This window comes from Mustelus asterias, unplaced genomic scaffold (genome assembly GCF_964213995.1).
Source record: "Mustelus asterias unplaced genomic scaffold, sMusAst1.hap1.1 HAP1_SCAFFOLD_248, whole genome shotgun sequence".
Classification (NCBI taxonomy): Eukaryota; Metazoa; Chordata; class Chondrichthyes; order Carcharhiniformes; family Triakidae; genus Mustelus; species Mustelus asterias.
Window position 1 is genome coordinate 534,488 of NW_027590217.1, and position 72,089 is coordinate 606,576.

Here is a 72,089-nt window from a genome sequence, read left to right on the forward strand (position 1 = left end):
GGGGGGACCCTAAACACACTGGGGGGCCCTAAACACACTGGGGGGACCCTAAACACACTGGGGGGGTCCCTAAACACACTGGGGGGACCCTAAACACACTGGGGGACGCTAAACACACTGGGGGACCCTAAACACACTGGGGGGACCCTAAACACACTGGGGGGCCCTAAACACACTGGGGGACCCTAAACACACTGGGGGACGCTAAACACAATGGGGGGTCCCTAAACACACTGGGGGGGCCCTAAACACACTGGGGGACCCTAAACACACTGGGGGGGACCCTAAACACACTGGGGGAGACCCTAAACACACTGGGGGGACCCTAAACACACTGGGGCGACCCTAATCACACTGGGGGACCCTAAACACACTGGGGGACCCTAAACACACTGGGGGACCCTAAACACACTGGGGGACCCTAAACACACTGGGGAACCCTAAACACACTGGGGGACCCTAAACACACTGGGGGACCCTAAACACACTGTGGGGACCCTAAACACACTGGGGGGACCCTAAACACACTGGGGGGACCCTAAACACACTGGGGGACCCTAAACACACTGGGGGACCCTAAACACACTGGGGGGACCCTAAACACACTGGGGGGGACCCTAAACACACTGGGGGGGACCCTAAACACACTGGGGGGACCCTAAACACACTTGGGGACCCTAAACACACTGTGGGGATCCTAAACACACTGGGGGGGAACCCTAAACACGCTGGGGGGAACCTAAACACACTGGGGGACCCTAAACACACTGCGGGACCCTAAACACACTGGGGGGGACCCTAAACACACTGGGGGACCCTAAACACCCTGGGGGACCCTAAACACGCTGGGGGGTACCGAAACACACTGCGGGTGACCCTAAACACACTGGGGCGACCCTAAACACACTGGGGGGGACCCTAAACACACTGGGGGGACCCTAAACCTGCTGGGGGACCCTAAACACACTGGGGGGTACCCTAAACACACTGGGGGGGACCCTAAACACACTGGGGGGCCTAAACACACTGTAAACACACTGGGGGACCCTAAACACACTGGGGGGCCCTAAACACACTGGGGTGCCCCTAAACACACTGGGGGGACCCTAAACCTGCTGGGGGACCCTAAACACACTGGGGGGGACCCTAAACACACTGGGGGGACCCTAAACACACTGGGGGGACCATAAACTCACTGGGGGGGTCCCTAAACACACTGGGAGGACCCTAAACCTGCTGGGGGACCCTAAACACACTGAGGGCGACCCTAAACACACTGAGGGACCCAAAACACACTGGGGGGACCCTAAACACGCTGGGGGGAACCTAAACACACTGCGGGGGACCCTAAACACACTTGGGGAACCTAAACACACTGGGGGGGACCCTAAACACACTGGGGGGACCCTAAACACACTGGGGGGGACCCTAAACACACTGGGGGACCCTAAACACACTGGGGGACCCTAAGCACACTGGGGGGACCCTAAACACACTGGGGGGACCCTAAACCTGCTGGGGGACCCTAAACACACTGGGGGGGACCCTAAACACACTGGGGGGGACCCTAAACACACTGGGGAAACCCTAAACACACTGGGGGACCCTAAACACACTGGGGGGTACCCTAAACACACTGGGGGGGACCCTAAACACACTGGGGGGGCCTAAACACACTGTAAACACACTGGGGGACCCTAAACACACTGGGGGGACCCTAAACACACTGGGGGGACCCTAAACACACTGGGGGGCCCTAAACACACTGGGGTGACCCTAAACACACTGGGGGGACCCTAAACCTGCTGGGGGACCCTAAACACACTGGGGGGGACCCTAAACACACTGGGGGGACCCTAAACACACTGGGGGGACCATAAACTCACTGGGGGGGTCCCTAAACACACTGGGAGGACCCTAAACCTGCTGGGGGACCCTAAACACACTGAGGGCGACCCTAAACACACTGAGGGACCCAAAACACACTGGGGGGACCCTAAACACGCTGGGGGGAACCTAAACACACTGCGGGGGACCCTAAACACACTTGGGGAACCTAAACACACTGGGGGGGACCCTAAACACACTGGGGGGACCCTAAACACACTGGGGGGGACCCTAAACACACTGGGGGACCCTAAACACACTGGGGGACCCTAAGCACACTGGGGGGACCCTAAACACACTGGGGGGACCCTAAACCTGCTGGGGGACCCTAAACACACTGGGGGGGACCCTAAACACACTGGGGGGGACCCTAAACACACTGGGGAAACCCTAAACACACTGGGGGACCCTAAACACACTGGGGGGGACCCTAAACACACTGGGGAAACCCTAAACACACTGGGGGAGACCCTAAACACACTGGGGGGGACCCTAAACACACTGGGGGGGACCCTAAACACACTGGGGAAACCCTAAACACACTGGGGGAGACCCTAAACTCACTGGGGGGACCCTAAACACACTGGGGGGGTCCCTAAACACACTGGGGGGCCCTAAACCTGCTGGGGGACCCTAAACACACTGGGGGGGACCCTAAACACACTGGGGGACCCTAAACACACTGGGGGGACCCTAAACACACTGGGGGGACCCTAAACCTGCTGGGGGACCCTAAACACACTGGGGGAACCCTAAATACGCTGGGGGGACCCTAAACACACTGGGGGGCCCTAGACACACTGGGGGGACCTCAACACACTGGGGGGACCTCAACACACTGGGGGGACCCTAAACCTGCTGGGGGACCCTGAACACACTGGGGGGGACCCTAAACACACTGGGGGGGCCTAAACACACTGGGGAAACCCTAAACACACTGGGGGACCCTAAACACACTGGGGGGGACCCTAAACACACTGGTGGGACCCTAAACACACTGGGGGGACCCTAAACACACTGGGGGGACCCTAAACACACTGGGGGGGTCCCTAAACACACTGGGGGGACCCTAAACCTGCTGGGGGACCCTAAACACACTGGGGGGACCCTAAACACACTGGGGGGACCGTAAGCACACTGGGGGGACCCTAAACACACTGAGGGGACCCTAAACACACTGGGTGGGTCCCTAAACACACTGGGGGGACCCTAAACCTGCTGGGGGACCCTAAACACACTGGGAGGGACCCTAAACACACTGAGGGACCCTAAACACGCTGGGGGGACCCTAAACACGCTGTGGGGAACCTAAACACACTGCGGGGGACCCTAAACACACTGGGGGGGACCCTAAACACACTGGGGGACCCTAAACACACTGGGGGACCCTAGGCACACTGGGGGGGACCCTAAACACACTGGGGGACCCTAATCACACTGGGGGACCCTAAGCACATTGGGGGGACCCTAAACACACTGGGGGGACCCTAAACCTGCTGGGGGACCCTAAACACACTGGGGGGGACCCTAAACACACTGGGGGACCCTAAACACACTGGGGGGGACCCTAAACACACTGGGGGGGGACCCTAAACACACTGGGGGGGACCCTAAACACACTGGGGAAACCCTAAACACACTGGGGGACCCTAAACACACTGGGGGGGACCCTAAACACACTGGGGGACCCTAAACACACTGGGGGACCCTAAGCACATTGGGGGGACCCTAAACACACTGGGGGGACCCTAAACCTGCTGGGGGACCCTCAACACACTGGGGGACCCTAAGCACATTGGGGGGACCCTAAACACACTGGGGGGACCCTAAACACACTGCGGGGGACCCTAAACACACTGGCGGGACCCTAAACACACTGGGGGGACCCTAAACCTGCTGGGGGACCCTAAACACACTGGGCGTACCCTAAACACACTGGGGACCCTAAACACACTGGGGGGGCCTAAACACACTGGGGAAACCCTAAACACACTGGGGGACCCTAAACACACTGGGGGGGGGACCCTAAACACACTGGGGGGGACCCTAAACACACTGGGGGGCCCTAAACACACTGGGGGGACCCTAAACACACTGGGGGGGTCCCTAAACACACTGGGGGGACCCTAAACCTGCTGGGGGACCCTAAACACACTGGGGGGGGACCCTGAACACACTGGGGAGACCGTAAACACACTGGGGGGACCATAATCTCACTGGGGGGGTCCCTAAACACACTGGGGGGACCCTAAACCTGCTGGGGGACCCTAAACACACTGGGGGGGACCCTAAACACACTGAGGGACCCTAAACACACTGGGGGGACCCTAAACACGCTGGGGGGAACCTAAACACACTGCGGGGGACCCTAAACACACTGGGGGGACCCTAAACACACTGGGGGGGACCCTAAACACACTGGGGGACCCTAAGCACACTGGGGGGGACCCTAAACACACTGGGGGACCCTAAACACACTGGGGGGACCCTAAACCTGCTGGGGGACCCTAAACACACTGGGGGGGACCCTAAACACACTGGGGGACCCTAAACACACTGGGGGGGACCCTAAACACACTGGGGGGGGACCCTAAACACACTGGGGGGGGACCCTAAACACACTGGGGAAACCCTAAACACACTGGGGGACCCTAAACACACTGGGGGGGACCCTAAACACACTGGGGGGACCCTAAACACACTGGGGGGACCATAAGCACACTGGGGGGGTCCCTAAACACACTGGGGGGACCCTAAACACACTGGGGGGTCCCTAAACACACTGGGGGGACCCTAAACCTGCTGGGGGACCCTAACACACTGGGGGGGACCCTAAACACACTGGGGGACCCTAAACACACTGGGGGGACCCTAAACCTGCTGGGGGACCCTAAACACGCTGGGGGAACCCTAAATACGCTGGGGGGACCCTAAACACACTGGGGGGCCCTAGACACACTGGAGGGACCTCAACACACTGGGGGGACCTCAACACACTGGGGGGACCCTAAACCTCATGGCGGACCCTGAACACACTGGGGGGGACCCTAAACACACTGGGGGGGCCTAAACACACTGGGGAAACCCTAAACACACTGGGGGGACCCTAAGCACACTGGGGGGACCCTAAAAACGCTGGGGGGCCCTAAACACACTGGGGAGACCCTAAACACACTGGGGGACGCTAACTACACTGAGGGACCCTAAACACACTGGGGGGACCCTAAACACACTGGGGGAACCCTAAACACAGTGGGGGGACCCTAAACACACTGGGGGGACACTAAACACACTGGGGGGACCCTATACACACTGGGGGGACCCTAAACACACTGGGGGAACCCTAAACACACTGGGGGGACCCTAAAAACACGGGGGGAAGCCTAAACACACTGGGGAGACCCTAAACACACTGGGGGGACCCTAAACACACTGGGGGGACGCTAAACACACTGGGGGGACCCTAAACACACGGGGGGGACCCTAAACACACTGGGGGGGACCCTAAACACACTGGGGGGACCCTAAACACACTGGGGGGACCCTAAACACACTGGGGAGACCCTAAACACACTGCGGGGACCCTAAACACACTGGGGGGACCCTAAACACACTGGGGGGCCCTAAACACACTGGGGGGACCCTAAACACACTGGGGGGGTCCCTAAACACACTGGGGGGACCCTAAACACACTGGGGGACGCTAAACACACTGGGGGACCCTAAACACACTGGGGGGACCCTAAACACACTGGGGGGCCCTAAACACACTGGGGGACCCTAAACACACTGGGGGACGCTAAACACAATGGGGGGTCCCTAAACACACTGGGGGGGCCCTAAACACACTGGGGGACCCTAAACACACTGGGGGGGACCCTAAACACACTGGGGGAGACCCTAAACACACTGGGGGGACCCTAAACACACTGGGGCGACCCTAATCACACTGGGGGACCCTAAACACACTGGGGGACCCTAAACACACTGGGGGACCCTAAACACACTGGGGGACCCTAAACACACTGGGGAACCCTAAACACACTGGGGGACCCTAAACACACTGGGGGACCCTAAACACACTGTGGGGACCCTAAACACACTGGGGGGACCCTAAACACACTGGGGGGACCCTAAACACACTGGGGGACCCTAAACACACTGGGGGACCCTAAACACACTGGGGGGACCCTAAACACACTGGGGGGGACCCTAAACACACTGGGGGGGACCCTAAACACACTGGGGGGACCCTAAACACACTTGGGGACCCTAAACACACTGTGGGGATCCTAAACACACTGGGGGGGAACCCTAAACACGCTGGGGGGAACCTAAACACACTGGGGGACCCTAAACACACTGCGGGACCCTAAACACACTGGGGGGGACCCTAAACACACTGGGGGACCCTAAACACCCTGGGGGACCCTAAACACGCTGGGGGGTACCGAAACACACTGCGGGTGACCCTAAACACACTGGGGCGACCCTAAACACACTGGGGGGGACCCTAAACACACTGGGGGGACCCTAAACCTGCTGGGGGACCCTAAACACACTGGGGGGTACCCTAAACACACTGGGGGGGACCCTAAACACACTGGGGGGCCTAAACACACTGTAAACACACTGGGGGACCCTAAACACACTGGGGGGCCCTAAACACACTGGGGTGCCCCTAAACACACTGGGGGGACCCTAAACCTGCTGGGGGACCCTAAACACACTGGGGGGGACCCTAAACACACTGGGGGGACCCTAAACACACTGGGGGGACCATAAACTCACTGGGGGGGTCCCTAAACACACTGGGAGGACCCTAAACCTGCTGGGGGACCCTAAACACACTGAGGGCGACCCTAAACACACTGAGGGACCCAAAACACACTGGGGGGACCCTAAACACGCTGGGGGGAACCTAAACACACTGCGGGGGACCCTAAACACACTTGGGGAACCTAAACACACTGGGGGGGACCCTAAACACACTGGGGGGACCCTAAACACACTGGGGGGGACCCTAAACACACTGGGGGACCCTAAACACACTGGGGGACCCTAAGCACACTGGGGGGACCCTAAACACACTGGGGGGACCCTAAACCTGCTGGGGGACCCTAAACACACTGGGGGGGACCCTAAACACACTGGGGGGGACCCTAAACACACTGGGGAAACCCTAAACACACTGGGGGACCCTAAACACACTGGGGGGTACCCTGAACACACTGGGGGGGACCCTAAACACACTGGGGGGGCCTAAACACACTGTAAACACACTGGGGGACCCTAAACATACTGGGGGGACCCTAAACACACTGGGGGGACCCTAAACACACTGGGGGGCCCTAAACACACTGGGGTGACCCTAAACACACTGGGGGGACCCTAAACCTGCTGGGGGACCCTAAACACACTGGGGGGGACCCTAAACACACTGGGGGGACCCTAAACACACTGGGGGGACCATAAACTCACTGGGGGGGTCCCTAAACACACTGGGAGGACCCTAAACCTGCTGGGGGACCCTAAACACACTGAGGGCGACCCTAAACACACTGAGGGACCCAAAACACACTGGGGGGACCCTAAACACGCTGGGGGGAACCTAAACACACTGCGGGGGACCCTAAACACACTTGGGGAACCTAAACACACTGGGGGGGACCCTAAACACACTGGGGGGACCCTAAACACACTGGGGGGGACCCTAAACACACTGGGGGACCCTAAACACACTGGGGGACCCTAAGCACACTGGGGGGACCCTAAACACACTGGGGGGACCCTAAACCTGCTGGGGGACCCTAAACACACTGGGGGGGACCCTAAACACACTGGGGGGGACCCTAAACACACTGGGGAAACCCTAAACACACTGGGGGACCCTAAACACACTGGGGGGGACCCTAAACACACTGGGGAAACCCTAAACACACTGGGGGAGACCCTAAACACACTGGGGGGGACCCTAAACACACTGGGGGGGACCCTAAACACACTGGGGAAACCCTAAACACACTGGGGGAGACCCTAAACTCACTGGGGGGACCCTAAACACACTGGGGGGGTCCCTAAACACACTGGGGGGCCCTAAACCTGCTGGGGGACCCTAAACACACTGGGGGGGACCCTAAACACACTGGGGGACCCTAAACACACTGGGGGGACCCTAAACACACTGGGGGGACCCTAAACCTGCTGGGGGACCCTAAACACACTGGGGGAACCCTAAATACGCTGGGGGGACCCTAAACACACTGGGGGGCCCTAGACACACTGGGGGGACCTCAACACACTGGGGGGACCTCAACACACTGGGGGGACCCTAAACCTGCTGGGGGACCCTGAACACACTGGGGGGGACCCTAAACACACTGGGGGGGCCTAAACACACTGGGGAAACCCTAAACACACTGGGGGACCCTAAACACACTGGGGGGGACCCTAAACACACTGGTGGGACCCTAAACACACTGGGGGGACCCTAAACACACTGGGGGGACCCTAAACACACTGGGGGGGTCCCTAAACACACTGGGGGGACCCTAAACCTGCTGGGGGACCCTAAACACACTGGGGGGACCCTAAACACACTGGGGGGACCGTAAGCACACTGGGGGGACCCTAAACACACTGAGGGGACCCTAAACACACTGGGTGGGTCCCTAAACACACTGGGGGGACCCTAAACCTGCTGGGGGACCCTAAACACACTGGGAGGGACCCTAAACACACTGAGGGACCCTAAACACGCTGGGGGGACCCTAAACACGCTGTGGGGAACCTAAACACACTGCGGGGGACCCTAAACACACTGGGGGGGACCCTAAACACACTGGGGGACCCTAAACACACTGGGGGACCCTAGGCACACTGGGGGGGACCCTAAACACACTGGGGGACCCTAATCACACTGGGGGACCCTAAGCACATTGGGGGGACCCTAAACACACTGGGGGGACCCTAAACCTGCTGGGGGACCCTAAACACACTGGGGGGGACCCTAAACACACTGGGGGACCCTAAACACACTGGGGGGGACCCTAAACACACTGGGGGGGGACCCTAAACACACTGGGGGGGACCCTAAACACACTGGGGAAACCCTAAACACACTGGGGGACCCTAAACACACTGGGGGGGACCCTAAACACACTGGGGGACCCTAAACACACTGGGGGACCCTAAGCACATTGGGGGGACCCTAAACACACTGGGGGGACCCTAAACCTGCTGGGGGACCCTCAACACACTGGGGGACCCTAAGCACATTGGGGGGACCCTAAACACACTGGGGGGGACCCTAAACACACTGGGGGGACCCTAAACACACTGGGGAAACCCTAAACACACTGGGGGACCCTAAACACACTGGGGGGGTCCCTAAACACACTGGGGGGACCCTAAACACACTGGGGGGACCCTAAGCACACTGGGGGGGTCCCTAAACACACTGGGGGGACCCTAAATACGCTGGGGGGACCCTAAACACACTGGGGGGCCCTAGACACACTGGGGGGACCTCAACACACTGGGGGGACCTCAACACACTGGGGGGACCCTAAACCTGCTGGGGGACCCTGAACACACTGGGGGGGACCCTAAACACACTGGGGGGGCCTAATCACACTGGGGAAACCCTAAACACACTGGGGGACCCTAAACACACTGAGGGGGGACCCTAAACACACTGGTGGGACCCTAAACACACTGGGGGGACCCTAAACCTGCTGGGGGACCCTACACACACTGGGGGGGACCCTAAACACACTGGGGGGACCGTAAACACACTGGGGGGACCCTAAACACACTGGGGGGACCCTAAACACACTGGGGGGGTCCCTAAACACACTGGGGGGACCCTAAACCTGCTGGGGGACCCTAAACACACTGGGGGGGACCCTAAACACACTGAGGGACCCTAAACACGCTGGGGGGACCCTAAACACGCTGGGGGGAACCTAAACACACTGCGGGGGACCCTAAACACACTGGGGGGACCCTAAACACACTGGGGGGGACCCTAAACACATTGGGGGACCCTCAACACACTGGGGGACCCTAAGCACATTGGGGGGACCCTAAACACACTGGGGGGACCCTAAACCTGCTGGGGGACCCTAAACACACTGGGGGGGACCCTAAACACACTGGGGGACCCTAAACACACTGGGGAGGACCCTAAACACACTGGGGGGGACCCTAAACACACTGGGGGGGGGACCCTAAACACACTGGGGAAACCCTAAACACACTGGGGACCCTAAACACACTGGGGGGGTCCCTAAACACACTGGGGGACCCTAAACACACTGGGGGGACCCTAAGCACACTGGGGGGACCCTAAGCACACTGGGGGCGTCCCTAAACACACTGGGGGGACCTTAAACACACTGGGGGGGTCCCTAAACACACTGGGGGGACCCTAAACCTGCTGGGGGACCCTATACACACTGTTGGGGACCCTAAACACACTGGGGGACCCTATACACACTGGGGGGACCCTAAACACACTGGGGGGACCCTAAACCTGCTGGGGGACCCTAAACACACTGGGGGAACCCTAAATACGATGGGGGGACCCTAAACACACTGGGGGCCCTAAACACACTGGGGGGACCCTAAACCTGCTGGGGGACCCTAAACACACTGGGGGGACCCTAAACCTGCTGGGGGACCCTAAACACACTGGGGGGGCCCGAAACACACTGGGGGGACCCTAAACACACTGGGGGGACCCTAATTACGGTGGGGGGACCCTACATACACTGGGTGGACCCTAAACACACTGGGGGGACCCTAAACACACTGTGGGGAACGAAAAAACGCACTGGGGAATTCTAAACAAACTGGGGGGACCCTAAACACACTGGGGGGACCGTCAACACACTGGGGGGACCCTAAACACGCTGGGGGAACCCTAAACACACTGGGGGACGCCTAAACACACTGGGGTGGCCCTAAACACACTGGGGGACGCTAAACACACTGGGGGACGCTAAACACACTGGGGGACCCTAATCATGCTGGGGGACCTTTAGCACACTGGGGGCCCCTAAACACACCGGGAGATCTTTAACATGCCGGGGGACCCTAAACGCGCTGGGGGACCCTAAACGGACTGATGGGCCCAGCTACAAAGCACTCAGGCACCAATTTGGAAGAGTGCCCCGATCTCACAGCGCACTGGGAGCCACACCCCTCCCTGCCCACGGACATCTCCCCCCCCACCCTCCCTCCCGCCATAGTCATCGACCTCCCTCCAATTGACGGCATGTTTCCCCCTTCCCGACATGAATCGATGGCATCGGGACCCTCCCCCATCATAACCCCCGGCATTCCCCCCCCCCCCCCCCCCATTCATGAGCTCTGACACGCGTCTCTTTGTGCTCCACTCTGCATGACCACTCCCTGCGGATCTCCCCCTGCATGAACCCCCCTGCAGAGCTCCCCCCCCCCATCAGAGCCCCCACTCAGGGCCCAGCTCCATGGCACTATCATTGGTGCACTAGCAGTTCCCACCTGGCACTGCCAGGGTGCCAGGTGGGCACTGCCATGGAGCTTGATGGGCACTGCCATGGAGCCCAGTGTTCATTGCCAGTGTGCCATGTGGGCACTGCTCAGTGGGCACTACCTCGCCCTGTCCCTGACCAGCTGGAGGCTTCAGTGGCCTCCGAGCTCCCCTGGCATGGACATCACGCGAGGGGTGCGATTTTCCCAAACTAAGTGCCCAACAGTATACTGGGAGATCGGTCGATAAGCTCCTCCCCCCCAGCCCCCGACATCGCTGGTGAGACGCCCCAGCCCCCTCCCGAGTGCCAGCCCCGACTGCCCCCCACCTGCAACATCACCTGCCCAGAGGTTCTCCCCGATCCCCAACCCTCCCAATGGCCAGCCTCCGATCCCCGACCCCACCACCAGGCCCCACGCCCCATGCAGAGTTCCCCCCACAATTCCCTCCCCTCCTACCCCCCCTCCACCCCGCCCCCATTCTGGCTCTTCCCTCCCTCAGGCCCCACCCCGTTAACACTGCAGAGTGCGCGGTGGGCACTGCCAAGTGTGCCAGGCTGGCACTGCCCAAGGGACACCCTTGCCCCCATCCCCGACCTCCTGGGAGACCTCAATGGCCTGTGGTCCCACCAGCGAGGCCCATTGCTGGGGACCATATGTGATGCCCGCTGGTGTGGGCCTCCAGCGACGGGGTCAGAAATATTAGCGAGTCCGGACAATTGCGTCCCGGACTCGCGAAATAGATGGAAATGCTCATTTCCATATTGTAAGCAGCCTCGCGTTCTTCCCCGGGGTGGGGAGGGGGGCACGGCTGATTACGTCCAAAATAATGGAACAGCCGGTCGCCATTCCTGTTTTTTTCCCCATCCCGCTGACATTTCTCGGCTCACTGTGCCACTCGAACAGCGCAGTGGGCCGTGGAAAATCGCACCTCTGGTCTCCGCTAGTGGACATGATGTGGAGATGCCGTGTGTGACGGCAAAGTCTCTCAGCGTAGTCTGTGTTATAGGTTGACCTGAGTGGGTTCGTGATCCGTAGTCCTTTCGGTATCTTGTCTGCTTTCTTGCATGTTTGCAGAAACTTGATGTCTGTGTCGATATGCGCGATCTTCTTGGAGATCCTCTCCACGCTAGTGGAGACAGGTAGTGATTCTCACCTGTCCTGCGCCACACCCGAAGGTCACGGGAGCTGGGAGAATCCAGCGTTGAACAGGCTATGCAGATTTCCCTATTTTTATTTTCTACTCCTTTAGCAATAAATGCCAACATGCCATTTGCCCTCCTTATGACCTCCTGCACCTACATACTAGTTTCCTGTGATTCATGTACAAAGACACCCAGATCCCTCTGCACCGAAACGCTCTGAAGTTTCTCTCCATTTGGATAATTCGTTGCCTTTCTAATATTCCAACCAAAATGGATAACCTCACACCGATCATAACCGACACATGCACATAACCTACACATGCACATAACCTATCCACGTTAAACTCCATCTGCCAGATTTTGGCCCATTGACCTCACCCATCCATATCCATTTGTAAATTCCTTACTTCCTCATTGCAACTAATTATCCCACCTATTTTAGTGTCATCCATAAATGTGCCTACAGTAGCTTCTATCCCTGCGTCCAAGTCATTCATATAGAATGTGAATAGTTGGTGCCCGAGGACCGAACCTTGTGGCACCCTACCAGTTACATCTTGCCAACTAGAGAAAGAGCCATCTATCCCCACTCTGCTTTCTGTTGGTTAGTTGCTTTGTAACATTCTTGTGGGTTATGAAGCTGTGACATTCCCACAACTTTTGTGGCTCAGATTCTCTCTCAATCTCTTGTCCTTGGTGTATTTTCCTTCTGACTCGACTTGGGGGTAAACCTTGTGCTTCAGGAGATTCATTGATACTGTGCATGGGGCTGGGAATTTCCTCAATGTCTGCTCCATGGGTAGATTCATCCAATAACTACACTCAGTCTTTCTCAGTTCCATCCATCGCTTCACATCACCATTTATTTCATTTGTTTTTTTATTGATTTAGCTTCAAACCAAAACTTTTACATCAGTGCAAACACATTTTAAAAAGCTGCAGGCAATAATCTGAACAACATTGGTTTTTACAATATTTTCTACAAGACACAGAGAACCAACCCTTCCCTCCTATCCCATACTCACTCCCTCCCGCCTCCCCCTTCCCCACTCCCTCTCCCCCCTCCCCTTCTCTCCTTCCCAACTCTTTCCCCCTCCCACCCCAATCCCCCTTCCCAATCGTTCCCCAGTCCGTTTGAAGTTTTATCTCCCGGAATGAGCTGTGGCAGTGCAGTAGCTGAGTATTTTCCAGTGGACAATGGAAAGTTCCGTTCCCAAACATCACAGGGACATTTCTGAGCAATTCACATCTTGGATGAGTCTGAATGTGAGCTGCGAGTATCTGCTGGTCACTGCTGAACCTGCAATACAGACAGCAGAGTAAGAACCTTGGATGTGCCGTACAGACAGTGTACCCAAAAAGACAGCGAGACTGTCTGTCCATCGGGAAGTGAACGGTAAAGGATTGTGGGGGTCTGTCCTTATTCTGGGAGATGGACCCTAAGGGATAGGTGGGGGTTCCTTATTCTGAGAGATGGGCACAAAAGGACAAAGGGTCTATCCTTATCCTGGGACATGGACACAAAAGGACAAGGGGGTCTGTCCTTATTCTGAGAGATGGATCCAAAAGAACAAAGAACAGTACAACACAGGAACAGGCCTTTCGGCCCACCAAACCTGCGCCGACACACGACACCTTTCTCAACTAAACACCTTTTGCCTCCACACGGTCCGTATCCCTCTATTCCCTGCCTATTCATGTATCTGTCAATCTGCCTCTTAAACATTGCTATTGTATCTGCTTCTACCGCCTCCTCTGGCAGCGCATTCCAGGCACTTACCACCCTCTGTGTACAAAACGTACCTCTCACATCTCCTTTAAACTTTGCCCCTTTTACTTTAAACCTATGTCCTCTCGTAATTGACATTTCTACCCAGGGGGTCTGTCCTTATTCTGGGAGATGGACCGTAAAGGACAGGGGGATCAGTCCTTATTCTGGGAGATGGGTCCTAAAGGACAGGGGGATCAGTCCTTATTCTGGGAGATGGACCGTAAAGGACAGGGGGTCTGTCCTTATTCTGGGAGATGGACACTGAAGGACAAGGGGGTCTGTCCTTATTCTGGGAGATGGACACTGAAGGACAGAGGGTCTGTCCTTATTCTGGGAGATGGACACTGAAGGACAGAGGGGTCTGTCCTTATTCTGGGAGATGGACACTGAAGGACAAGGGGGTCTGTCCTTATTCTAGGAGATGAAACCTGCAGAATAGGTTTATGGTTGTGCTCAGAATGAGTGTGGATAATTCTATTCTTCTGGTTCAGAGCTGTTGTCTTGTGTTTATCAAGATTACACACAACCAACAGATCAGATAAGCTGTCCTGTTCCTCACAGACGGGGACATAAAGGACAGGGAATCTGCCCTTCACTTTTTCTCTTCATTTACAGGATATGGGTGTTACTGGCTGGGACATCCCTAGCTGCCCTTGAGAAGGTGGTGGTGAGCTGCCTTCTTGAATCCGCTGCAATCCCTGAGGTGTAGGTACATCCATTGTGCTGTTAGGGAGGAACTGCCAAGATTTGGACCCAGCGACAGTGAAGGAATGGCCGATATGCTTCCAAGTCAGGATGGTGAGTGACTTAGAGGGGAACTTGCATGTGGTGGTGTTCCCACGTATCTGCTGCCCTTGTCCTTCTAGATGGTAGGAGTCAGAGGTTTGGAAGGTGCTGCCTAAGGAGCCTTTGTGAATGTCCGCAGTGCATCTTGTAGATGGTACACACGGCTGCCACTGTGCGTTGGTGATGGTGGAGTGAATGTTGGTGGATTCAAATGGGCTGCTTTGTCGTGGATGGTGTCGAGCTTCTTGAGTGTTGTTGGAGCTGCACTCATCCAGACATGTGGAGAGTATACCACCATCACCCTTCTGACTTGTGTCTTGTAGATGGTGGACACACTTTGTGGGGGTCAGGAGGTGAGTTACTCTCTGCAGGATTCCTAGTGTTTGATCTGCTCTTGTAGCTACAGTATTTATATGGCTGCGTCCAGTTCACCTTCTGGTCAATGATAACCCCCCAGGATGTTAATAGTGGGGGATTCAGCGATGGACACTAAAGAACAGGAAACTGACCTTTTGTGGGTGAGCTCGACATTAAAGGACAGGAAACCTGCCGTTACTCAAGGATATGGACAGTAAAGGACAGGGAGTCTGACCACATTCTGGGAGAGGGACACTACTGGGCGGCACAGTGGTTAGCACTGCTGCCTCACAGCACCAGGGACCCGGGTTCGATTCCCGGCTTGGGTCACTGTCTGTGCGGAGTCTGCACGTTCTCCCCGTGTCTGCGTGGGTTTCCTCCGGGTGTTCCGGTTTCCTCCCACAGTCCGAAAGACGCGTTGCTTCGGGTGCATTGGCCATGATAAATTCTCCGACAGTGTAACCCGAACAGGTGCCAGAGTGTGGCGACGAGGGGATTTTCACAATAACTTCATTGCAGTGTTAATGTAAGCCTTACTTGTGACACTAATGATAAAACTTTAAACTGGACAGGGAATCTGACCGTATTCTGGGATATGGACACTGAAGGGCAGGGAATCTGACCTTGTTCTGGGATATGGACACTAAAGGACAGGGAATCTGACCTTGTTCTGGGATATGGACACGAAAGGACAGGGAATCTGACCTTATTCTGGGATATGGACACTGAAGGACAGGGAATCTGACCTTGTTCTGGGACCTGGACACTAAAGGACAGGGAATCTGACCTCATTCTGGGACCTGGACAGGAAAGGGCAGGGAATCTGACCTTGTTCTGGGACCTGGACAGGAAAGGACAGGGAATCTGACCTCATTCTGGGACCTGGACAGGAAAGGACAGGGAATCTGACCTTGTTCTGGGTTATGGACACTAAGCGACAGGGAATCTGACCTCAGTATGGGCGATGGACAATAATTAACATGAAATCTGACCTTTTTTGGCACATGGACACTACAGGACAGGGAATCTGACCTTAATCAGGGAAATGGGCACTAAACAATCATAACATCCCGACAGGGCAGATGGAGGCCATTCAGCCCATCAAACTTACTCCTACAACAATCCCAACCAAGCTTTATCTCGTATTCCCACGTATTTATCCTGCCATTCCCCCTGACACTAAGGGGCAATCAACCTCACCCACACATCTTTGAACTGTAGGAGCAAACCGGAGCACCCAGAAATTCTGAGGTTGTTGTTGGAGATGGACACAAAAGGACAGGAAATCTTACCTTATTCTGGAAGAGGGACACTTAAGGACAGGGCATCTGATGTTATTCTGGGACATGGACCTCAGTCAGGGAAATGGACACTAAACAGCCATAGCATCCCGACAGTGCAGAAGGAGGCCATTCAGCCCATCCAGCCGGCACTGACACCAATCCCACCCAAGCCGATCTCGTGTACTCAAGGATTTACGCTGCTCATCCCCCTGACACTAAGGGGCAATTTAGCACAGCCAATCAACCTAACCCGCACATCTTTGGACTGTGGGAGCAAACCGGAGCACCCGGAGGAAATCCAGGCAGACACGGGGAGAAGGTGCAAACTCCACACAGACAGTTACCTGAGGCTGGACCTGAACCCGGATACCTGCTAACCACTGTGCCACCATGCTACCCTGGAGCGGACGGGGACCTGACTTTATTCTGGGACATGGACACTAAAGGACAGGGAATCTTACCTTACACCGGGAGTTCTACACTGAAAGACATGAAAGAATAGGGAATCTGAGCTTATTCTGGGACATGGTCATGAAAGGACAGGAAATCTAACTTTATCCTGGAATTTGGACACTAACCAACAGGAAATCTGACTTTATTCCTGGATTTGGACACAAAAAGGCAGAAAATCTGATGGTATTCTAGGAGATGGACACTAAAGGACAGGCTTTCTGACTTTATTCTAGGAGATGGACCCTAATGGACAGGGAATCTGACTTTATTCTGGGACATGGACACTAAAGGACAGGGAATCTGACTTTATTCTGGGACATGGACACTAAAGGACAGGAAATCTGACTTTATTCTGGGACATGGACACTAAAGGACAGGGAATCTGACCTTATTCTGGGACATGGACACTAAAGGACAGGGAATCTGGCCTTAATCTGGGACATGGACCAAAATACTGGAAAACCCACCTTATTCTGGGACATGGACACTGAAGAACTGGGAATCAGACGTTATTCTGCGACTTGGATACTAAAGGATCAGAACTCGGACCTCAGTCAGGGAAATGGACACGAAACAGCCATAGCATCCCGACAGTGTAGAAGGAGGCCATTCAGCCCATCCAGCCTGCACCGACACCAATCCCACCCAACCGATCTCGTGTACCCAAGGATTTACACTGCTTATCTCCTTGACACGAAGGGGCAATTTAGCATGGCCAATCAACCTAACCCGCACATCTTTGGACTGTGGGAGCAAACCGGAGCACCCGGAGGAAATCCAGGCAGACATGGGGAGAAGGTGCAAACTCCACACAGACAGTTACCTGAGGCGGGACCTGAACCCAGGACCCGTTTGCTGTGAGGCAGCAGTTCTAACCACTGTGCCACCATGCTGCCCCAGAGAGGATGGGAATCTGACTTTATTGTGGGACATGAACACTAAAGGACAGGGACCCTGTTCTTATTCTGGGACATGGACACTAAAGGACTGGGAATCTGACCTTATTCTGGGACCTGGACACTAAAGGACTGGGAATCTGACCTTATTCTGGGACCTGGACACTAAACGGCAGGGAATCTGATGTTATTCTGGGACATGGATACTAAAGGACAGAGATTGTGACTTATTTCCAAATTCCTATGTTCCTATTCCATACCATGAACACTAAAGGATAGGGAATCCCACCTTATTCTGGGACATGGACACTAACGGACAGGGAATCTGACCTTATCCTTGGACATGGACACTAAAGGACTGGGAATTAGATGTTATTCTGGGACATGGACACGAAAGGACAGGAAATCTGAGCTTATTCTGGGAGCTGGACACTAAAGGATGAGGAATCTGACCTTATTCTGGGAGCTGGACACTAAAGGATGAGGAACCTGACCTTATTCTGGGACATGGTGATGAAAGGACAGGAAATCTGACTTTATCCTGGATTTGGATACTAAAAGACTGAAATTCTGAGGTTGTTGTTGGAGATGGACACAAAAGCAGAGGGAATCTGACCTTATTCTGGGACATGGACACTAAAGGACAGGAATTCTGACCTTATTCTGGAAGAGGGACACTTAAGGACAGGGAATCTGACATTCTGGGATATGAACACTAATGGACAGGGAATGTGGCCTTAATCTGGGACATGGACCAAAATACTGGAAAACCCACCTTATTCTGGGACATGAACATTGAAGGACAGGGAATCTGACCTTTCGCTGGGAGTTCTACACTGACCGACACTAAAGGATAGGGAATCTGAGCTTATTCTGGGACCTGGACACTAAACGGCAGGGAATCTGATGTTATTCTGGGACATGGATACTAAAGGACACAGAATCTTTCCTTATTCTGGGACATGGACACTAAAGGATAGGGAATCTGACCTTATTCTGGGACATGGACAAGAAAGGACAGGAAATCTGACTTATTCCTGGATTTGGACACTAAAAAGCAGAAAATCTGATGTTGTTGTAGGAGATGGACACTCAAGGACACAGGATCTTTCCTTAGTCTGGGACATGGACACTACAGGACAGGGAATCTGACCTTATTCTGGGATATGGACGCTAATGGACAGGGAATCTGGCCTTAATCTGGGACATGGACACTACAGGACAGGGAATCTGATCTTATTCTGGGATATGGACGCTAATGGACAGGGAATCTGGCCTTAATCTGGGACTTGGATATGAAAGAACAGGGAATCTGACCTTATTCTGGGACATGGACACTAAAGGACAGGGAATCTGACCTTACACCGGGAGTTCTACACTGAAAGACATGAAAGGACAGGGAATCTGAGCTTATTCCGGGACATGGACAATAAAGGACAGGGAATCTGACCTTAGTCAGGGAAATGGACACTAAACAGCCATAGCATCCCGACAGTGCAGAAGGAGGCCATTCAGCCCATCCAGCCTACACCGACACCAATCCCACCCAAGCCTATCTCGTGTACCCAAGGATTTACACTGCTTATCCCCTTGACACTAAGGGGCAATTTAGCACAGCCAATCAACCTATCCCACACATCTTTGGACTGTAGGAGCAAACCGGAGCACCCGGAGGAAATCCAGGCAGACACGGGGAGAAGGTGCAAACTCCACACAGACAGTTACCTGAGGTCGGACCTGAACCCAGGACCCGTTTGCTGTGAGGCCGCAGTTCTAACCACTGTGCCACCATGCTGCCCCAGAGAGGATGGGAATCTGACTTTATTGTGGGACATGGACACTAAAGGACAGGGAATCTGACCTTATTCTGGGAAATGGACACTACAGGACTGGGAATCTGACCACTCGGGTGAATCGAAGCCCCCAGATCAGGTGAAGTGAAAAGCTTAAAATGGCAGTAGTTTGTTGCCACTCAACTGTGTGTGTGTTTGTAACCTAATGATTGGAATTAGAGAGTTGGAGAATAAGATGTGGGGATCAATTGAAGATAAACCCTGGCTTTATAGTGTGTGTTTGTTATCATTGAATTGAAAATTAAAGTCTGGTCACCTTGACGACAGTAACAAAGGTGCTGTAGAGGAAACTGAGAATAAACAGAATGGCAAAGGCAGCAACTGTCAGCGCGTTGTCATCTCCCTCCAAGTCTCCCATTTCTTCCTTTCCTTCCTCTCCTGTCTCATCTGGAGGTTTCTCTGAAACAAAGAAAAATCGGAGCTGTTAAAGTTCACATCAAGGTCCCCAACATCTCAACAGTTTGAAGATAACACAGCGAAGGAGGGGACGACAGTGGAGCAGCGGGGGGGAGGGAGGTGATGGCCTCGTGGTATTATCGCCAGACTATTCAACCAGAAACTCAGCTAATATTCTGGGGACCCGGCTTCGAATCCCGCCACAGCAGATGGTGGAATTTGAATTCAATAAAAAATATCTGGAATTAGGAGTCGACCAAAGATCATGAAACCATTGTCGATTGTTGTAAAAAAACCCCATCTGGTTCACTAATGTCCTTTAGGGAAGGAAATCTGCCATCCTTACCCGGTCTGGCCTACATGTGACTCCAGAGCCACAGCAATGTGGTTGATTCAACTGCCCTCGGGCAACTCGGGCTGGGCAATAAATGCTGGCCAGCCAGCGACGCCCATGTCCCACAAATCAATAAAGGAAAAGCAGTGGGAGCAGTGAATCATTAGAAACTCTCTCCTTCTCGACCTGTCTCTCTCTCTGATTCTGTCTCCCTCTTTGTCTTTCTCCCTCTCACACTGTCTTCCCTCTACCCCCAAGAATTCTGTTCTCTTGTTTCACTGTCAGTCTCACACTTTCTCTCTCTCTCTCTGTCATACTCTCTTTGTCTCCAAAACACCCATTGACCTGCAGGGAGCACTCTGAGATTATCCCCACAACCAGGATGAGATTCCTTTCACTTCAAGTATTTCTTTCTTTTTGATTCGCTGCCTCTATTTAATATTTCAGTTGACCCAATATTTTCTGAGGTGGCATTAGATGAACTTGTGCAGTCACCAGATACGACACTGACCTTATCTGCTCAGTGACACAAATTCCTGTGAGTGGTGATGTGAGAGAATGAGGGACCAAATGGGTTCTGAAAGTCTGCAGTTCATGGATCGATGTGATGGGGTTTTGTGGATAACATTCCCACCTCTGGCTCAGAAAATTGTGGGTTTGAGTTACACTCCAGAGACTAGAGTGCATCATTCAGGCGGGCACTCCGATGCAGGACTGAGAAAGTGCTGCAGTGTCGGAGGTGCCGCCCTTCGAATGAGATGTTAAGCGATGGCCCTCAGGCTGATGTTAATGTGTAAATGATCCACAACACGACTGGAAGAAGAGCAGGAAGTTCCCTGCAGTGTTCTGAGCCGGAAAACATCCATCTTTCAACCTCAACACCCAAAACCAGATGATCCGGTCATTCTCACAGTTCTCACTGTGGGAACTTACTGAGCGCAAATTGAAATGAGTAAACCGAGAAAGACCAAAGCCAACCTGACATTAGTATGGTACAATGATGATGGAGTTGTTTTAAAGTTTATTTATTAGTGTCACAAGTAGGCTTATCTTAACGCTGCAATGAAGTTACTGTGAAAATCCCCTCCTCGACACACTCCGGCGCCTGTTCGGGTACACTGAGGGAGAATTTAGCATGGCCAATGCACCTAACCAGCGCGTGTTTTGGACTGTGGGAGGAAACCGGAGCACCCGGAGGAAACCCACGCAGACACGGGGAGAACATGCAGACTCCACACAGACAGTGACCCAAGCTGGGGATTGAACCCGGGTCCCTAGCACTGCGAGGCAGCAGTGCTAACCGCTGTGCCACCGTGCTGCCCTGTTGTGGGCCATTCATCGCAACTGGTCTCCGATTAATCAGTGCACAATAAACCCAGACTTGAAGTGAGGAAATCCCAATGGGAAAATTGAAAACCTCAGGTCCAAGGACTCTGCTGGCCGCAAGCACATTACACTCACCACACCTCATGTCTGAAGTTAGGGCGGCACGGTGGCTAGCACTGCTACCTCACAGCGCCGGGGACCCAGGTTCGATTCCCAGCTTGGGTCACTGTCTGCATGTTCTCCCTGTGTCTGCGTGGGTTTCCTCCGGGTGCTCCAGTTTCCTCCCACAGTCCAAAAGACGTGCTGGTTAGGTGTATTGGCCATGCTAAATTCTCCCTCAGCGTACCCAAGCAGGCACCGGAGTGTGGCGACCAGGGGACTTTCACAGTAACTTCGTTGCAGTGTTAATGTCAGCCTACTTGTGACACTCATAAATAGACTTTAAGTTTGACTCATTTACTGTTTCTGAAAACGCACCAATAATGAAGACTCAAAACTGAAACCTTTTCACATCACGTTTATTGAAACTGGATCAGGACATTGACATTTTGCCACATACAATTAACCCTTTGTGGGATCTCACACAGCTTTCACACTCGATCAAACGCAGCAGAAAAATATTGCAAAGGGAACTCAGGACCTTCAGACATTTGGAGAAAAGGATGTTAGGTGTCTGATTCAATCACCAAATAGTTTTTTTTTCTCAATTATTGAGCAAGGTCAGATTTTGTTGCCGTTGTCTGTGACCTGTCACCAGAAGAGAGATGTTCTTGTGACCACAACAATCCTCTGGCTGCGTTAACCATCCATTCACAAGGATTATATAAATGGCTGATTGAATCGCCAGATGTTATGAGCAGGATTTATAGCTCTCGGTCAGGACAAGTGACACATTGACCAGGGTGGGTTTGCTGTGAGATTTATTAATGCTCCTGAACAGGTTTGTTGTGACTGACTCATGTCCCACCACACAGGAGTAAGTGGTGCCGCTGTTCCACTCGTCCGCAGAGACTGTCAGCTGACTGCCCGAGTTCCAGCCGCTGCGGCCGTCCTCGGTCACCGGCTGGTTCACGAATCCTGATTTCAGGAGAGTGTCGTTGGCCATCCAGGCCAGGTAGATCTCTGCGGGGGAGAATCCGGTCACCAGGCACACCAGGGTCGCAGTCTGATCCGTCTCCATCTCATCCGACGAAGGGGGAAGGAGGTAGACTTGAGGCTGAGTCTTAACCTCAACTGGAAACAGAGACAACATAGGTTAGACTGAGTCTTTCTCTCATCTTGTATTTACCCACTGACGCAAACCGGGTGAGGGAGACAGGGCGGCACGGTCGCACAGCAGGTTTCCACGCTGTAAACCGCTACCACTCTATGACTAATTCCATCCACACGTACCTTGGGCTTTCCTGATTGACCTCTTCTCCGGCGTGGGCAAACTCTTGTCCTCCACCGAACACAAATACTCGACCCCGCTCTCCCACTCTGCGGCAGGGACCGTCAGTCTGCTGAAGATCACGTCTCTGTCTCCATGTCTCTTGGGACTCTGAGTCTTCACTCCATCTTCTCTCACAATTCCATCCACCAGCCAGGTCACCCTGGCTCCCTCCAAATCACCATGAAGTATCTCACAAAGAATAGTGGCCGTCCTGTCCCTCCAGATCTCTTCGAAAGGAGGCTTCCTTAAGGTGACTGAGATCCCAGTGTCCAAACACTCACCTGGGTGAGAAATTACAATGATTATTTCATGATTCCCCAATGGGATGTGGACGTGGCTTTGCAAGGCTGGCGTTTCATGCCTGGCGTCACAGGTACAATAGTGGCTCACAGGGCTCTTTCACAGGGCACTTATGAGGCATCCACATTGGTTTGTGCCTGGAGCCACATTTGAGGCAGACAGGGTCAGGACAGTAGGCACAGCGGCACAGTGGTTAGCACTGCTGCCTCACAGCACCAGGGACCCGGGTTCAAATCCGGCCTCCGGTCACTGTCTGTGTGGAGTCTGCACGTTCTCCCTATGCCTGCGTGGGTTTCCTCCGGGTGCTCCAGTTTCCTTCCGCAGTTCCAAGACGTGCTGGTTAGGTGGGTTGGCCGTGCTAAATTGACCTTAGTGTTAGGGGGATCAGCAGGGTAAATATGTGGGGTTACAGGAATGGGGCCTGGGTGGGATTGTGGCCGGTATAGACTCGATGGGTCGAATGGCCTCAAAGAACAAAGAACATTACAGCACAGGAACAGGCCCTTTGGCCCTCCAAGCCTGCACCAACCATGCTGCCCCGACTGAAATAAAACCCCCGACCCTTCCGGGGACCATATCCCTCCATTCCCATCCTATTCATGTATTTGTCAAGATGCCCCTTAAAAGTCACGATCGTCTCTGCTTCCACTGCCTCCCCCGGCAGTGAGTTCCAGGCACCCACCACCCTCTGTGTAAAAAACGTGCCTCGTACATCTCCTTTAAACCTTGCCCCTCACACCTTAAACCTGTGCCCCCTAGTAATTGACTCTTCCACCCTGGGGAAAAAGCTTCTGACTATCCACTCTGTCCATGCCCCTCATAATCTTGTAGAATTCTATCAGGTCGCACCTCAACCTCCGTCATTCCAGTGAGAACAAACCAAGTTTCTCCAACCTCTCCTCATAGTTAATGCCCTCCAGACCAGGCAACATCCTGGTAAATCTTTTCTGTCCCCTCTCCAAAGCCTCCACATCCTTCTGGTAGTGTGGCGACCAGAATTGAACACTATATTCCAAGTGCCTCCTTCTGTGCTGTAGTGATTCTAATCTACAATCCTTCCTGAAAGGAACATTAACAAACCAGTTTGGTTTTTAACGACAATATAACAGCTTCTGGTTTACTGATGCCAATGTTTAATTTCCAATTTTTACTTTCTAAAACTGAATTCAAGTTCTCAAGCTGTCTTGGATTTGAACTCAGTTCTCTGGATCATTAATTGGCCGTGTCAGCCTTGGCGCATTAGCCGGGCTGCCTCCTCTACATTGCTGCATGTTCAAGCCCCACGACAGATACTTGAGTACATGAGCAAGAATGGCCAACCAGTACTGAGGGAACTCTGCACTGTTTGCAGTGCCGTCTTTCAGAAAGAGACCTGAAACCAAGGCCCCTTCTCAGGCTGAAGAAACAGATCCTCTTGTCAGGGTTTTGAAGAAGGGGAAAGTAGTCAATATTTAGCAGATTATCTGATCGCCATATTGCGATGTTGGCATGTCAGCCCCGACTCTCACCAACTTTTACAGATGCACCATAGAAAGCATTCTTTCTGGTTGTATCACAGCTTGGTATGGGGCTCCTGCTCTGCCCAAGACCGCAAGGAATTACAAAAGGGTCGTGAATCTAGCCCAATCCATCATGCAAACCAGCCTCCCATCCATTGACTTTGTCTCCACTTCCTGCTGCCTCGGGAAAAGCAGCCAGCATAATTAAGGACCCCACGCCCACCGGACATTCTCTTTTCCACCTTCTTCCGTCGGGAAAAAGATACAAAAGTCTGAGGTCACGTACCAACTGACTCAAGAACAGCTTCTTCTCTGCTGCTGTTGGACTTTCGAATGGACCGACCTCACATTAAGTTGATCTTTCTCTCCACTCTAGTCATGACTGTAACACTACATCCTGCACTCTCTCCTTTCCTTCTCTATGAACAGTCTGCTTTGTCTGTGTAGTGTGCAAGGAACAATACTTTTCACTGTATACCAAGACATGTGACAATAATAAATCAAATCAAATCAAATCAAATTTCTATAGGCAAATTAGTTGACATTTTCCTTGCCTTGAAGCTGTGTCTACACCTGATGGAAAGTACTTTACTGGTCGTGAAACACATTGGAACATCCTGAGGATGTGAAAGGTACAACATTCATGCGATTGTTTCTTTCTGTGTTCAGGCCTCTGGATGACTGGCCCACGGAAACACCCACTGCATAAACACGCGGACATTGTCCGTGTTAAACTTCCTGACCCTCACAGAGTTTAAAGCTTCAGGGATAAACAGTGTTAATTTTGGAGTTGGGGCCCCAGGGTCATACCTTGGATGTTCTTCACTGTCTCGTTGCCGTTGGAGTGGGAGGGTGGGTGAGACACAGCGCAGGTGAAAGCTGAGCCTTTCCTCCACTCCACTGTACTCACAGTCAGGTAGTGCCTGACACTGAATGTCTCTGCCTGCTCCAGAGCGGTGAGCCCAGCACGAGTCTTGGAGGAGATGAGAACACCATCTTTCTCCCAGGTGACATTCACGAGGTCTGGGTAGAATCCAGTGATCAAACACTCGAGTGTGGCTGTGTTCTTACTCTTCATCTCTTCTTCTGTTGGGGGCAGCAGTCTAACTGTGGGACTTTTTGGCTTCACTGGAACAAATGGGTAAACAATGGAAGTGTTAAACTTTTCCCCCTCAAGCTTACCAAAGTCAGATGATTAATTTCTGAATGTTTGCCCACCTTTTGCTCTGCTTATCCGTTTCGACACCGGTGCAGACGAGGCAGCACCGTGGACGGAGCACACAAACTCCACCCCGCTCTCCCACTCCTCTGCACTGGTTCGAAGTTGGCTGACGATAATGTGCAGGCTCCCTTCCCCTGTGGGCGGACGAGTCAAAACTCCGTCACTTCTCCTCTTGTCGCTCACTTCCCAGAGGATCTGGATTGGGCTCGGATCAGAACAGACGACTGAGCACTCCAGGGTAGCCGTCTTGTTCATCCAAACCTCTCTGATGGAAGGAGTTTGGATCAAGACAGACATTTCTGGGAATGGGAAAGGGGAAAAGTTCAGAGAAATTGAAACAAAAACAGAAAATGCTGGAGAAACTCAGCAGGTCTGACAGCACCTGTGGAGAGATGGGGCTTCCAATTCCAAACACAAAGGGACTTGGGAGTCCTTGTTCAAGATTCTCTTGAGGTTAACGTGTAGGTTCAGTCAACAGTTAGGAAGGCAAATGCAATGTTAGCATTCATGTCGAGAGGGCTAGAATACAAGGGCAGGGATGTACTTCTGAGTCTGTATAAGGCTCTGGTCAGACCCCATTTGGAGTATTGTGAGCAGTTTAGGGCCCCGTATCTAAGGAAGGATGTGCTGGCCTTGGAAAGGGTCCAGAGGAGCTTCACAAGAATGATCCCTGGAATGAAGAGCTTGTCGTGTGAGGAACCTGGATCACCTCGGGCTTAGAATCCTCATCCTAATGTTCCATTGGCTTCATCTCTCCTGATCTCTGTAATCTTCTCCATTCCTACACCGTCCAGAAACCCTGTATAACTCTAGTCTCTGGTACATCCTTCGCTTCCTTTCCCCCCATCATCTGTGGCCGTGCCTTCAACCATCTGGGCCCTAATCTCTGCAACTCACTGCCCAATCCTCAGCGACCTGTCACCTCTCTCCCCTCGTTTGAGACTCTCCTTAAAGCCTCCCTCTTCGGCCAAGCTTTCAGTATATCCCAATATCTTCTCCTTCTGACTCAGTGTCAGCTCCCCTTTGATTTTGCTCCTGTCAGGCCCTTTGGAATGGTTTGCGACATTGACGGCGCTATATCAATGCACATTGCCATTGACGGTAATTCCTTGTGAAAGAAGATGGTTAGTTTGCATTGGGAGAACAACCCCCAGGAATCAGAGGAAGTAACACAAGCTCCCTCTTCCTGCAGGTTGGGATTATTTCTGCACAACATGTACTTTCCCCAGTTTCATTCAGAGTTACTGGCCCGGGAAGATAACGTTGAATTGTTCACATTTTCTGTTTTATATTCATCTTTCAATTCATTCGTGGGACATGGGCATCGCTGGCTGGCCAGCATTTATTGCCCATCCCTCGTTGCCCTTGTTCAGAGGGCAGTTGAGAGTCGACCGCATTGCTGTGGCTCTGGAGTCACATGTAGGCCAGGCCAGGGAAGGATGGCAGATTTCCTTCTCTAAAGGACATCAGTGAACCAGATGGGTTTTCCCGACAATGGACAATGGTTTCGTGGTCATCAGTAGATTCTTAATTCCAGATACTTCTTATTGAATTCAAATTCCACCATCTGGCGTGGCGGGATTCGAACCTGGGCCCCCAGAACATGAGCTGAGTTTCTGGATTAATAGTCGAGCAATAATACCACAAGGCCATCGCCTCCCCTCAAGGACATTGGCATTTCAGATATCCAGCAGTTTACTCTGTGTGCTGTACAAAGAGCAGTACAGCACAGGAACAGGCCCTTCGGCCCTCCAAGCCTGCGCCGATCATGATGCCTGCCTCAACTAAAACCGCGTGCACTGACGGAGAGCGTATCCTTCCATTCCCATCCTATTCATGTATTCATCCCGTTGCCCCTTAAATGCTGCTATCGTACCTGCTCCCACCACCTCCCTGGGCAGCGCCTTCCAGACATTCACCACCCTCTGTGTAAAAAAACTTGTCTCGCACATCTCCTCTAAACTTTTCCTCACGCACCTTAAACCTATGTTCCCTCGTACTTGACTTTTCTACCCTAAGGAAAGAGCATCTGACTCTCCACTCTGTCCATGCCCCTCATAATCTTGTAAACCTCTATCCGGTCGCCCCTCCCCCATCAATTTCCGTTGTTCCAGTGAGAACAAACCGAGTTTCTCCAACCTCTCCTCATAGCTAATACCCTCCAGACCAGGCAACATCCTGGTAAACCTCTTCCGTACCCTCTCCAAAGCCTCCACATCCTACACTATTAAAATAACATTTATTTTATGAGTCACAAGTGCTGTGATCCACGCTGATCTCTCTTGATGTAATATTAACGCTCACAGAGAGACAGGATGACTATATCTGTGTCTGGATAAAAATCTCTCTTGTCCACCAGTCATCACCCCTTGCGGCTGCAGTTTCAGCTCATGTTCAGCACACACTGTCGGTCTGACAGGACTGGCTCTTTTATTAGGTTGAGACGTTCCGTTTCTCTCTCTTGTCTTTGAAACAAAACGTTCACCAATTTCCTTCCACTTTGGGATCGCTGATTCTGTTCATCACCAAGTCGGAGTCCATTTTCCAAGTTTGTCAGGAAACCTGGCAGGGTTTGTGAAAAGTCCCCTTAACCTTGTAAAATAATTGTATTATTATTAGACGCGGGACATTTAATTTCATTTACCCAGTGTGAGGAAATTGAAAAAACACAGTCGAGAGGGCGAGAATACAAGAGCAGGGATGGACTTCTGAGGCTGTATAAGGCTCTGGTCAGACCCCATTTGGAGTATTGTGAGCAGTTTTGGGCACCATATCTAAGGAAGGATGTGAGGGCCTTGGAAAGGGTCCAGATAAGGTTCACAAGAATGATCCCTGGAATGAAGAGCTTGTCGTATGAGGAACGGTTGAGGACTCTGGGTCTGTACTCGTTGGAGTTTAGAAGGATGAGGGGAGGATCTTAGTAAAATTTACAGGATACTGCAAGGCCTGGATAGAGTGGATGTGGAGAGGATGTTTCCACTGGTAGGAAAAACTAGAACCAGAGGGCACAACCTCAGACTAAAGGGACGATCCTTTAAAACAGAGATGAGGAGGAATTTCTTCAGCCAGAGAGTGGTGAATCTGTGGAACTCTTTGCCGTAGAAGGCTGTGGAGGCCGGGTCATTGAGACAGAGATAGATAGGTTCTTGATTAATAAGGGGATCAGGGGTTATGGGGAAAAGGCAGGAGAATGGGGATGAGAAAAATATCAGCCAGGATTGAATGGCGGAGCAGACTCGATGGACCGAGCGGCCTAATTCTGCTCCTATATCTTGTGGTCTTCCCCAAACTTGGTTTCCTGTGAAGATTGAGTTTCTGTCATTGACTGATATTAGTCTCCAGGATTGCAGGAGTGAAGGGAACTGTTTCCGTTTCTGCAACCCAGAATTTAATCTAAAACTGCGCAGATAGCGCAGGGCACCAGTTAAATCCTTGTGTCCTGAATCACCGATTTGCCACAGGGCCAACACCATTGGAGGAGCCAATCACACCATTCTACTGGATCAACGAGACCCAACCCACCAGATCCCAACCTTACCATCTCTCTGGGTGACAAACGTGCTTCTAATTCTTGACAGACTTTGAGAGACAATGGTCAGGCGCTGGGGTCAGGTTCCTATTCAATCTGACCTGGAGCATTTCACAAGAAAATGACCATTTAGATTAGAAACATAGAAGATAGGAGCAGGAGGAGGCCATTCAGCCCTTCAAGCCTGCTCCGCCATTCATCACCATCATAGCTGACTGTCCAACTCAACAGCCTAATTCTGCTTTCTCCCCAGAATCTTCGACCCTGTTCACCCCAAGTGCTACATCTAGCCGCCTCTTGAATACATTCAATGTTTTGGCATCAACTACTTCCTGTGGTAATGAATTCCACAGGCTCACCACTCTTTGGGTGAGGAAATGTCTCCTCACCTCCGTCCTAAATGGTCTACCCCGACTCATCAGACTGTGAGCCCCTGGTTCTGGACACTCACATCGGGAATATCCTCCCTGCATCTACCCTGTCTAGTCCTGTTAGAATTTTACAAGTCTCTATGAGATTCCCCTCCTCATTCGTCTGAACTCCAGGGAAAACAATCCTAACCTGGTCAATCTCTCCTCATACATCAGTCCCGCCATCCCTGGGATCAGCCTGGTAACCCTTCGCTGCAACTCCCTCGAGAGCAAGAACATCCTTCCTCAGAAAAGGAGACCAAAACTGCACACAATACTCTAGGTGTGGCCTCACCAAGGCCCTGTATAATTGCAACAACACATCCCTGCTCCTGTACCCGAAACCTCTCGCAATGAAGGCCAATATACCATTTGCCTTCTTTACCGCCTGCTGCACCTGCATGCTTACCTTCAGCGACTGGTACACAAGGACACCCAGGTCCCGCTGCACACTCCCCTCTCCCAATTTACAGCCATTCGGGTAGTAATCTGCCTTCTTGTTTTTGCTTCCAAAGTGAATATCCTCACACTTATCCAAATTACACTGCATCTGCCACTGATTAGCCCACTCAGCCAACCTGTCCAGATCATGCTGAAGGATCTCTGCATCCTCCTCACAGTTCAGGAGTGGGTTGGGTGGGGGGGGGAACCCAAACTATGGCTGTTGCTTTTTGCATTGTTGACACTTTCATTCTGACAGACACCATGGGCTGGATCTGAACCTCCTGGATGGCTCTTAATAACATTCAACAGCCAATTCCATTCACAGTCAATGCTTTATTGAACAAATTTGAGGGCGACAGTTAAATTGGAGGTTGTCGCCACTTTCGAGGGTCACATTGAGGTTAGTCTTGTAGACAATCTTCGGCACACACCCAGCACAAGTGCAAGGAGGACAAGTGCTAGCAACATTAGCACCTAGATCTGGAAGATTTGCATTTCCACCTGGAATTGGAAGAGTTGCAGATTAAGCCTTACACATTTTCACTCCCCCTCCCGTGTGCCGGGAAAGTGGGAGAACCACACGGCCCCGGAACTCAGCTCAGTCCTGCCTTTTCAGGATCCGAAAGGGTCCGGATCATGTTGATGTTGAAAAGCCGACTCACCTTGTCCAGAACGGTCAGAGGAAATTGATCTGAGCTTCGAGGGGGGAGGTGCGGTCAGAGAGTCATACAGCGCAGAAAAGGCCTTTCAGCCCACCGAGTCTGCACCAACAATAACCACCAGTAAACACGCGCTAATCCCATTTTCCAGCACTTCTCCCCATGAATGTCATGGGGAGGAATTCACCCCTCCCGCCCACCAAGGGAATCATAGCGAGTGGGGGGGGGGGGGGGGGCGGGAGGGCGGGGTTGACCACGCAAAGGTCTATTGACTCAGGGGGGGTGGGGGGGTCCCGGTTTTGAGGCGAGCGTGGCTGGAAAATCCCACCCATGATGTTTCAAGTGCCCATCTGTAAGGGGAAAAACGTAAGGAAAGCACACTTTAAAATAACTGCCTGGCACATAAAGAGTTAACTGGGAAAGGAACCATAAAACAGACACCGGCTTCCACTTAGACAAAGATCACTTGAAATCAAACCCAACAGACAAGCCATTTGGAATCACAGACAGTGATTTAAAGTTAACAAACACCTCAGGAAGCCAGCCAAGGATCGAGACATCTTTTAGATAAGGGAAAACCCGAGACAAAGGGAGTAGATTAGTCATAGGAAGAGCGGGAAAATATGAATGCAGGAAAACCGATTCGCACCTGAATGAGCCGAAACCAACCATTGATAGCCACAGACATAGGAAATATACCCATTCATAAGAACAATACTATGTTAAATGTTTGTATCTGTTTGTATCTGCCTATAACGATGTGATAATGTTCAAATCTCCGGTCCATCTATTGTGTAAAAAGTATAAAGATGGACCGTTCCCGACATTTTACGGAGAGAAGGTTTGCTACTGACTCGTGCCTTGTCTCCACGGAGCTCCGTTGACTAAACTGTATTTTGGAACCTTGAGATCTGACTACGAGTGGATTTTTCCCACAACACCCTCCAAATATTTTTTAAAGGTTGTAAGGTTTCCAGCCTCCACTACCTTCCCAGGCAGCGCATTCCAGATTCCCACCAACTCCTGCGTGATTTTCTTTTCTCAAATCCCCTCTGAATCTCCTATCCCTCACTCTAAAACTCTGCTCCCTCCTGATTGAGGGATGAGGGGTTTGTCGTACGAAGAGAGATCGAGCAGTTTAGGCCTATATTCTCTGGAATTTAGAAGAATGAGGGAAGATCACAATGAGGTGTACAAGATGATAAAAGGTATGGATGAAGTAGACGTGGAGAGGACGCTTCCTCTTGTGGGGCATTCTGGGACGAAAGGTCAGAGTCTTAGGATAAGGGGCAGCAAATTTAAAACAGAGTTGAGGAGAAACGACTTCTCCCAAAGGATTGTGAATCTGTGGAATTCGCTGCCCCAAAGAGCGGTGGATGCTGGGACAGTGAATAAATTTAAGGAGGGGTTAGACTGATTTTTAATTGGTAATGGGTTGAAGGGTTACGGAGAGAATGTAGGACTCCTCAACCCAGGGGAACAGCTACTCCCTACTCACCCTATCCAAAGCCCTCATAATCTTATCCACCTCAATCATGTCCCCCTCAGCCTTCTCTGATCTAAAGAAAGTAAACCCAGCTTATCCAGTTTCTCCTTATAGTTCAAATACTCCATTCCCAGGCAGCATCCTGGTGAACCTCCTCTGCACCCCCTCCAGTGCGATCAATCCTTCCTATAGTGAGGTGGCCAGAACTGCACACAGTCCTCCAGCTGTGGCCTCACCAACACTCTGTACGGCTCCAACATGACCTCCTTGCTCTTCTACTCTGTACCACGTCTGATAAAAGCAAGTGGTGGGGGGGGGAGTTCTATCGAAAAGGAAAATGTGGGGAATGAATTGATGAGCAGTCAGTTGGGTGATTTCTGGAGCAGGCTCAGGAGACGGTGAGGCCAATCCCGGCAAATCCTTCAAACGCAAAACTGGAAAGGTTTCTTGGATGAAGCAGCATTTGGGAGGCAGTAGAAAAGGAAATGCTGGGAGCTGATTTGAACTGTGGATGGGATTCGATGTGTTGGGTATCAGATGGGATGTTATCAGGTGAACCACTTCACACCCAGCCCCATTTTCATTTTGAGTCACAGAGAGTCCCATTGGATAAGGCTGGGAAACAGACAGTGACCCAATTCCAGCAGTTTCCCTCTGCTTCCTGCATTCCCTTCAAATTACTCCCCTTCAGTGTCAGTTAAATGTCAAAACACCAAACACTAAACATTTCACCTCTCACTGCAGGGTTGTTACTGGGGACAGTGATTCTGAATTGAGGGAGAGTCTTTGCCCATGAAGTGAACACAAGTCTGAATTACTGACGGGATATTCCTTTCCTCTCTCAGACACCACTTACCCTCTCGGTATCTCAAGCTGATCCCGCGGTTGAAGTTCGAAGGTGTGTGGGTCACTTGACAAACGTAGACATCTCCTCTCTTCCAATCTACCACAGGGACTGTCAGGTAAGAGACCGTTTCGAATGTATCGCCGGGTCTCTGTTTGGAAGGGAGAACAACACCTGTTTGACCCACTTGGCCTTTCTTCCAGGAAACCTGGATGCTGTCGGGAGCAAATCCAGATATCATACAGCCCAGGACAGCAGTAGTTTGATTGTAGATAACCTCCGCGGATGGGACAAGGGGGATGACGTTCGGACCTGTAACACATTTCAGCATGTTTCAGATGACACAATAGTTTTGCTACAGGAAAGACATATTCTATCCTTTAACATCCAGAGTAACCATCACCATGCCAACCTCTCATTGGTCCATTTGACCGGCTTCTCCTGAAATATTCGCTGAACCTTTTCGTTCTAGATTCTGACAAACAGCGAGAATCCTTCAGTGTTTTAGCTCCTGAGTGACTTGCTGTACAAGGTCAGCTTTCTCCTGCTGGTATCTGACAATCTCACAGTGCCGAGAACCAGTCTGAGATTGTCATAGAGGCATAGAGGTTTACAGCCTGGAAACAGGCCCTTCGGCCCAACTTGTCCATGCGCCCTTTTTTTTTAACCCCTCAGCTCGTCCCAATTGCCTGCATTTAGCCCATATCCTTCTATACCCATCGTACCCATGTAACTGTCTAAATGCTTTTTAAAAGATAAAATTGTACCCGCCTCTACTACGACCTCTGGCAGCTTGTTCCAGACACTCAGCACTCTCTGTGTGAAAGAATTGCCCCTCTGGACACTTTTGTATCTCTCCACTCTCACTTAAACCTATGCCCTCTAGTTTTAGACTCCCCTACCTTTGGGAAAAGATATTGACTATCTCGCTGATCTGTGCCCCTCATTATTTCATAGACCTCTATAAGCTCACCCCTCAGCCTCCTACGCTCCAGAGAAAAATGTCCCAGTCTATCCAGCCTCTCCTTATAACTCAAACCATCAAGTCCCGGTAGCATCCGAGTAAATCTTTTCTGCACTCTTTCTAGTTTAATAATATCCTTTCTATAGTAGGGTGGCCAGAACAGTATTGGATATCACTTCATAACGTTGTTGCTGAGACTTTGGCCATTTTAGGTAGAATTTACAATTCTCCACATGGGGACAAGTTTAGCCTCAACTCTGCACTCCGCCTCCCCCTGATAACCTGTAACTCCCTTGTTAGTCAGAATCTATCCGTCTCTCTGCCTTAATAATATCGACTGACCCAGTCTCCACCGCTGTCTGGGTTTCAAGGATTCACCACCCTCTTAAGAGTATTGATAGGCAAAGGGATCTGGGTGTACAGGTACACAGGTCACTGAAAATGGCAACGCAGGTGGAGAAGGTTGTCAAGAAGGCATACAGTATGCTTGCCTTCATCGGCCGGGACATTGAGTTTAAAAATTGGCAAGTCATGTTGCAGCTTTATAGAACCTTAGTTAGGCCGCACTTGGAATATAGTGTTCAATTCTGGTTGCCACACTACCAGAAAGATGTGGAGGCTTTGGAGAGGGAACAGAAAAGATTGACCAGGATGTTGCCTGGTATGGAGGGCATTAGCTATGAGGAGAGGTTGGAGAAACTTAGTTTGTTCTCACTGGAACGACGGAGGTTGTGGGGTGACCTGATAGAAGTCTACAAAATTATGAGGGGCATGGACAGAGTGGATAGTCAGAAGATTTTTCCCATGGTGAAAGAGTCAATTATTGGGGGGCACAGGTTTAAGATGCGAGGGGAAAGGTTTAAAGGAGATGTACAAGGCAAGTTTTTTACAGAGAGGGTGGTGGGTGCCTGGAACTCGTTGCCGGGGGAGGGAGTGGAAGCAGATAGTGACTTTTAAAGAGTATTTAAAGAGACTTTTAAAGTGCCTTGACAAATACATGAATGAGATGGGAATAGAGGGATCTGGTCCCCAGAAGGGTAGGGAGTTTTAGTTCAGTCGGGCAGCACGGTCGGTGCAGGCTTGGAGGGCCTAAGGGCCTGTTCCTTTACTGTAATTTTCTTTGTTCTTTGGTCTTTGTTCTCTGTGAGAAAAGGTTTCTTCTCATCCCCATCTTAAGAAGCACGGCGCCACAGTGGGTTAGCACTGCTGCCTCACAGGGCCAGGGACCCAGGTTCAATTCCGGCCTTGGGTCACTGTCTGTGCAAGTCTGCACGTTCTCCCCGTGTCTGCATGGGTTTCCTCCAGGTGCTCCAGTTTCCTCCCACAGTCCAAAAGGCGTGCTGATAGGTGGATTGGCCGTGCTAAATTGTCCCTCAGTGTCAAGGGGATTAGTCGGGTAAATATGAGAGGTTACGGGGATAGGGCCTGGTTGGGATTGTTGTCAGTGCAGACTCGATGGGCCGAATGGCCTTCTTCTGCACTGTAGGGATTCTATGATTAAACAGAAGACCCCTTATTTTCAAACTGTGTCCCCCCCGTTCTATCTTGTTCCACAAGGGGAAACTTCCTTTCATCACGCACCCTGTCAAGTACCCTCAGGATCTCATATGATTCAACAAGATCACTTCGCAATCTTCTAAACTCCAATGAATGCAGGTCCAGTATGTCTAACCTTTCCTCCCCCACCCCTATGTTATGTACCAGGACACCCAGATCCCTCTGTATCCCTGAGTTCTGCAATCTCTCTCTCTTTGTTGAAGTAATACGCTGCATTTTTATCCTTCCTGCCAAAGTGGACAGGTTCACATTCTCCCACATTGTCCCCCATCGACCAAATTAACCTACCTGTGTCCCTTTGCAGACTCCTGATGTCCTTTTTTGCGACTTATTTTCTCACCTATCTTTGCGTCATCGGGCAAACGTCGTAACTATACAATCAGCCCCTTCATCCAAGTGGTGGTAAATATTTCAGGCCTCGGCAGTGATCTCTGTGACACTCTACTCATCACATCTTGCCAGCCAATCGGAAATAGATCCATTATTCCTACTCTCTGCTTCCTGTTGCTAACCGACCCTCCATGCATGCTAATATGTTACCCTCTCCCACCCGGCACTGTGAGCTCTTATTTTGTGGAGGAACCTTTGATGTGGCGCCTTGTCAAATGCCTCCTGGAAATCTAAACATCACATCTACAGATTCCCCTTTATCCATGTTGCTTGCTACTTCCTTAAAGAACCCTCCCATAAATTAATCAAAGGTGATTTCCCTTCAGAAAGCCATGTTGACTCTGCTTGAATGAATTGAGGTTTTCTCAGTGCCCGACTATAACTTCCTTAATGAAAGATTCCAGCAATTACCCTGCGATGGATGTTAAGCTATCTGGCCTGTAGTTTGCAGCATCCTGTTGCCTTCCTTTCTTGGTTCAAGGAGTCACAATCAGTCTTCTCAAATCTGATGGGAGCCCATTGCCCTTTCTTTTATAACCAGCAGGTATTGTGCAACAACCTCTTACATTGACTGCTGAAGTTTTCTTGCCCAATTTCACCTCCTCCTTACCAACAGAGGGCGAGAATACAAGAGCTGGGATGTACTACTGAGGCTGTATAAGGCTCTGGTCAGACCCCATTTGGAGTAATATGGGCAGTTTTGGGCCCCGTATCTAAGGAAGGATGTGCCGGCCTTGGAAAGGGTCCAGAGGAGGTTCACAAGAATGACCCCTGGAATGAAGAGCTTGTCGTATGAGGAACAGTTGAGGACTCTGGATCTTTACTCGTTGGAGTTTAGAAGGATAAGGGGGGGTTTTTATTGAAACTTACAGGATACTGCGAGGCCTGGATAGAGTGGATGCGGAGAGGATGTTTCCACTTGTAGGAATAACTAGAACCAGGGGGCACAACCTCAGGCTAAAGGGACAATCCTTTAAAACAGAGATGAGGAGGAATTTCTTCAGCCAGAGAGTGGTGAATCTGTGGAACTCTTTGCCACAGAAGGCTGTGGAGGCCGGGTCATTGAGTGTCTTTAAGACAGAGATTGATAAGTTCTTGATTAATAAGGGGATCAGGGGTGATGCAGAAAAGGCAGGAGAATGGGGATGAGAAAAATATCAGCCATGATTGAATGGCGGAGCAGACTCGATGGGCCGAGTGGCCTAAATCTGTTCCTATGTCTTATGTCTTATGGTTTTACGCTGGCGTACAGGGGTAAAAGATTTGGTATTGTGCAACAACCTCTTACATTGGCTGCTGAAGTTTTCTTGTCCAATTTCACCTCCTCCACACCAACAGAGGGCGAGAATACAAGAGCAGGGATGTACGTCTGAGGCTGTAAAAGGCTCTGGTCAGACCCCATTTGGAGTATTGTGAGCAGTTTTGGGCACCATATCTAAGGAAGGATGTGCTGGCCTTGGAAAGAGTCCAGAGGAGGTTCACAAGAATGATCCCTGGAATGAAGAGCTTGTCGTATGAGGAACGATTGAGGACTCTGGGTCTGTTCTCATTGGAGTTTGGAAGGATGAGGGGGGGATCTTATTGAAACTTACAGGATACTGCGAGGCCTGGATAGAGTGGACGTGGAGAGGATGTTTCCACTAGTAGGAAAAACTAGAACCAGAGGGCACAACCTCAGGCTAAAGGGACGATCCTTTAAAACAGAGATGAGGAGGAATTTCTTCAGCCAGAGAGTGGTGAATCTGTGGAACTCTTTGCCGCAGAAGGCTGTGGAGGCCGGGTCATTGAGTGTCTTTAAGACAGAGATAGATAGGTTCTTGATTAATAAGGGGATCGGGGTTATGGAGAAAAGGCAGGAGAATGGGGATGAGAAAAATATCAGCCAGGATTGAATGGTAGAGCAGATGCAATGGGCCGACTGGCCTAATTCTGCTCCTGTGTCTTATGGTCTAACAGTTTTAGATGGAAAATAATATCTTTACTAACTTTTAGGTCTTGTGTATTGCCGTTCCACCATTGTGTTGGAGTCGTGGCCCGCCTTGCAGTGGTAGACACTATTGGTATTCCAATCTGACGCAGAGACTTTCAGCACACTGCTCATTGTGTATTTCATGTCTCTTCCCTGGACTGGCGGAAACTTCTTGATTCCAGTCGTAATGACCCTATTGTTCCTGGACCATGTCTGAGTGATGTCCTTGGGTTGAAAGTCCTTGACCAGGCAGACGAGGCTGATCTCACCTTGGTTTGAGTTCATGTCACAGGAAGTGTTGGGGATGTAGACCAATGGTGCAGTCTGGGTAACTGAAATATAAATAATTGCACATGGATAAGCTTCGTAAATAAATATATACAAACATGCAGCAGGAGGTGGCTATTCAGACCTTCCAGCTTGCTCCGCCATTTGATCGCAGCTTATCTGATTGTGGCCGCATTCTACTTTCCTGTCTGCCCCTATAACATAGAAGATAGGAGAAGGAGGAGGCCATTCAGCCCTTCGAGCCTGCTCCGCCATTCATCACCATTATGGCTGATCATCCAACTCAATAGCCTAATCCTGCTTTCTCCCCATAACCTTTGATCCCGTTCGCCCCCCAGTGCCCTATCCAGCCGCCTCTTGGATACATTCAATGTTTTGGCATCAACTACTTCCTGTGGTAATGAATTCCACAGACTCACCACTCTCTGGGTGAAGAAATGTCCCCTCACCTCCATCCTAAATGGTCTACCCTGACTCTTCAGACTGTGACCCCTGGTTCTGGATTCCCCCCCCACCATCAGGAACATCCTCCCTGCATCTATTCTGTCTAGACCTGTTAGAATTTTATAAGTCTCTACGAGATCCCCTCTCATTCGTCTGAACTCCAGCGAAAACTTTCTCAGAAGACCAAAGAAATTTGGCATGTCAGCTACAACTCTCACCAACTTTTACAGATGCACCATAGAAAGCATTCTTTCTGGATGTATCACAGCTTGGTCTGGGGCTCCTGCTCTGCCCAAGACCGCAAGGAACTACAAAAGGTCGTGATTGTAGCCCAATCCATCACGCAAACCAGCCTCCCATCCATTGCCTCTGTCTACACTTCCCGCTGTCTCAGGGGAAAGCAGCCGGCATAATTAAGGACCCCCCCACACACCCCGGACATTCTCTCTTCCACCTTCTTCCCGTCGAGGAAAAAGATACAAAAGTCTGAGGTCACGTACCAACCAACTCAAGAACAGCTTCTTCCCTGCTGCTGTCAGACTTTTGAATGGACCCACCTCGCATTAAGTTGATCTTTCTCTGCACCCTAGCTGTGACTGTAACACTACATTCTGCACTCTCCTTTCCTTCTCCATGAACGGTATGCTTTGTCTGTATAGCGCGCAAGAAACAATACTTTTCACTGTATGTTAATACATGTGACAATAATAAATCAAATCAAATCAAATCAAATTAGATCAAAAACAATCCTAACCTAGTCAATCTCTCCTCCTACATTAGCCCCGCCATCCCCGGAATCAGCCTGGTAACCTTTGACTCCCTTGTTAACCAAGAACCTATCTGGATCAGCCTGGAAAATATTCAATGACCATGTCCCACTGCCGTCCTGGGAAGTGAATTCCACATATTCCGACCCCCTGAGAGAAAGAATTTGCCCCCATCTTCAGGTTATTTTTAAATGTGTCCCCTCGTTGTAGTCTCTCCAACAAGGGGGAATAGGCTGACATTCCAATGCAGTGCTGAGGCTGCGATGTGCTGTGTGAAGTGCCGTATTGCACACGAGAGGTTAAATCGAGGCACCCCCCGCATGGCCACTTTCACAGAAGAGCAAGGACCTTCTCCCCAGTGCCATGGCCAATGTTCATCCCTGATCCAACATCACTAAATCCGATTATCTGGAACAATATTACATTGCTGCTGGAGGAATCTTGCTGTGCACAGTTTGGCTGCTGTGTTTCCCTGCATCAGACTCGCGTCTCCAATTCAGAAACGCCCTTTGGGACGTTTTGCAGTTGTGAAAGACATTGTGCGAGATTTTTCTGGCAGCGTGCATCCCAAGACTGGAAATTTCCCACCTGAGCTCAACACACCTTTAAATGGTCTCCCGATTCTTCTATCCCGCTCGCTACAATTCCTGCGGCAGGCGCAACGGGAAATTTCCAGCCATTGTTGGGAACGCAACTAGTGACTAGTGGTGTGCCTCAGGGATCAGTGTTGGGACCACAATTGTTTACGATTTACATCGATGATTGGAGTTGGGGATCAAGTGTGTCAGAATTCGCAGATGACACCAAGATGAGTGGCAGAGCAAAGTGTGCAGAGGACGCTGAAAGTCTGCAAAGGGATATAGATAGTCTAAGTGAGTGGGCGAGGGTCTGGCAGATGGAATACAATGTTGGTAAATGTGGAGTCATCCATTTTGGTCGGAATAACAGCAAAATGGACTATTATTTAAATGGTAAAAAATTGCAGCATGCTGCTGTGCAGAGGGACCTGGGTGTCCTTGTGCAGGAATCACAAGGAGTTGGTCTGCAGGTGCAACAGGTAATGAAGAAGGCAAATGGAATTTTGCCCTTCATTGCGAGAGGGATGGAGTTTAAAACAGCGAGATTATGTTGCAGCTGTGTAAGGTGCTGGTGAGGCCACACCTGGAGTTACTGTGTACAGTTTTGGTCTCCTTACTTGAGAAAGGATATACTGGCACTGGAGGGGGTGCAGAGGAGATTCACGAGGTTGATTCTGGAGTTGAGAGGGTTGGCTTATGAAGAGAGACTGAGTAGACTGGGGCTATACTCACTGGAATTCAGAAGAATGAGGGGAGATCTTATAGAAACATATAAGATTATGAAGGGAATAGATAAGATAGAAGCAGGGAAGTTGTTTCCACTGGCGGGTGAAACTAGAACTAGGGGGCATGGCCTCAAAATAAGGGGGAGTAGATTTAGGACTGAGTTGAGGAGGAACTTCTTCACACAAAGGGTTGTGAATCTGTGGAATTCCCTGCCCAGTTGAGGCTTCCTCATTGAATGTTTTTAAGGCAAGGATAGATAGATTTTTGAACAGTGAAGGAATTAAGGGTTATGGGGAGCGGGCGGGTAAGTGGAGCTGAGTCCACGAAAAGATCTTATTGAATGGCGGAGCAGACTCGAGGGGCCAGATGGCCGACTCCTGCTCCTAGTTCTTATGTTCTTATTATTGTGTAAGTTAAAGTCTCTTTCTGAAAAAACAGCAAAACATAGAATTGCAGTATCACCACCAAAAGGTGTAATGGTCATGTCAATGCACCAATAATTCAGAGCTCGGGCTAATGCTTTGGGGACATGGGTTCAACTTCCAGCGTGGTCAGTGGTGAAATTTAAATTCAATTTCCAAATCTGGACGAGAAAGTTAGCCTCAGTGATGGCAACCATGAAACTATCATTGACATCTGGTTCACTAATGTCCTTTAGAGAAGGAAATCTGCCTTCCTTACCTGGTCTGGCCTACATGTAACTCCAGAGCCACAGCAATGTGGTTGGATTTATTTATTCATTTGTGGGACATGGGCGTCGCTGGCTGGCCAGCATTTACTGCCCCTCTCTAGGAGACTGAGGGAGTTGAGAGTCAACCACATTGCTGTGGCTCTGGAGTCACATGTAGGCCAGACCGGGTAAGGACCCAGATTTCCTTCCCTAAAGGACATTACTGAACCAGATGGGTTTTTCTGACAATCGACAATGGTTTCATGGTCATCAGTAGGTTCTTAATTCCAGATATTTTATTGAATTCAAATTCCACCATCTGCCGTGGCAGGATTCGAACTCAGGTCCCCAGAACATTCGCTGGGTTTCGAGATTAATAGTCTAGCGATAATACCACTGGACCATCGCATCCCCGACTCTTACCTACCCTCTGAAATGGCCAAGCGAGACACTCAGTTCAAGGGCAATCAGGGATGGGCCACAAATGCTGGCTTTCCCAGTGATGTCTCCACCCCATGAAATACAGCTCAGTCCCGTAAGCCGACTCCTGCTCCCAGTTCTTATTTCAAACCCACCTCCCCCGCCCCCCTTGTTATATTCACTAATATTGATGGTCATGAATTACAAGGGGTTGTGAAAGAAAGAAGCTGCATTTAGCACCTTTCATGTCCTCACAATGTCCCCGAGCATTTTGCAGCACTTTGGTAGGTTAGGAGAGTGGGCAAAGAAGCGGCAGATGGAATTACAATGTGGAAAAGTGTGAGGTTATCACTTTGGAAGAAGGAATGGAGGCACAGACTATTTTCTCAATGGGGAAATGAGTAACACGAAGGGACTTGGGAGTCCTTGTTCAAGATTCTCTTCAGGTTAATGTGCAGGTTCAGTCGGCAGTTAGGAAGGAAAATGCAATGTTAGCATTCATGTCAAGAGGGCTAGAATACAAGAGCAGGGATGTACTTCTGAGGCTGTATAAGGCTCTGGTCAGACCCCATTTGAAGTATTGTGAGCAGTTTTGGGCCCCGTATCTAAGGAAGGATGAGCTGGCCTTGGAAAGGGTCCAGAGGAGATTCACAAGAATGATCCCTGGAATGAAGAGCTTGTCGTATGAGGAACGGGTTGAGGACTCTGGGCCTGTACTCGTTGGAGTTTAGAAGGATGAGGGGGATCTTATTGAAACTTACAGGATACCGCGAGGCCTGGATAGAGTGGACGTGGAGAGGATGTTTCCACTAGACGGAAAAACTAGAACCACAACCTCAGGGTAAAGGGACGATCCTTTAAAACAGAGATGAGGAGGAATTTCTTCAGCCAGAGAGTGGTGAATCTGTGGAACTCTTTGCTGCAGAAGGCTGTGGAGGCCAGGTCATTGAGTGTCTTTAAGACAGAGATAGATAGGTTCCTGATTAATAAGGGGATCGGGGGTTATGGGGAAAAGGCAGGAGAATGGGGATGAGAAAAATATCAGCCATGATTGAATGGCGGAGCAGACTCGATGGGCCGAGTGGCCTCATTCTGTTCCTATGTCAGATGGTCTTATAAGCTGGTTAAGAAGGTATATGGGATACCTGTCTTTATTTGCCGAGGTATAGAATATAAGAGCAGGGAGGTCATGCTGGAACTGTACAAGATGCTTCTTGAGTCACAATTAGAGTACTGCCTGCAGTTCAGGTCACCCCATCAGGATGTGACTGCACTGGAGAGGGTGCAGAGGAGATTTTCCAGGGTGCTGCTTGGGCTGGAGGGTCTGAGCTCTGAGGAAAGATTGGATCGGCTGGCGCTGTTTTCCTTGGAGCAGTGAAGGTTGAGAGGGGACCTGATAGGCGTGTATGAGATTATGAGAGGGTGGACACAGAGATAGGAGGCATCAATAATCAGGGATCATTGATTTAAGGTCAGAGGTGGAAGGTTAAGAGGGGTGTGGAGGAGAAACTTTTTCACCCAGAGAGTGGTGGGAGTCTGGAACTCGATGTCTGAAAGGGTCGTTGATTCAGAAACTCTCGTCACATTGAAGAGGTATTTAGATATTCACTTGCAATGCCATTACCTTCAGGGATATGGGCCAAGTGCTGGGAAATGGGGTTAGTGCCTTCAGATTTCTGTCGACTGGCATGAACTTGATGAGCTGAATGGCCTCCTTCCGTGCTACGAATGTATTCGACTTGTGGGACACCGAGTGAGAGGGAGGGAGAAAGACAGAGCGAGCGGCAAAGCAATTCAAAAAGGGGAGAGAATGAAAGACTGAAAGGTGGCGCAGTGGTTAGCACTGCTGCCTCACAGTGCCAGGGACCCGGGTTCAATTCCGGCCTCGGGTCACTGTCCGTGCGGAGTTTGCACGTTCTCCCCGTGTCTGCGTGGGTTTCCTCCGCGTGCTCTGGTTTCCTCCCATCGTCCAAAGATGTGCGGGTTAGGTTGATTGGCCTTGATAAATTGACCCGAATGTCAGGGGGATTAGGAAGGTAGATACGTGGGGTTACGGGGATAGGACAGGACCTGGGTGGGATTGTGGTCGGTGCAGGCTTGATGGGCTGAATGGCCTCCTTCTGCACTGTAGATTCTATGAAAAGCAAAGGAAAAAAACCTGAGGGGGAGAGAAAATAGAGAAAGACCGAGGAAGAAAGACAAGAGGTTAAAAGATGAGAAGAAAAAAGAAAAGAGTAAAAGAAAAAAGTGGAACCCAGCGACTGAATTCAGACAAGATGCTGAACAATAACCACGGTAAAAAATAATGTTGAGAATCATCTGGGCATGAGAAATATTTGACTGTCCAGTTTCCAACATCTTTCTGGTAAAGATCAATGTGAATTGGAATCACCGACTGAGGTATTTATTCCAGGTAAGGTAACCCCTCACTCAGTGTTTGTGCTCAGTAATACATACAACACGTGTGAAATAAGGTTAACGTGCAGGTTCAGTCGGCAGTTAGGAAGGCAAATGCAATGTTAGCATTCATGTCGAGAGGGCTAGAATACAAGGGCAGGGATGTACTTCTGAGGCTGTATAAGGCTCTGGTCAGACCCCATTTGGAGTACTGAGAGCAGTTTTGGGCCCCGTATCTAAGGAAGGATGAGCTGGCCTTGGAAAGGGTCTAGAGGAGGTTCACAAGAATGATCCCTGGAATGAAGAGCTTGTCGTATGAGGAACGGTTGAGGACTCTGGATCCGTACTCGTTGGAGTTGAGAAGGATGAGGGGGGATCTGATTGAAACTGACAGGATACTGCGAGGCCTGGATAGAGTGGACGTGGAGAGGATGTTTCCACTATGGGAAAAACTAGAACCAGAGGGCACAACCTCAGGGTAAAGGGACGATCCTTTAAAACAGAGATGAGGAGGAATTTCTTCAGCCAGAGAGTGGTGAATCTGTGGAACTCTTTGCTGCAGAAGGCTGTGGAGGCCGGGTCATTGAGTGTCTTTAAGACAGAGATTGATAAGTTCTTGATTAATAAGGGGGTCAGGGGTTATGGGGGAAAGGCAGGAGAATGGGGATGAGAAAAATACCAGCCAGGATTGAATGGCGGAGCAGACTCGATGGGCCGAGTGGTCTAATTCTGCCCCTATGTCTTATAGTCTTAAATAGGAATAGAAGCAGCCATTAGGCCCCTTAAACGCGCTCCACCATTCAATAAGATCATGGGTCATCTATTTGTGTTTCGAATTCCACATTCCCTTCTACTCCCGATCACCTTAGATTTCCTTCCTTAACAAGAATCTGTCCATTGATCTATTTATCTTAAAGATATTCAGTGACCCTCGCACTCCACCACCTTTTGAGGCAGAGAGTCCCAAAGTCGCACAACCCTCTGAGAGTAAATATTTCTCCTCATCTCTGTACTAAAAGAGCAACTCCTAATTTTAAAACAGCTCCCCCCTACTTCTTCACTCATCCACAAGCTATCGTTAAAGAACACTATAGTTAAGGAACCCCACCAAAACCTCTACTTTCTCAGGACGCTGAGGAAATTTGACAGGTCCGCTATGACTCTCAGCAACTTTTACAGATGCTCCATAGAAAGCATCCTTTCTGGTTGTATCACAGCTTGGTATGGGGCTCCTGCTCTGCCCAAAACCGCAAGGAACTACAAAATGTCGTGAATGTAGCCCAGTCCATCACGCAAACCAGCCTCCCATCCATTGACTCTGTCTACACTTCCCGCTGCCTCAGGGAAAAGCAGTCAGCATAATCAAGGACCCCCCACACACCCTGGACATTCTCTCTTCCACCTTCTTCCCTCGGGAAAAAGATACAAAAGTCTGAGGACCCGTACCAACCGACTCAAGAACAGCTTCTTCCCTGCTGCTGTCCGACTTTTGAATGGACTTATCTCGCATTAAGCTGATCTTTCTCTACACCCTAGCCATGACTGTAACACTACATTCTGCGCTCTCTCCTTTCCTTCTCTATGAACGGTATGCTTTGTAGAGCGCGCAAGGAACAAGACTTTTCACTATATGTTAATACATGTGACAATAATAAATCAAATCAAATCAAATCGCTATATGCATATATACACATTCAATTGATCTTTCTCTAAACCCTCGCTATGACTGTAACACTACATTCTGCACTCTCTCCTTTCCTTCTCTCTGTAAGGTAATGTTCTGTCTGTATAGTGCACAAGAAACAATACTTTTCACTGTATCCCAATGTCGGTGACAATAATAACTCAAATCAAATCAAAGAGAATTTAGCATCCTTTCCACTTCCACCTTATCAACATCGTTCAGAATCTTTTAGACTTCATTCAAGTCACCCCTCACTCTTCTAAACTCCAGTGGAAACAAGCCCAGCCTGTCCAACCTTTCCTCATAAGACCAGAGGTTCAGTCCAGGTACCAATCTGGTAAACTTCCTCTGTACTGCCTCCAACACATTTACATCGTTGATTAAATTAGGAGACCAAAATCGTCGTATTTGAGATACAGTCTCACCAATGCCCTGAATAACTGAAGCGTAACCCCCTCCCCCACTCCGTTTTATGTTCAATTTCTCTCGTCCTACCGGATCGCATTCCGTTAGCCTTCCTAATGACTCGCTGTACCTGCCTATTGACCTTTTGTGATTCATGCACTAGAGCACCCAGATCCCTCTGCACCTTGGATTTCTGCAGGCATTCTCCATTTAAGTAATTCTCTGCTTTTTTATTGTTCCTTCCAAAGTGAACAGCTTCACATTTCCCCACATTATACCCCATCTTTACCCACTCACTCAACCTATCTACATGATGATTCCACCACACAGCCTGTGTGAGAATAAAACACAAAGGATATTGTTAAACTAGAAAAAGTGCAGAAAAGATTCACGAGGATGCTATCGGGACTTGATAGTTTGAGTTATGAGGAGAGACTGAATGGACTGAGACTTCTTTCTCTGGAGCGTAGGAGACTTAGGGATGATCTTATAGAGGTCTATAAAATAATGAGGGGCACAGATCAGTTCATAGAATCAATAGAATCCCTGTAGTGCAGAAGGGGTCCACTTGGCCCATTGAGTCTGTACCAAGCACAATCCCACCCAGGCCCTATTTCCGTAACCCCACGCATTTACCCGAGTTAATCCTCCTGACACTAGGCTCAATTTAGCATGGCCAATCCACCTAACCTACACATCTTTGGAGTGTGGGAGGAAACCGGAGCACCCAGAGGAAACCCACACAGACACGGGGAGAATGTGCAACCTCCACACAGACAGTGACCCGAGGCTGGAATTGAACCTGGGATCCTGGCGCTGTGAGGCAGCAGTGCTAACCACTGTGCCACCATGCCGCCCAGTTAGATCGTCAACATCTTTTCCCAAAGGTAGGGGAGTCTAAAACTAGAGGGCATAGGTTTAAGGTGAGAGGGGAGAGATACAAAAGTGTCCAGAGGGGCAGTTTTTTCACACAGAGGATGGTGAGTGTCTGGAACGAGCTGCCAGAGGGAGTAGTAGAGGCGGGTACAATTTTGTCTTTTAAAAAGCATTTATACAGTTACATGGGTAAGGTGGGTATAGGGGGATATGGGCCAAACGCAGGCAATAGGGATTAGCTTAGGGGTTAAAAAGAAAGGGTCGAAGGGCCATTTTCCATGCTGTAAACTTCTATGACTCGCAAGCTAGAAACTCGTCGGTTATCGGGTTGCCTGCTCTTGAGACACAGAGGCGGTTATCGGGTTGCCTGCTCTTGAGACACAGAGTCTGTTATTCAGTTCCATTGCTGTGAATTGAATTAAATATCAGGCGCTGGGTATAACGGGTCGCTGATCTGATAGCAACCATTTTGTATCATCACCCGAGATGAATTTCTGCACCGTGGAATCCGGGTGATGGAGGGAGGGATAATGAAAGTTTCCTGGGAGCTCTTTGTAAAGTTCCTCTGTTTGGATTCAGTTCCTCTGGGGTACATATTGAAACCACCATTGTCCTTTCATGTTAATTTAGTTAATGATGTTATTGAAATAAACCAATTCAATGCAGAAAAATAATTATGAATAGATCCTGGGGAAGTTTCACTGAAATATTTAGAGACTGCAATTCCCTTCACAAATCCCTCTCTCTCCCAACCCCACAGGTTTAGAGATGTCAGTGGATTCCTTTAACTTGAATGGACCATAAACCTGAACCTATGAAAGGATCATTTAGTTTCCCACACGGCAAAGTTAAATTGGGGGACACTGTCTCCATTAAAAGGGGCGATCAGAATATCCAACCTTGTTGCACTAACAGTGCAATAAGAAATCTGATTCCTTCCTGTTGTACTCACGCACATTGCTGTTGTTTCTCTCCCCGCTCCTAGTTTAAAGTTTATTTATTAGTGTCACAAGTAGGCTTACATTAACACTGCAATAAAGTTATAAAGTCATGGAAGTTGACAGCATGGAAACAGCCCCTTCAGCCCAACTTGTCCATGCCACCCTTTCTTTTTAACCCCAAAGCTAGTCCCAATTGTCCGCGTTTGGCCCATATCCCTCTATACCCATCGTACCCATGTAACTATCTAAATGCTTTTTAAAAGGCAAAATTGTACCTGCCTCCACTACTACCTCTGGCAGCTTGTTCCAGACACTCACCACCCTCTGTGTGAAAAAATTGCCCCTCTGGATCCTTTTGTGTCTCTCCCCTCTCACCTTAAACCTATGCCCTTTAGTTTTAGACTGCCCAACCTTTGGGAAAAGATATTGACTATCCAGCTGATCTGTGCCCCTCATTATTTTATAGACCTCTTTATGATCACCCCTTAGCCTCCTATGCTCAGAGAAAAAAGTCCCAGTCTACCCAGCCTCTCCTTCTAATTCAAACCATCAAGTCCCGGTTGCATCCTAGTAAATCTCTTCTGCACTCTTTCCAGTTACTGTTACTGTGAAAATCCTCTAGTCGCCACACTCCGGCGCCTGTTCAGGTACACTGAGCGAGAATTTAGCACGTCCGATGCACCTAACCCGCATGCCATCCGGACTGGGGGAGGAAACCGGAGCACACGGCGTGAACCCACGGAGACACGGGGGAGAATGTACAGACGGGAATCGAACTCGGGTCCCTGGAGCAGTAGTGCTAACCACTGTGCCACCGTGCCATCCTAACCACCGAGTGGTGCACAAGGCAGACTTTCACAGCAAGTTATTTTCCCGGAATAGGTCACTCGCCTGTTTCCAGAAGCTTATAGCTTGAGGAACACAATCTCTGCATCAAGTGTAACTGACCATGATTCTCTCCCGCTCTTAACACCTGCTATTGGTGTGCGCTGGGAGGATTTTACAGGTTGATGCTCAACCTGTTGGTCGTGTTATGAATGCACCTTCCTTGGTCATCAAGTCCTGGGGCGGGACTCAAACCTGGAGCCTCTGGCTCAGAGGCAGGGACACGAATCACTTCACCACAAGATGTCCAGACTTACTCATGGCAATATTTAATTATTGAGTTACTGTATTTATATAAAATTCTCTTTTCCAATCATTTTTCTGTCTACATCAACGGGGATGAAGTAGAAAGGGTTGAGAGCTTCAAGTTTTTAGGTGTCCAGATCACCAACAACCTGTCCTGGTCCCCCCATGCCGACACTATAGTTAAGAAAGCCCCACCAACGCCTCTACTTTCTCAGAAGATGAAGGAAATTTGGCATGTCAGCTACGACTCTCACCAACTTTTACAGATGCACCATAGAAAGCATTCTTTCTGGTTGTATCACAGCTTGGTCTGGGGCTCCTGCTCTGCCCAAGACCGCAAGGAACTACAAAAGGTCATGAATGTAGCCCAATCCATCACGCAAACCAGCCTCCCATCCATTGACTCTGTCTACACTTCCCGCTGCCTCGGGGAAAAGCAGTCAGCATAATTAAGGACCCCCCACGCACCCCGGACATTCTCTCTTCCACCTTCTTCCGTCGGGAAAAAGATACAAAACTCTGAGGTCACGTCCCAACCGACTCAAGAACAGCTTCTTCCCTGCTGCTGTCAGACTTTTGAATGGACCTGCCTCGCATTAAGTTGATCTTTCTCTGCACCCTAGCTATGACTGTAACACTACACTCTGCACTCTCTCCTTTCCTTCTCTATGAACGGTATGCTTTCTCTGTATATCGCGCAAGAAACAATACTTTTCACTGTATGTTAATACATGTGACAATAATAAATCAAATCAAATCTAATCCAATAATTGTAAATATTAGAAAACTGATGATAAAAAACAGATCCAATAAATTAACAATTAACAGCCCCATTACTGTGTGTGCCCAGGAACAGTTTCTCCCACACAAACCCTCTCCAGTTCTCAATGTAGGTTCTCTCTGACCTGTGGTTTCAGAGGCAAAAGATGATTTCAACTCTCAATTGGGTGTTTGTAAATCACAGACAGTTTAACAGTTATTGTCAAAGCACAAATCACATCCTGTCTCAATAAGACAATCCTATTCCACACGCAGTCTGATTCCTGTCTGTCTGGACAGCTCACTGCTTTATGCTGAGCTTGTTGGAATGAGGTATTTTTTATAAACACAAGTCCCTGTTTCCCACTCTGTGTGAACCATTTCCCCTCCACAATCACTAAATTATCAAGTGAAACATAGAACTCATTCTTTATACACCTAAAAACTGTTCCAGCAATATTTGAACTGCAATAAATAACATTTAAAACCACTCTGACACCAACAATTAAATCATGAGACAATTGTATGAAATATTTGAACTCAGATTTGAACAAAATCCTAACCCAACCTGCAAATATCCGAAAATCCAAAATCACCAAACCTGCCCCAACATAATGTCCTGAAAACTATAATCTGAATCAAGCAGAACACACTGAACAGATCCGGGAATCGTTATTCGATTCTGAGAATCGATTCTGTGGAGTTAAACTTTAACCCTTGAGAGTAAATCCAGTTATCAGATTTCAGCTCCAATTACTGGGTATGTTCTTGTCTCGACAGTAATCCAGCTCTCTCAGAGAGAATCATTTCATTGTTCGAAATATCTCACTGATTTCAGGTAAATCACACATTACAACTGAACAATCAAATTCACTAATAACACACATTAAAGAAAATAAACATTCGATAAGGAAGGAATTGAGAAGTTTGTCTTACCTGAAGTCACTTCCACGAAGGTTCCGCTCCCCCAGTAGTCAAGCACTGTGCTCTGTCTCCTCATTCACCCAATACAAGAACTGAACTTGTCCACGATGTGTAATAATCTCAGGGTAATGTAAACTTAAACCATGTTTTAACCCGGAGCAGCAGTTTGCTGTATTTGGCTCTGAAACTCCATCCTAATCCTGTTCCAAATGTATGAATAAATGAAATATTTTTGCAGTTTTGCTGTCTGCGAACACCAGCTCCTGCGTTTTACCGAGAAACAGGATCGCCTCCTTTTTGTCTTTTATTTTCCCAGAAATCCACATTTTCCTCCAACAATCCGAGTCAGTGCTGAGATATTTCACTCTGGGGAAACAGGAATGTGGAATCCATGGACACAGACTCTGATACACGTGGTCATTTGTACCGGGGGGAGTTTGTGTCAAGCTCTCTATCGCTGTGGTCGTATCACAGTGCTTCACCCCAGGTCATAAACCACGGGTATAAGATCCAGCCCAAAATAAAATGACCAGACAAGCAGCCAGAAGCTTTATTAACTCCTCAGTCTGTATCCGTGTGTCCCCCACACACCAGGTGTCAAACTCGGGGTCTTTCAGGACTTTACAGGAAGATGAGATGATCCACAAAGAGTTTTCATTGCTCAGCATCCTCTCGCTGTTACTCACTGTTCTTTCCCCTTTCCAATAATATCTCCAAAGAAAGTTGTTCACACTCCCAGATTATTGAATCAGGATCTGATTTATATCCACGGGCCATGAGATAAAGGTCGGTAATATCGCCCGAAAGCTCCAGTTTAAATAGCTCTCCTGTGGCAGGTTTTTGAATGGAGGATTCCCCCATCTCTCTCACTGTGCCACTCCCATATAGACACTGTGATACACAGCCGTACATTAACCTCCACCCCTTTCACTGTCACTGAATCCAGTCTCTTCACATTGAATCCACACCCACACTGCAACAAGTGAACAATCCTGTTCTCTGATTCACACTGACGCTGGTTTGAGCTGTGATGTCTCAGTGGTTCTGTCCCTGGATCACTGGGATTAATAACCCGGGGAATGTGCCGATGTTCAACCCCTCCATGGGAGTTTGGGAATTCCGCTTTGAAAAATCTGGGAGAAAAGCCGGGATGGGTCAAAGCGACCGTGAGGCTGTCGGATTCACACACAAAACACAACTGGTTCAGTCCTGGACTTCATGGGAGGAAATCCGCTCTGGTCTGTGGGTGACTCCAGTCCCACACTCAATGAGGTTGACTCTTACCTGCCCTCTGAAGGGGTCAGTGAGGCTCTTAATTACCATCACCTTCTCAGGGTAAAGAGGGACAGGGAACAAGTGTGAGAACCGACAGTGACTTCTTCATCCTGTCGCTGTTACTCACTGAGGTTTCCTCCTTTCCAATAATATCTCCAAAGAAAGTTGTTCACACTCCCAGATTATTGAATCAGGATCTGATTTATATCCACGGGCCATGAGATAAAGGTCGGTAATATCGCCCGAAAGCTCCAGTTTAAATAGCTCTCCTGTGGCAGGTTTTTGAATGGAGGATTCCCCCATCTCTCTCACTGTGCCACTCCCATATAGACACTGTGATACACAGCCGTACATTAACCTCCACCCCTTTCACTGTCACTGAATCCAGTCACTTCACATTGAATCCACACCCACACTGCGACAAGTGAACAATCCTGTTCTCTGATTCACACTGACGCTGGTTTGAGCTGTGATGTCTCAGTTATTAGAGAGACTTTTTTAGATTGTGTCCCAAGTTGCTGTGAGCTCCCAGGTTTCCCATCACATCAGCAGCCCAGGAATTCCCAGATAATAGCCATGGAATCCTCGAATCCCGACAGTGCAGAAGGAGGCCATTTGGCCCATCGAGCCTGCACCGACCACAATCCCACCCAGGCCCTATCCCCGTAGCCCCACATATTTACCCTGCTAATCCCCCTGACACTAAGGGGCAATTTAGCACGGCCAATCCACCTAACCCGCACATCTTCGGACTGTGGGAGGAAAGTGGAGCACCCGGAGGAAACCCACACAGACACGGGGAGAACGTGCAGACTCCGCACAGACAGTGACCCAAGCCGGGAATCGAACCCGGGCCCCTGGCGCTGTGAAGCAGCAGTGCTAACCACTGTGCTACCGTGCCGCCCACATCTCCCGGTTCCAGGGGCAGCAGATCCCAGCACGGCGAGGACGGGAATAAATCTGTGCTGATAACTGAGGGTGAGCGATCATTCCTCCCCTTTCGCTCCTTCCACTGACTGCAGATTGTCTCTCTGAGTTTTTGTACCAGTCCAGCCCTGCTTCCCCTCACTGTGACTGTCTGGCACAGTAATAGATGGCGGTGTCGTCCACTCTCAGATTGGTGATTTCTATGTAAGCGGTGTTACTGACAGCAGAAGGGGTAAATCGACCTTCAATTCCAGGCGCGAACCCTCCAGGATTAGAATCATGGTACAGTAACCACTCCAGCCCTTTCCCAGGGACCTGCTTCACCCAGCTTATGTAGTAATCCTCCAGGTTGAACCCACTGAATGTACAGGACAGTTTGACTGACTGCCCCGGCTTTTTCACAACAGACTCGGGCTGGGTCAGCACGATATCAGACCGGACACCTGTTAATAAAAGAGAGAAAGAAGAGAGTTGACTTTAGTAAATCCCGTTGGATAAACAGATGATCAAAGAATCCCTGAGTAATCAGACTGTGTGGGGACAAAGCCCCGGCACCTCTCACCTGTCAGACAGAACAGAAGGACACAGAGATAAGGAGCAGTCCCCATCGTCCTGTGTATTCAGACCCAGACACTCCAGAAACCGGCTGCTTCACAGCCACTTTGTTTGGAGCTGGAGTCAGTGCTGTTTAAATAGGGAAGTGGAGTGAGTGAGGGTCGCACAGCTCAAACTGCAGCTCCACCCACTGAAACCAGAAGCTTCCTGTCCCCGCCTCCAGCAGAGATTTCAATCCTCAACAAGTTATTTACTGATCCAACAGGCGGCAGATCAGCAGCAATAATAAGATTCAAGATCCAGTCACACTTTCAAAGCTAAACAGTTTGAGTAGATCAGATAACCTGTGAGACTGCACTTATATATCTCTACCTGAGATAGGGACTGAGAGACAGTCAGTGTACAGATATCTCCCTGACAGAGAGAGAGAGGGGACTGAGAGACACCAGTCACTGTACAGATATCTCCCTGAGAGAGAGAGAGAGGGGACTGAGAGACACCAGTCACTGTACAGATATCTGAAGGGGCTTAAGGCTCCGAAAGCTTGTGTGGCTTTTGCTACCAAATAAAGCTGTTGGACTTTAACCTGGTGTTGTTAAACTTCTTACTGTGTTTACCCCAGTCCAACGCCAGTATCTCCACATCAGATATCTCCCTGACAGAGAGGGGACTAAGGGACACCAGTCACTCTACAGATATCTCCCTGAGAGAGAGAGACAGGGGACTGAAAGACAGCAGTCAGTGTACAGATATCTCCCTGAGAGAGAGAGGGGACTGAGAGACAGTCAGTATACAGATATCTCCCTGAGAGATGGAGGACTGAGAGACACCAGTCAGTGTACAGATATCTCCCTGAGGGAGAGAGGGGACTGAGAGACACCAGTCAGTGTACAGATATCTCCGTGAGAGAGAGGGGACTCAGAGACACCAGTCAGTGCACAGATATCTCCCTGTGTTACATTGGCAGTTTTCCAATCCTCTTGGACCTTTCCAAATTTAAGGATTCTTGGAAGATTACTACCAGTACATCCATTATCTCTGCAGCACTTTCATAGAGTCATAGAGGTTTACAGCATGGAAACAGGCCCTTTGGCCCAACTTGTCCATGCTGCCCTTTTTGTTGAACCCCTAAGCTAATCCCAATTGCCCGCATTTGGCCCATATCCCTCTATACCCATCGTACCCATGTAACGGTCTAAACGCTTTTTAAAAGACAAAATTGTACCCGCCTCTACTACTGCCTCTGGCAGCTCGTTCCAGACACTCACCACCCTCTGTGTGAAAAAACTGCCCCTCTGGACACTTTTGTATCTCTCCCCTCTCACCTTAAACCTGTGCCCTCTAGTTTTAGACTCCCCTACCTTTGGGAAAAGATATTGACTATCCAGCTGATCTGTGCCCCTCATTATTTTATAGCCCTCTATAAGATCACCCCTCAGCCTCCTACGCTCCAGAGAAAAAAGTCCCAGTCTATCCAACCTCTCCTTATAACTCGATCCATCAAGTCCCGGTAGCATCCTAGTAAATCTTTTCTGCGCTCTTTCTAGTTTAATAATATCCTTTCTATAATCGGGTCACCAGAATTTCCTTTAATATCCTGGGATGCGACCCATCAGGTCCAAGAAACTTATCAGCCTTTAGCACCATTAGTTTCCTTCGTACTTTGTCTCTGGTGATGGTTATTGTATTAATTTCCTGCCCTGTTTTGCCCCTTGAGTATTTAGTATTTTTGGACTGTGAAGACTGATTGAGTTAAAACATTTATTTAACTCCTCTGCCGTTTTCTAGTTCCCCATTATTATTTCCCCAGTTTATTTTTAAGGGACCGATGCTCACTTTGGCCTCTTTCTTCCTTTTTATATATTTAAAGACGTTCTGATTTTCCATTTTTATATTATTTGCTAATTTACTCTGATAGTTTACCATCTCCCTCTTCATTGTTTTTGGTCATCTTTTGTTGGTTTTTTCAAACTTTCCCAATCCTCTGGTTATCTCTAATCTTTGCCACGTTGTGTGTTTTTTCATTTCAGTTTAATACGATCCTTAACTTCCTTGGTTAACAATGGTTGACTTGTCCCCTCCCTGGAATCCTTCTTCCTCACTGGGATCTTGAAGGCAGTGTGCTGAGACTGTGAGATTCTGGACAGACAGGAAGGATTTGATGGGAGTGGCCCTTCTCATCACCAGCCAATAAATACATTAAATGCTGTGTTTTCCAGCACCATCCACACCCTGAGAATGAATGAAAAAACAGAGATGGCTGGATGGAAGGTGGATTATATACTTTCTTTCCCAGGATCTAGACAATAAACGTGACATTTGTCCAGGTATTGGGAAAGACTCCTGTCACCATCGTGTTCAGCGGTCAGTCTGAGAGAGGCAGGTCTTTTGACGCAGAGTTTTCAGGAACAGGACACAGACACCAAGAGAGGATTTGGGAAACAGAAGCTCCTCAGTCAGATGGGCAGCCAACTGATGCTAGAAACACAATTCTGCGCACCGCACTTCAGGGAAGATGTGAATACCTTGGGTGGCACGGTGGCACTGTGGTTAGCACTGCTGCTTCACAGTTCCAGGGACCCGGGTTTGAATCCCGGCTTGGGTCACTGTCTGTGTGGAGTCTGCACGTTCTCCCCGTGTCTGCGTGGGTTTCCTCCGGGTGCTCCGGTTTCCTCCCACATTCTGAAACACATGCTGGTTAGGGTGCATTGACCCAAACAGGTGCCGGACTGCGGCGACTAAGGGAATTTCACAGTAACTTCATTGCAGTGTTAATGTAAGCCTTACTTGTGACTAATAGATAAATTTTACTTTTTAACTTTACCTCAGAAAGGAGACAGAGGAGGATTTTACCAGGATGTTATCAGGGATGACGGGCTTCAGTTATGAGCAGAAGCCTGAAATGTTCGGACTGTTCCTTTTGGAAACTCCGGAATTCCCTCCTCAAATCTCTCAACCTCTCTCCCCACCTTTAAGATTCTCTTTAATCATCACCCTTTGACCGAGCATTTGACCATCTGCCCGAGTATCTCCTCATGTGGCTTGTGTTAAATTTTGTTTTGTCGTGCTCCAGTGAAGCATGTGGGATGTTTTACTGTGTTAAAGATACTCTATAGATACAGGTTGTTGTTGTTGGAACAGAGAAGGTTAAGAGGTTACTGAATAGATGGTGTGTGATTTTGATAGGATAGATAGAGACAAATTATTCCTCTGGTGAGTTGGTCAATAACTTGATTTAAAATCATGGACAAAGGATGGGAAAGGGGGAATGAGGAGAATTGTTTTCACTCAGAGAGTTGTTGGGCTCTGGAATGGTCTCGTGACAAGATGGAGGAAGCTGATCCGATTTTAAAAAGGAGTGAGACAGATCTCTGAGGAGGAGGAAGTTACAGGATTACAGACAAAAAGCAGGAGTGTGGAACGAAGCATGGCTGCTCTGTCAAAGAACCAGTACAGGCACAATGGGCTGAATGGCCTCCTTCTGTACTGGAAGGTTCTAGGATTGTAACTGGAACCAAAGTTCACCTGTGTTCACACTAACCGGCATCGACAGAGTTCATTTCACAAACTCAGTACCTCCCAGAGCACTTTACAGCCTTGAAGTGACTGTTGTAATGGAACCAAGAGAGGAGACAATGGCACACAGGAATGTCCCAAAAACAGCAATGTCCCAAAACAGGAATGTCCCCAAAACAGGAATGTCCCAAAACAGCAATGTCCCCAAAACAGCAATGTCCCAAAACAGCAACGTCCCCAAAACAGCAATGTCCCAAAACAGCAATGTCCCAAAACAGCAATGTCCCAAAACAGCAATGTTCCAAAACAGCAATGTCCCAAAAACAGCAATGTCCCAAACAGCAATGTCCCAAAACAGCAATGTCCCAAACAGCAATGTCCCAAAAGCAAAGAACCAGTACAAGCACACTATGCCCCCCTCAACACCCACCCTATCCCCCCCCCCGCCACAACACCCACCCTACACCTGGCCTCAACACCACCCAGCACAGGTCAGTGGGTTCTTACAGAACCAGTCCCCTGTCACACTCGAGATAAAACAGCGGAAAGACCTTTTTAGACGGAGTCTTTATCAGCGACAAGCAGAACACACAACCAGAACCAAACTCAGCCCCATCAGCAATGATTGATGGAAACCGCACTGGAAATGTTTCGCTGACTGGGCTGCCTCCACACGCAGCAAATTGTTTCTGAGCTGGCAATGTTATCCAGCCTTGAATTTCCCCCTCCTGTGTTTGCCCTCCTGTTGCCTCCTTCACTGTTTCCCCCTCAAACCTCACTCAGCCAGGCCGTGTTGTGAAGCCTGGCCCAGGACTCACCGAGAGCACCCTGAGCTCGGCTAACCCGTCACTGATGCGGTTTAAAGAGTGATCTGATTTGATTTGATTTATTATTATCACATGTATTAACATCCAGTGAAAAGTATTGTTTCTTGCGCGCTATACAGACAAAGCATACTGTCCATAGAGAAGGAAAGGAGAGAGTGCAGAATGTAGTGTTACAGTCATAGCTAGGGTGTAGAGAAAGATCAACTTAATGTAAAAGTCTGACAGCATCAGGGAAGAAGCTGTTCTTGCGTCAGTCGGTATGTGACCTCAGACTTTTGTATCTTTTTCCTGACGGAAGAAGGTGGAAGAGAGAATGTCGGGGGTGCGTGGGGTCCTTAATTATGCTGGCTGCTTTTCCCCGAGGCAGCGGGAAGTGTAGACAGAGTCGATGGATGGGAGGCTGGTTTGCGTGATGGATTGGGCTATATTCATGACCTTATGTAGTTCCTTGCAGTCTTGGGCAGAGCAGGAGCCATACCAAGCTGTGATACAGGAATGTCCCAAAAAACAGCAATGTTCCAAAACAGGAATGTTCCAAAACGGCAATGTCCCAAAACAGCAATGTCCCAAAAGCAAAGAACCAGCCCAAGCACACTATCCCCCACCAACACGCACCCTATTCCCCCCCCAGAACACCCACTCTACACCTGGCCTCAATACCCACCCAGCACAGGTCAATGGGTTCTTACAGAACCGGTCCCCTGTCACACTTGAGATAAAGCAGCAGAAAGACCTTTTTAGACGGAGTCTTTATCAGCGACAAGCAGAACACACACCCAGAACCAAACTCAGCCCCATCAGCAATGATTGATGGAAACCGCACTGGAAATGTTTCGCTGACTGGGCTGCCTCCACACGCAGCAAATTGTTTCTGAGCTGGCAATGTTGTCCAGCCTTGAATATCCCCCTCCTGTGTTTGCCCTCTGTTGCCTCCTTCACTGTTTCCCCCTCAATTCTCACTCAGCCAGGTCGTGTTGTGAAGCCTGGTCCAGGACTCACCGAGTCCACCCTGAGCTCGGCTAACCTGTCACTGATGGGGTTTAAGGAGTGATCTGATTTGATTTCATTTATTATTGTCACATGTATTAACATCCAGTGAAAAGTATTGTTTCTTGCGTGCTATACAGACAAAGCATACCGTTCATAGAGAAGGAAAGGAGAGAGTGTAGAATGTAGTGTTACAGTCATAGCTCGGGTGTAGAGAAAGATCAACTTAATGAGAGGTAGGTCCATTCAAAAGTCTGACAGCAGCAGGGAAGAAGCTGTTCTTGAGTCGGTTGGGACGTGACCTCAGACTTTTGTATCTTTTTCCCGACGGAAGAAGGTGGAAGAGAGAATGTCCGGGGTGCGTGGGATCCTTGATTATGCTGGCTGCTTTTCCCGAGGCAGCGGGAAGTGTAGACAGAGTCAATGGATGGGAGGCTGGTTTGCGTGATGGATTGGGCTACATTCACGACCTTTTGCAGTTCCTTGCAGTCTTGGACAGAGCAGGAGCCCCATACCGAGCTGTGATACAACCAGAAAGAATGCTTTCTCTGGTGCATCTGTAAAAGTTGGTGAGAATTGTAGCTGACATGTCAAATTTCCTTAGTCTTCTGAGAAAGTAGAGGTGTTGGTGGGACTTTCTTAACTATAGTGTTGACATGGGGGGACCAGGACAGGTTGTTGGTGATCTGGACACCTAAAAACTTGAATCTCTCGACCATTCCTACTTCGTCCCCGTTGATGTAGACAGGGGCATGTTCTCCTCTACGCTTCCTGAAGTCGATGACAATCTCCATTGTTTTGTAGACATTGAGAGAGAGTGCGGGGGAACAGTTCAGTAACCATCGTTACCCAAGTATATTTCACAAGGGTTGATCTTGTGGTCGGTGCAGATTCGATGGGCCGAATAGCCTCTTTCTGTACTGTGGGGTTTCTATGATTTCTATGATCTATTGGACACTCTCCCTGACAATTGGACACGGAGGCGCAGGGATTATGTTCCTGGATCAGGAATCCAGAGGCCTGGATTAATCCAATAAATTCATCAATATCACCAGCTTGAAAGTTTGAGGTCAGCTTAGTAATCAGTTAAAAAGGTTCCGCATCATTAAAGACCATAAATGTCCTTTCAGGATGGAGAACTGCCACTCCTACATGGAGTGCCCAATATGTGACTCCTGTTCCACACTGAATCTTAACTCCCTCTGAAGCAGCCCCAGCGAACCACACGGCCAAATAGAACCACCAGCAACATCACCACCTCCTCAGGGTAAGCAGGGGATGGGGGCTGGAAATCCCAGCCTGACCAGGGGCACCCACACCCCGAGAACAAATTCATCAAATATCCATGAGGGGGATTTTGGGAGCCGGGGTTTTTCATTATTTTTAATTTTAATTGTGGAAATATAACTGGCTTTCTGCTGATCCAGAGATTTTGGATATGAACAGCCATCCACAATCCAGTTATAAACAGGTTGTTTGTGAGCATAGAACTAAAGGAAGGAGCTGGGTGAATATCATTGTCCCTGTTGTTGGGACAGGTCCTGACGGAGATCATCAATACTACAGGGAACAGAATGGATCCTGTCAGGAAAGAGGATCCAGACACATTCCTGATGGAGGTGTGAGGATTGATGAATTTTCAGGAGAGTTTCTCCAAGTGTATTTGGCAGCCGGACAGTTTTTCTCCAGAGATTTTCTCGGGAGATTAAATGTATTTAGAGTTCATGATCGGGGAGAGTTTACAGAGTATCTGGTAAGAGATTAAATCGGTGATAATCCCAGGACAGTGTAGATTGTACATGGGCTGTGGAAGGAGATTAATTGGGTGATAATCCCAGGACAGTGTAGATTGTACATGGGCTGTTTCTGGGTCACAGGGTGAATTCCCTGTGTTGTTAACTAAACTAAACTAGCTCAAAATATAAAAAATGATAGTAAAAGTTTTTACAAGTATATAAAAAGGAATAGAGTGGCTAGAGTGAATGTTGGACCCTTGGAGGACGAGAGGGGGGATTTAATAGTGGAAAACGAGGAAATGGCTGAGACTTTAAATAAGTTCTTTGTGTCGGTCTTCACGGTGGAAGACACAAATAGTTTGCCGAATATTAGAGATCGAGAGTTGGTGGGAGGGGAGGTCCTTAATACAATTACTGTTACTAAGGAGGTGGTGCTTGGTAGACTAATAGGACTGAAGGTAGACAAGTCCCCGGGCCCGGATGGAATGCATCCCAGGGTACTGAAAGAAATGGCTGAGGTAATGGCAGATGCGTTAGTAGTAATTTATCAAAATTCGCTGGACTCTGGGGTAGTGCCGGCTGACTGGAAAACAGCTACTGTTACGCCGCTGTTTAAAAAAGGAAGTAGACAAAAGGCGGGTAACTACAGGCCGGTTAGCTTGACGTCCGTAGTTGGGAAGATGCTAGAGTCCATTATTAAAGAGGAAATAACAGAGCACCTGAATAAGAATGGTTCAATCAAGCAGACGCAGCATGGATTCATGAAGGGAAAGTCGTGTTTGACGAATCTACTGGACTTTTATGAAGATGTCACTAGTGCGGTTGACAGAGGGGAACCGGTGGATGTGGTGTTTTTAGATTTCCAGAAGGCGTTCGATAAGGTGCCTCACAAAAGGTTGCTGCAGAAGATTGGGGTACACGGAGTTAGGGGTAAGGTGTTGGCGTGGATTGGGGATTGGCTATCTAACAGGAAGCAGAGAGTTGGGATAAATGGGTGCTTTTCTGGTTGGCAGTTGGTGACCAGTGGCGTGCCGCAGGGATCGGTGCTGGGGCCTCAATTGTTTACCATTTACATAGATGATCTGGAGGAGGGGACTGAATGTAGGGTATTCAAGTTTGCTGATGACACGAAGGTGAGTGGGAAAGCGAATTGCGTGGAGGACGCGGAAAGTCTGCAGAGAGATTTGGATAGGCTGAGCGAGTGGGCGAGGATCTGGCAGATGGAATATAACGTTAGCAAATGTGAGGTTATCCACTTTGGAAGAAATAATAGTAAATTGGAATATTATTTAAATGGAGAAAAATTACATCGTGCGACTGTGCAGAGGGACCTGGGGGTCCTTGTGCACGAATCGCAAAAGCTCAGTCTGCAGGTGCAGCAGGTGATCAAGAAGGCGAATGGAATGTTGGCCTTTATCGCGAGAGGGATAGAATATAAAAGCAGGGAGGTCTTGTTGCAACTGTACAAGGCACTGGTGAGGCCGCAACTGGAGTACTGTGTGCAGTTTTGGTCCCCTTATTTGCAAAAGGATATATTGGCCTTGGAGGGAGTGCAGAGAAGGTTCACCAGGTTGATACCGGAGATGAGGGGTGTTGATTATGAGGAGAGATTAAACAGATTGGGTCTGTACTCGTTGGAGTTTAGAAGGATGAGGGGTGATCTTATAGAGACATATAAGATAATGAAGGGACTGGATAGGGTAGAGGTGGAGAGATTGTTTCCACTTAGAAGGGAAACCAGAACTAGAGGGCACAGCCTCAAAATAAGGGGGGGCCGGTTCAGAACAGAGTTGAGGGGGAACTTCTTCTCTCAGAGGGTAGTGAATCTCTGGAATTCTCTGCCCATTGAAATGGTGGAGGCTTCCTCGTTGAATATGTTTAAATCACGGGTAGATAGTTTTCTGATCGATAAGGGAATTAGGGGTTATGGGGAGCAGGCGGGTAAGTGGAACTGATTCGCTTCAGATCAGCCAAGATCTTGTTGAATGGCGGGGCAGGCTCGAAGGGCCAGATGGCCTACTCCTGCTCCTATTTCTTATGTCCTTATGTTCTTAACCAGTTAATCAGCACCTTCAATCTGAGGTCATCTCAATTTTCCTGATGAACCAAACCAATGTCTTTCTTTAAATACTTGACCAAGTTCCTCAAGATTTCAGCTGAAGAATGTCCATTTTAGAGACAGTTTAATGCTGTTCCTGTCCAAGGGACAGATTGTTCTCCACTCGAGCAGGGAGATTGGGTTTTGAGCCTCTTTTACCTTCAAACATTCGGTCCTGTTGGCCTGATCTCTTTTGGGTAAATTTAAGAATTGTTTATTGGTGTGGGTCACGAAATCAGAACCGTATTTCCATATGTAAAACACTGTGCTTATTCTTTTTAGTAACACTGCTCCCTCTGGGAGGTCCCCTGTTCAGTTTAAGTGGTGCCGCTAACTCCTACAGGAAGCATAAGGAGAAGGAAATAGACCTGAGGTTGTTGCCAAGTTTCACACGTCTGAAAACGAAGAGTGAAAATATCAAACCTGTTTCTCATAACTCAACAGCTGCACATTGAGAGATTCTGCTCAAAGACATTGGAGAATCAGAATGGGAGTAGACCATTCGGCCCCTCGCTGCTGTTCTGTCATTCAGTTCAACCATGGCTGATAGAAATATAGAAACTCGAAGCAGGAGGAGGCCCTTCAGCCCTTCGAACCTACTTTGTCATTCATTATGATCATGGCTGATCATCGAATTCAGTATCCTGATCCCCCCTTCCTCCCATATCCCTTGATTCCTTTCGCCCCAAGAGTGATATCTAATTCCTTCTTGAAATCACACACCGCTTTGGTAGTGAATTCTACAGATTCTCCACCCTCTGGGTGAAGACATTTCTCCTTAGCTCAGTTCTAAAAGGTTTACCCCTTATCCTCAAACTATGACCCCTAGTTCTGGGCACCCCCCACCATCGGGAACATTCTTTCTGAATCTACTCAGTCTCATCCTGTTAGAATTTTATAAGTTTCGGTGAGATCCCCTCTCACTCTTCTAAACTCCAGTGAATATAATCCTCACCGACTTAGTGTCTCCTCATATGACAGTCCTGCCATCCCAGGAATCAGCCTGGTAAACCTTCACTGCACTCCCTCTATAGCAAGGACACGGTAGCACAGTGGGGGGCGGCACGGTAGCACAGTGGGGGGCGGCACGGTAGCACAGTGGTTAGCACTGCTGCTTCACAGCTCCAGGGTCCCGGGTTCGATTCCCGGCTCGGGTCACTGTCTGTGTGGAGTTTGCACATTCTCCTCGTGTCTGCGTGGGTTTCCTCCGGGTGCTCCGGTTTCCTCCCACAGTCCAAAGATGTGCGGGTTAGGTTGATTGGCCAGGTTAAAAAAATTGCCCCTTAGAGTCCTGGGATGCGTAGGTTAGAGGGATTAGCGGGTAAATATGTGGGGTGGGATTGTGGTCGGTGCAGACTCGATGGGCCGAATGGCCTCCTTCTGCACTGTAGGGTTTCTATGATTCTATGATTTCTATCCTTCCTCAGATAAGGACACCAAAACTGCACACAATACTCCAGCTGTGGTCTCACCAATGCCCTATACAATTGCATCTGTACCTTGACTCCATTTAACTGCCTTGTTTCTAGATCCTTCAATTCTTGTACTTTAACCAAATTCTGTCAATCCCAATATTGAGTTTTCCAGTTGACCTTCCAGCCTCAATGTCGTTTCAGGTTTGAGATTTCCAGATGTTCACCATGCTTTGTGTGAAGAAATACTTCCTGAAATCACCCCTCAACCACCTGGCTCAGAGTTTTGGGTTCTGTCCACTTGTTCTCGACAGCCCCAACCCCCAGCAAGGAGATAGTTTCCCTCGATATACCCCAGCAAATCTTTTCATGAACTGAAACTCCTCAAGTCGATAGTCCTTTAATCTTCTATTTTGATTTGATTTGATTTATTATTGTCACATGTATTAACAGCCAGTGAAAAGTATTGTTTCTTGCACGCTATACAGACAAAGCAAACCATTCATAGAGAAGGAAAGGAGAGGGTGCAGAATGTAGTGTTACAGTCATAGCTAGGGTGTAGAGAAAGATCAACTTAATGCGAGGTAGGCCCATTCAAAAGTCTGACAGCAGCAGGGAAGAAGCTGTTCTTGAGTCAGTTGGTACATGTCCTCAGACTTTTGTATCTTTTGCTCGACGGAAGAAGGTGGAAGAGAGAATGTCCGGGGGTGCGTGGGGGGGGGGGGTCCTTAATTATGTTGGCTGCTTTTCCGAGGCAGCGGAAAGTGTAGACAGAGTCAATGGATGGGAGGCTGGTTTGCGTGATGGATTGGGCTACATTCATGACCTTTTGTAGTTCCTTGCGGTCTTGGGCAGAGCAGGAGCCCCATACCAAGCTGTGATACAACCAGAAAGAATGCTTTCTATGGTGCATCTGTCAAAGTTGGTGAGAGTCGTAGCTGACATGCCAAATTTCCTTAGTCTTCTGAGAAAGTAGAGGCGTTGGTGGGGCTTTCTTAACTATAGTGTCGGCATGGGGGGGACCAGGACAGGTTGTTGGTGACCTGGACACCTAAAAACTTGAAGCTCTCGCCCCTTTCTACTTCGTCCCCGTTGATGTAGACAGGGGCATGTTCTCCTTTACTCTATTTCCTATATTTGAGGGAATATGAGTCTAATCAATGCAGCTTGTCCACAGAATTTAACCCTTTCTGCCCCGACACCATTCTGGTAAATCCCACTCCAAACCCAGTCCATCCTTCCTGAGCTGTGGTGCCCAGAACTGAACACAATTCTGTACAAGTGATCAAACCAGAACTCTGTTAAACTGGAGCATGGTGTCCACCGCTTTGTGTTCCAATGTTCATCACCAGACACTGCACATTGAGAGATTCAGTTCAAATCTGCTCTAATTAAAACCCAAAACCTACCAGTTATCACTCACACATGAAGTATGAGGAACGGTTGAGGACTCTGGGTCTGTACTTGTTGGAGTTTAGAAGGATGAGGGGGAATCTTATTGAAAGCCACAGGATACTGCGAGGCCTGGATAGAGTAGACATGGAGAGGATGTTTCCACGAGTAGGAACAACTGGAAGCAGAGGGCACAACCTCAGGCTAAAGGGATGATCCTTTAAAACAGGAGGAATTTCTTCAGCCAGAGAGTGATGCATCTGTGGAACTCTTTGCCACAGAAGGCTGTGGAGGCCGGGTCATTGAGTGTCTTGAAGATAGATACGCTCTTGATTAATAAGGGGATCAGGGGTTATGGGGAAAAGGCAGGAGAATGGGGATGAGAAAAATATCAGCCATGATTGAATGGTGGAGCAGACTCGATGGGCCAAGTGGCCTAATTCTGCTCCCATGTCTTATGGTCTTATGATCTAAACTTTCCACCTTTCCCCTTGTGTCTGACAGGATTGGTCAGTTCGCGCTGCTGCCTCACAGCGCCAGGGACCCTGGTTCGATTCCTGGCTTGGATCACTGTCTATGTGGGGTTTGCACATTCACCCCGTGTCTGCATGGGTTTCCTCCGGGTGCTCCGCTTTCCTCTCACAGTCTGAAAGACATGCTGGTCAGGGTGCATTGGCCGTGCTAAATTCTCCCTCAGTGTACCCGAGCCGGTGTCGGAGTGTGGCGACTGGGGGATTCTCACAGTAACTTCACTGCAGTGTTAATGTAAGCCGACTTGTGCCACTAATTAATAAACTTCTAAATCTTTTTTTTCAATATTTATTTCAATTAGCTTTGTGATTGGTGTAAATGACATCCTCTGTGACTGTGACCATGGTGCACTGTCCCTCCTCATCCTGTTGAACCTGTCTGCAGCCTTTCACACCACTGACCACATCATCATCATCCAATGTCTCTTCTTCATTGTCCAGCAGAGTGGTTCCACGCCTGGTTCCACTCTTACCTGTCCAGTCATAGCCAGAGAATCACCTCCATTGCCTTCCCTTCCTGCCTCAACACCATTCCCTCTGGAGCCTCTCCTTGGTCTCCTTCCGATTGACAATCATCTTAAATCTGTGCTCTCTGGAGTCAGGATAAATGACTCTTTATCTGGTTGGGAAGACGTAACTAACGGAGTGCCACAGAGCTTGGTCCTCAGGCCCCAACTCCTTACAATCTATATTAATGACTTGGATGCAGGGATGGTCGGTACCACAGGCAGATTTTCAGATGACACTAAAATAGGTGGGAGATTCCAAGTTGCGATAATGAAATAAGAAGTTTGCAAATGAATATGGACAGGTTAAGTGAATGGGGCAAAAGTTGGCAGATGGAGTTTAACGTGGATAAGTGTGAGGTTATCCATTTTGGTCGGAAAAATACAAAGACAAGTTGTTGTCTAATTGGAGAGAAACTTTGTCGTACCTCGGTGCAGAGGGATCTGGGTGTCCTCGTGCATGGATCGCAGAAAACTAGTGTGCAGGTACAGCAGGTAATGAGGATAATCTCTCCCTCAATTTCAAAAAAACGAAGGAGATTGTCATCGATTTCAGGAAGCGTAAAGGAGAACATGCCCCTGTCTACATCAACGGGGATGAAGTAGAAGGGTCGAGAGCTTCAAGCTTTTACGTGTCCAGATCACCAACAACCTGTCCTGGTCCCCCCCATGCCGACACTATGATTAAGAAAACCCACCAATGCCTCTACTTTCTCAGAAGACTGAGGAAATTTGGCATGTCAGCTACGACTCTCACCAACTTTTACAGATGCACCAGAGAAAGCATTCTTTCTGGTTGTATCACAGCTCGGTATGGGGCTCCTGCTCTGCCCAAGACCGCAAGGAACTACAAACGATCGTGAATGTAGCCCAATCCATCACGCAGACCAGCCTCCCATCCATTGACTCTGTCTACACTTCCCGCTGCCTCGGGAAAAGCAGCCAGCATAATTAAGGACCCCACGCACCCCAGACATTCTCTCTTCCACCTTCTTCCGTCGGGAAAAAGATACAAAAGTCTGAGGTCACATACCAACCGACTCAAGAACAGCTTCTCCCCTGCTGCTGTCAGACTTTTGAATGGACCTACCTCGCATTAAGTTGATTTTTCTCTGCACCCTAGCTATGACTGTAACACTACATTCTGCACTGTCTTGTTTCCTTCTCTATGTACGGTATGCTTTGTTTGTATCGCGCGCTAGGAACAATACTCTTCACTGTATACTTATACATGTGACAATAATAAATCAAATCAAATCAAAAAAATGTGAGGTTATCCATTTTGATAGGAAAAATACAAAGGCAAGTTGTTATCTAGTTGGAGAGAAGCTGCGTAGTATCTCGATGCAGAGGGATCTGGGTGTCCTCGTGCATGAATCGCAGAAAAGTAGTTTGCAGGTACAGCAGGTAATGAGGAATGCGAATGGAATCTTGGCATTTATTGCGAAAGGAATAGAGTATAAAAGTAGTGAAGTGTTGCTGCTACTGTACAAAGCATTAGTGAGACCGCACTGAGAATATTGTGTACAGTTTGGGTCCCCTTACTTGAGGAGGAATGTAGTTACATTGGAGGCAGTTCAGAGGAGGTTCACGAGATTGATTCCAGGGATGAGGAGCTTGTCTTGCGTAGAGACATTGGGCAGTTTAGAAGAATGAGAGGAGACCTCATTGAGGTGTACAAGATGATCAGGGGGATTGACAAAGTAGATGTGGAGAGGCTGCTTCCTCTTGTAGGGCAATCTTGGACAGGAGGTCATAGCTTTAGGATAAAGGGGAGTAAATTTGAAACAGAGATGAAGTTAAATTATTTCTCTCAAAGAATCGGGAGTCTGTGGAATTCACTATCCCAGAGTGTGGTGGGTGCCGGGACAGTGAGTAAATGTAAGGAAGAGGTGGGCTGATTTTTACTGAGTAATGGGTTGAAGAGAACGGACAGGAAAGTGGAGTTGGGGCTGAGATGAGATCAGCCATGATCATATTGAATGGTGGAGCCAGCTCGAGGGGCCTGATCCTTGTTCTATGTTCTTATTTTTTTATAGGGACAACTGCTGTGGCAGGTTTACGAGTCTACCCCCCACGGGCCCTCTGCTCCTTTGGAGGAGTTTGGGACTTTGATTCCTCCAGGTGGTCTCTCGCACTGAGCAGGGCAGAAGGAGAATGAACAGATGACTCTGGTTCAACAATCAGGCCGTAATCTGGGTCTCTCGATGAATGCAGCATCTCTGTCCAGTTGTATAGACGACTGCTTCAACCGTTTGGTAGGTTGCTCTGTGCAGAAACTAGTGCACACCTGTTCCATTGCACTGAACTATTTTCAGTTTGAATGAGGAGGGATTGCAGATGTGGAGTCCATTCGACCTCTTGTCCATAATGTGCTTGGTCCCAGATCCAAACTGGCTCTTCTGGCCAGAGGTTTGGAGTGTTTGTCACGGTTCCACACTTGACTGGAACGATATTCATCCTCCTTCTCCTTCACCTTTTCCAAGTTATCATCCTGTAAGCGTGGCTCGTGGGCGAGTCAGGTGTTGAGTCCCCAGTCACCTTCCCACGGAGATGGAGCTATTCCATTTGGAGTGGAATTGAACTCTTGAAAGTATTCGTTGGCAAATGATGGTCCTTTATTCGTATGGGATTTTCACAGTAACTTCATTACAGTGTGAATGTAAGCCTACTTGTGACTAATAAATAAAACTTTAACTTTTAGCTAAACTTGCAAGGTCTGGGATTTCATGTGTCGCAAAAATCTCTTTCAACAATATTTTGATTTGATTTGATTTGATTTATTATTGTCACCTGTATTGGGATACAGTGAAAAGTATTGTTTCTTGTGCACTATACAGACAAAGCATACCGTTCATAGAGAAGGAAAGGAGAGAGTGCAGAATGTAGCGTTACAGTTATAGCTCGGGTGCACAGAAAGATCAACTTAGTGCGAGGTCGGTCCATTCGAAAGTCTGATGGCAGCAGGGAAGACGTAATCACTACTTGAGACGTGTGATCCCACAGCTGATCGACTTCGATCCAGTAATCTACTACCATCAAGAACATTTTACCTCTGTGCTCGAAGAGTCCATCCCAAGACATTCCCATGGTCATGATGGAAAGGATGACATCAATGGTTCTCCTGTCCCCTGATGTAATCGTGGAGACATTTTAGCCAGTTCCTTAGCAATTAAGCATCTCATTCAGGGTTTGTGGCCTGTCTCCATGTTGGAATGGAGACCAGAAAAATAATCAGCAACCTTTTCCACAAGAATCATCGAATCCCTGCAGTGCAGAAGGAGTAAGAAGTTTCACAACACCAGGTTAAAGTCCAACAGGTTTATTTGGCAGCAAAAGCAGAAGGAGGCCATTCAGCCCATCGAGTCTGCACCAACAGCAATCCAACCCAGACCCTATTCCCATAACCCCTCATATTTACCCTGCTAATCCCCCTGACACTAGGGTTAATTTAGCATGGCCAATCCACCTAACCCACACATCTTTGTCGTGTGGAAGGAAACCGGAGCACCCAGAGGAAACCCACACAGACACAAGAGAATGTGCAGACTCCACACAGAGAGTGACCTGAGGCTGGAATTGAACCCGGATCCCTGGTGCTGTGGGGCAGCAGCGCTAACCCACTGTGCCACCGTGCCGCCCGATTTAACAGCGAGTGCTTCCTTCTCTATCGCTGTATCTCTCTGTTCAGTCTCTGTCTGTGCACAGAGTGCATTGTGAGGTGGTATATAGAACATAGGACTTCGGAGAAGGAGTAGATCATTCGGCCCTTCGAGCCTGTTCCACCATTACATAATATCATGGTTGGTCTGGTCTATGATTTCCAACCATCTGGACCGCAAAGAGTGCAGCTCCCAATCCTGTAGATGATGGGTCTGCAGCAACGATATTGGGTGGGTTATCGAGAGCTAAAATATCAGGTGATATTTTATTATTAGAAGGGCGGCACAGTGGTTAGCAACCTGCTGCCTCACAGCGCCAGGGACCCGGGTTCAATTCCCGGCTTGGGTCACTGTCTGTGTGGTGTTTGCACATTCTCCCCGTGTCTGCGTGGGTTTCCTCCGGGTGCTCCGGTTTCCTCCCACAGTCCAAAGATGTGCAGGTTAGGTGGATTGGCCATGGTCGATGTGTTGGGTTATGGGGATAGGGTGGGATTGTGGGCCTGGGTAAAATAGTCTCTCAGAATGTCGGTGCAGACTCGATCTGTACTGTAGGGCTGCTACGCTATCAGCAACCCTTTCATTTCCTTCAAAGACCTCTGTCGTGCTTCTTCCCAGCCCCATGTATTGCCTTGTTGTCACAGCTGACATTTGATTTGATTTATTATTGTCACATGTATTAGTGTACAGTGAAAAGTATTTTTTCTTGCGTGCTATGCAGACAAAGCATACCGTTCATAGAGAAGGAGAGAGTGCAGAATGTAGTGTTACGGTCATAGCTAGTGTGGAGAGAAAGATCAACTGAATGCAAGGTAGGTCCATTCAAAAGTCTGGTGACAGCAGGGAAGAAGCTGTTCTTGAGTCGGTAGGTACGTGTCCTCAAACTTTTGTATCTTTTTCCCAATGGAAGAAGGTGGAAGAGAGAATGTCTGGGGTGCGTGGGGTCCTTGA

The 72,089-nt window shown here is 49.2% G+C and overlaps 1 protein-coding gene across 7 annotated transcripts; it reads right to left on the bottom strand.

Moving 5' to 3' along the window:
• Positions 1-13,677: 13,677 nt before the first annotated feature.
• Positions 13,678-54,619, bottom strand: LOC144485924 (immunoglobulin gamma-1 heavy chain-like). Of its 7 annotated transcripts, none has more exons than XM_078203997.1 (9): positions 54,483-54,619; positions 54,063-54,363; positions 51,731-51,786; positions 38,726-39,040; positions 33,841-34,140; positions 26,453-26,755; positions 26,045-26,362; positions 20,204-20,346; positions 13,678-13,848 (listed from the first exon to the last, which is right to left on the bottom strand). In XM_078203997.1, the coding sequence occupies exons 1-9, from the start codon at positions 54,526-54,528 to the stop codon at positions 13,837-13,839; spliced, it is 1,794 nt and encodes a 597-aa protein (XP_078060123.1). In that variant the 5' UTR covers positions 54,529-54,619; the 3' UTR covers positions 13,678-13,836. The 7 variants fall into 7 exon arrangements, with proteins under 7 accessions (XP_078060123.1, XP_078060122.1, XP_078060121.1 ...); XM_078203996.1 differs by having other exon boundaries at positions 51,731-51,789; XM_078203995.1 differs by lacking the exons at positions 13,678-13,848; positions 20,204-20,346 and adding exons at positions 22,505-23,236; positions 23,396-23,716 and having other exon boundaries at positions 54,069-54,363.
• Positions 54,620-72,089: the final 17,470 nt, after the last annotated feature.

Coding starts and splice junctions, on each gene's coding strand:
- LOC144485924 (XM_078203991.1), bottom strand. CDS start 54,528: ATGGGGACTGCTCCTTATCTCTGTGTCCTTCTGTTCTGTCTGACAG. Junction 54,364..54,482: donor CCTTCTGTTCTGTCTGACAG/GTGAGAGGTGCC, acceptor TTTTATTAACAG/GTGTCCGGTCTGATATCGTG. Junction 23,237..23,395: donor GTCAATCAGGAAAGCCCAAG/GTACGTGTGGAT, acceptor CTCTGTTTCCAG/TTGAGGTTAAGACTCAGCCT.